This window comes from Nicotiana tomentosiformis, chromosome 6, assembly GCF_000390325.3.
Source record: "Nicotiana tomentosiformis chromosome 6, ASM39032v3, whole genome shotgun sequence".
Lineage (NCBI taxonomy): Eukaryota > Viridiplantae > Streptophyta > Magnoliopsida > Solanales > Solanaceae > Nicotiana > Nicotiana tomentosiformis.
In genome coordinates, this window is record NC_090817.1 from 70,042,870 (window position 1) to 70,114,958 (window position 72,089).

Below are 72,089 nucleotides of genomic sequence, written 5' to 3' on the forward strand. Positions count from 1 at the left end.
CAAGCAAGAAGAACCGTAGCACTTCATTCACATGATCATCGGCGACGTTGATACCCCTAAGGGACTGGTGCTTAAACGCACTAAAACATCGATTGTGAGGGAAAAGCGATCTCGGACTCAAGATTACGCACCCATGGGGACTTTGTCCTTCGAGGATGAAGATGTAGAAGGAGTCATCCAACCTCATAAAGATGCACTGTTAATATCCGTACTCATGAATAAAACCAAAATTAAGCGTATGTTAATCGATCCAGGTAGCTCAACCAACATCATCAGATTTGAAGGTCGTAGAACAGCTCGGCCTATAGGACCAGATCGTACCCGCAACTCTGGTTCTAAACGGATTCAATATGGCATGTGAAACCACCAAAGGCGAGATAATCCTACCAATAAACGTGGCCGGAACCATCCAGGAAACAAAGTTGCACGTGATCGAAGGCGATATGAGATACAACGCCCTTTTCGGAAGGCCATGGATCCACAACATGAGAGTTGTACCTTCGACCCTACACCAGGTCCTCAAATTCCCAACATTGAGAGGTGTCAAAATAGTGTACGGAAAACAATCGGCCGCAAAGGAAATGTTCACCGTCGAGGAAGCAAAATCAGGATCCTCGCCTTTACCGATAAAAAGATCGGGCTCAGAAGGAGAACGGAACACCAAATAGCAATCACAGACGTCGGCTTCGACCCAGCTAGATAACTAGAAGATTGAAGAAGATGATGATCAGAGGATCCCTCGATCCTTCGTGACCCCCGATGATTCTGACGCCACCAAGTCAGCAATTGAGGAACTGGAACAAGTCATACTAATTGAGCACTAGCCCGAACAAAAGGTATACCTGGGAACGGGGTTGAGCCCCGAACTCAGGAAGAAACTTGTTTGATTTCTTATCGATAACATTGATTGTTTTGCCTGGTCCCATTTAGATATAACAGGGATCCCACCGGACATAATGACGCATCGGCTAAGCTTGGACCCTGGGTTCAGACCGGTGAAGCAAAAAAAAAAGACCCCAGTATGAGGAAAAGCACGCATTTATAAAGGGCGAGGTAACCAAACTTCTCAAGATTGGGTCCATTCGGGAGGTGAAATATCCCGAATGGTTAGCCAATGTGGTTGTAGTGCATAAAAAAAGGGAACAAACTTAGAATGTGTGTGTACTATAAGGATTTGAACAAAGCATGCCCTAAAGATTCCTTTCCGTTGCCCAACATCGATCGCATGATCGATGCCACGGCCGACCATGAGATCCTCAAATCTAGATGAACCCGGAGGACCAGGAAAAGACCTCATTTGTAACCAAATATGGAACATATTGTTATAATGTGATGCCCTCCGGGCTAAAAATTACGGGGCTACTTACCAACGCCTAGTAAATAAAATGTTCGAAGAATAAATAGGTAAATCAATGGAAGTTTAAATTTATGACATGTTAGTTAAGTCCATGCGTGTAGAGGACTATTTGGCCCACTTGCAGGAAATGTTCGAGATTTTGAGAAAATACAACATGAAGCTCAACCCCGAAAAATGTGCTTTCAGGGTCGGTTCAGGCAAGTTCCTCAGCTTCATGGTATCAAATCGGGGAATTGAGATTAACCCCGACAAAATCAGGGCCATCGAAGACATCTCCATCGTGGACAACGTGAAAGTTGTACAAAGACTAACGAGATGGATTGCAGCCTTAGGTCGATTCATTTCGAGATCATCAGATCGAAGTCACAAATTTTTCTCTCTACTCAAAAAGAAGGACGATTTTGCTTGGACACGGGAATGCCAACAAGAATTAGAGGAACTAAAACGATATCTATCGAGCCCACCACTACTTCACACTCCAAAAATAGATGAAAAACTTTGCTTGTACTTGGTAGTATCGAAAGTCGCCGTAAGCAGTGTCCTAGTTCGAGAAGCGCAAGGTACGCAATTTTCCGTTTATTATATAACTAGGACCTTAGGAGAAATGGAAACTAGGTATCCACACCTACAAAAATTGGCACTCGCACTGATAAGCGCCTCTAGAAAGTTGAGACCGTACTTTCAATGTCACCCCATATGCGTATTGACCACCTACCCACTTCGTAATATTTTGCATAAGCCCGAACTATCAGGTCGATTGGCCAAATGGGCCGTCAAATTGAGTGGGTACGATATCGAATATTAACCCCGTACGGCCATCAAGTCTCAAATTTTTGTAGACTTCGTGGCCGATTTCACGCCAACCCTCGTACCCGAAGTCGAAAAAGAACTCATGTTGAAATTAGGTACATCATCGATGGTATGGATCCTTTTTACGGACGGGGCTTCAAACTTGAAAGGGTACAGGCTAGGCATAGTTTTGAAACCACCCACGGATAACACTATTAGGCAATCTATTAAAACTATCAGGTTGACTAACAACGAGGCCGAGTATGAAGCTATGATTGCAGGTCTCGAGCTAGCTAAAGATTTGGGAGCAGAAGTCATTAAAACCAATTGTGACTCTTTGCTGGTGGTGAGTCAAGTAAACAAAACCTTCGAAGTTCGAGAAGGTAGAATGCAAAGGTATTTAGACAAACTGCTTGTCATTTTGCACCATTTCAAACAATGAACTTTACAGCATGTTCCACGTGAACAGAATAATGAGGCCGATGCGCTTGCGAATTTGGAATCATCGGTCGAAGTAGATAACTTGGGCTCGGGGAATGTTGTTCAACTTTCAAGATCGATAATCGAAGAAGGTCACGTCGAGATAAATTCTACGAGCTTAACCTCGAATTGGAGAAATAAGTATATTGAATACTTAAAGAGCGAAAAGCTCCCATCGGACCCTAAAGATTCTAGGACCCTACGGACTAAAGCTTCTAGATTCACGTTGGCTTAGGACGGAACGCTGTATCGAAGGACATTCGATGGATCGTTGGCAGTATGCTTGGGTCCGAGAGATATCGATTACATCCTACGGGAAGTGCACGAGGGCACTTGCAGGAATCACTCCGGTGTCGATACATTAGTTTAAAAAATAATCAGAGCATGGTATTATTGGATCGATACGGGCAAAGATGCGAAGGAATTTGTTCGTAAATGTGATAAATGTCAAAGGGTTGCGCCAATGATCCATCAACTCGGAGTGCAACTTCACTCAGTCCTATCCCCATGGCCGTTCATGAAATGGGGAATGGATATCGTCGGCCCTCTGCCATCGACCCCAGGTAAAACCAAATTCATTTTATTTATGCCTAACTATTTTTCCAAATGGGTTGAAGCGCAGGCGTTCGAGAAAATAAGAGAGAAAGAAGTTATAGACTTTATTTGGGATCATACCATATGCCGATTCGGGATACCCTCCGAAATAGTATGTGACAATGGAAAATAATTCGTTGGCAGCAAAGTAACAAAATTCCTCGAAGATCACAAAATAAGAAGGATACTATCAATACCATACCACCCCAGTGGGAACGGACAGGCCGAATCAACGAACAAAACTATCATTCAAAACATAAAGAAGAGGTTGAACGACGCTAAAGGAAAATGGAGAGAAATCCTGCCCGAAGTCCTTTGGGTGTATCGAATAACGTCAAAATCCAGTACGGGGCCACCCCATTCTCCTTAGTATATAGGTCCGAAGCATTAATACCGATCGAAGTCGGTGAACCCAGTACCAGATTTCGATTCACGATGGAAGAATCAAATAATGAGGCTATGAATACCAGCCTTGAATTATCGGACAAAAGAAGAGAAGCTGCTATCGTCCGATTGGCCGCCCAAAAGCAGCGAATCGAAAGATATTATAACCGAAGAACCAAGCTCCACCATTTCAAACCCGGGGACTTAGTGTTAAGAAAAGTCACCATCAATACTCGAAATCCGAAAAAAGGAAAACTAGGACCAAATTGGGAAGGACCATACTAGGTTCTCAAGAACATCGGAAAGGGATCGTACATGCTCGGCATTATAAACGACAAACATCTATCAAGCAGTTGGAATGTGTTACATCTGAAATGATACTATTACTAAGGTATGAGCCTTCCATATTCATTTATATTTCAAAACTGACCCCTGCAGAAGTCTGAACAAGAGCTAAGATGGACCCATCACTTGAAAGCACGCGTTGCACTCTTTTTCCCTTAGACTGGTTTTATCCCAAATAGGTTTTTCGGCAAGGTTTTTAATGAGGCAACCTATGATCGTGCTGCACTTACAACAAGTATCCGAGGCCTCCATACAATCGACCTCGAATACTGGGGGGCATTAGCCCTCAAATATATCAAGCTCTGATATAAGAAAGTTATTTCGCAACAATGAGGTTCCAGTGGGAAAAGTTGTAAGAGCCAAAATGGTCAAAATGAACCATGCTCGTGTAGTTGGCCCGAACACAGATGCGAAACATGATCACATGTATAACGACTTATATCCAAGAAAAATTCCTTTATTTGAAAATTTATTATGCAATCAAAATTAAGATAAACCCGACCATTATGCCCACGGGCTATATTACTTCGAGTTCGAATCATTCACTCAACGACTAAAGCCTACGGGCTATTTCCATTTCGAGTTCGAGCAAGCACTCACTCGACCATTGTGCCCACGGGCTACATTACTTCGCTCGATGACTAAAGCCTACTGGCTACTTTTATTTCGAGTTCGAGCAAGCACTCACTCGACCATTATGCCCACGGGCTACATTACTTCGAGCTCGAATCATTCACTCGATGATTAAAGCCTACAGGCTACTTTTATTTCGAGTTCGAGCAAGCACTCACTCGACCATTACGCCCACGAGCTACATTACTTCGAGTTTGAATCATTCGCTCGACGATTAAAACCTACGGGCTACTTTTATTTTGAGTTCGAGCAATCACTCACTCGACCATTATGCCCACGGGATACATTACTTCGAGTTCGAATCATTCACTCGACGATTAAAGCCTACAGGCTACTTTTATTTCGAGTTCGAGAAAGCACTCACTCGATCATTATGCCCCACGAGCTACATTACTTCGAGTTCGAATCATTCAATCGATGACTAAAGCCTACAGGCTACTTTTATTTCGAGTTCGAGCAAGCACTCACTCGACCATTACGCCTACGGGCTACATTACTTCGAGTTCGAATCATTCACTCAACGACTAAAGCCTACAGGCTATTTTTATTTCGAGTTCGAGCAAGCACTCACTCGATCATTATGCCCACGAGCTACATTACTTCAAGTTCGAATCATTCACTCGACGACTAAAGCCTACGGGCTATTTCTATTTCGAGTTCGAGCAAGCACTCACTCGACCATTATGCCCACGGGCTACATTACTTCAAGTTCGAATCATTGACTCAGCTAGTAAGCCTAAGGGCTACGTCACTTCAAACAATCAATCATAGAGACTACGAAGTCCAAATTTGATTGAATTATTAAGATCCTTGTGAAAACATTTGTAAGGCACGTACAAAGTCTTCACAAAATCGGCCAAGTTGTCTATATACAAAAATTTCTACATGATTGATTACAAACATAAAAAATTATGAACTAAGCTTCCTGATCATCCTCAGGGGCGTTTGCTTCTCTGTCAGGCTCTTCCCCATCCTCAGATCCGCTCTTGCTACCGTCATCATCATCATCATCATCATCATCATCATCATCATCATCATCATCGCCATCAGAAGCCAAGGCTTCAACTTCGAGCTCTTTAGCCTTTTTTATTTCTTCAGAAAGGTCGAAACCTCGAGCATGTATCTCCTCGAGGGTCACCCTCTGAGACCTATATTTAGCAAGTTTGGCAATCTAATGTGCTCGAGTGTCGGCAGTATCCGCCGTCTCTCGTACCTCCATCTGAACAGCCTCGACATCAGCCCGATACACGACAATGGACTTATCCGCCAAGATTTTTGACGACTCAACCTCCGCCTTGGCTTCACCAAGCCGAGCTTCAAGCTCCTCGATCCTCTTAGCTTGAGCCGAACCCTTTTGCTTAACGTTTTGAAGATGAACATCGACCGATAATAAGTTGGTCAAAATAGTCTCTTTTCCGCAGCCATGCGGTCGATAGTCTCCTTCCACCGATTACATTCAACTTTGATTTGATCGACTTCTTCCCGAAGTGACCCAATCTTTTCAACCTTTTGCTGCAGCTGAGAGAACGAAGGGTTAACTTCCACAGTCGAGTCAAACCCATACTTTAACAGAACGAGGCTCACCTGCTTATTAATTTCGGCCTCTTCTTCACGAGCCTTAGCCAAATCCGCTTGGAGGTCCTTTATAGCCTCGTCCTTTTGGCTGCAAAGAAGCCACATGGCGTCTCTCTCCCCCGAGACCTTCTGAAGCTCGACCTCACACTGGCTAAGGTAGACTCGAAACTTACCAATGGCATGCACAGTAGGGAAAGAACATGAGTCAAATTCGGAAAAGAAAAAAGAAACCAAGTATAGTAAAATCATTACCCGAGTAATGAAACATTGGGCCTCTTCTAGTAGAAGAGAAGTGTCCCCAATATCGGAAGCATCATCGACCCCAGTAAAAGCAATCCCGAAAAGGATCCCCTACACTAGAGCCTTTGCCCATATCGGGGGTCTTCAATTCTCGAGCTTCCTTTAACGCCTCCTCAAAAAAGGTAGGAAGGGAAGGCGAATAACCCACTGTCATAGCCCCAAGCGAATCACTCGGGGCATTCCGATTAAGACTCGGTATCCCGGGGCCAACCCCGATCGGTACAGTCGCCATCGGCTCAAGAGCTTTGGTAACCTCGATAGCTCTCGCAGATCGGATCACCAAATCCGAGGCACCTCCTCTTCCTCCTCCTCCTCCTCCTCCTCCTTCTCTCAGTCATTGGACCGAGTCAATCGGAAGAGCAATTGCCTTCCTCCTCACCCTTCGAGTTTTGGGCTTGGGGCCCTCTGACCGAGAGGCAGTTTTTCGCTTCTTATCTTTCACCGGTTTCGGGATCGGGAACTTGGTTCCTTCTTCACCGCTCGAAGGCCTCAAAACAGCGTCCTTGGTTACACCTGCATGAAAGGAAATCGGTAACGAATGGAGCATAAATAACACTTCGAAGGAAACGAGAAGTAAAACCTTACCATGATTCTTGGCTTCCCATCTACCTTTTTCCAAATCACGCCAAGCGCATTCGGGATAAGAGGAAGTCGAGGCTAACTTTCGAACCCAATCCTCGAGGTCGAGGCACCGCTTGTGGCATCCAAGGGGCAACTATATATCGGGAAGAGACATCAGAAAAAATCGGGAAAGGATACGAAAAGCAACGTCTTATGAGAACCACTTACGGTCGAAATTCCATTCCTCAGGGAACGACATCTTCTCTTCCGGAATAAGGTCACGGGTCCTCACCTGAATATAATGCCCCATCCAACCCCGATCCTTGTCTTCGTCGATGCTCGACATCAAAGCCTTCGATGCCCGACGATGAAGTCTGATTAATTCTCGAAAGATTTGAGGCCGATACAACCGTATGAGGTGATTCAGAGAAAAATCTAGCCCCCCAGCTTTGATGGAGAAGAAGCGAAGTAGGATTACTATACGCCATAGAGAGGGATGAATTTGACCGAGGGTGACCTGATATCTTTTGCAAAAATCAATGATCACCGGGTCGACCGGACCCAACGTGAAGGGATAAGTGTAAACACTTAAAAACCCCTCCACATGGGTGATGCCGCTCTCTTCGGGGGATGAAATTTGCAACACAACCTCGGAACACCAGTTGCAGTCTTTTCTAACGGCATCGAGATGACCCTATGTTATAGAGCACATATACATTAACACGTGCTCGTATCGACCTGGGACGTATGAAGGATTCTCAACCTTAAAATCGATCTTCAGAGTACACGGGCCGGGAACGTAGTCATAGGTGGACGGCTCCACCGGCGCCTTGTCGCCGGACGGCCGTGAAGAAGAAGCTTTCTCCTTCTGAGGTACAACTTTCGAAGTTTTGGCCATTGATATGAGAGGAAGAAAGACAAAGGAAAATGAAAAATTAATGACACCAAAACTCTGGTAGCGGCGAGAAAGAAAAGATGAGAAATTTTGGGGGAGTGAATGCGTAAAAGTGGTAAATGTTATATGGAAGAGTTATTTATAGGATCGCATCATGACAGTTCAATATCAGAGGTGACTGGCCGCCATCTAACAAACATTAAATACCTTGAAATGCTAAATCGATGGGACAACTATCACATACGTCATAATCGATCCATGTTGAAAAGTCGGCTTATGATCCGATTGAACCACCAAAAATCACATCGATTCTCACTGCATCCTTCGTGAGAAACGAGGGGACTATTTGTATACAGTGGAGATAGATTTCGGCCTTCCTACATTCGATCGAGTTTATGTGGTAAGAAGTCGGAGTGAGATTTTGGGAGTGAGTTCTGAAGTCAGTACTAACCAGCCTCGAGTCCGAAGGTTGCTCGAGGAGTCGGCTCGATAACCTTATCGAGCCCATGACCGAATCGATCCGCAAGGCACTACTTCGAGGTCGGAAATGCGCGACGCCCATCCCGAAGGGCGAACTCGAGCCAAGACCGAAAGGCTCGACCCAGTAACGAGTTCGAGCCAGTATCGGGCTCACATACAAGAGCCGTTGCAAACGCACCAAGAGAGAGAATCTTGGCGGGAATCGAGGAAGAGACAAATCATCATGGATTCTCCATTATATGCTTTATTTATTATTTTTTATAATGACCCTTGTAAGCTAAAGGGGGAGAAAAAAGGAAAACAGACGGAATAGATTGGAACAAAAAGATCTTTTCTCATATACAAAGATATCTCCTTGTGCCCGTTTTACTGAATCTTATTCATTCTTTTTGTTCATCATTGTCGTCCGCATAATCAAAATACTTGTATTGTTATCTTTATATCAAAGGAAATTTACGTATCCTTAGAACCATATACAAATTTAACATTATCCGATTTTTCGGGTAAACCCGTATGAAGCCATGAAGTGCTCTAGCCTCGTGTCTTTTTGCTTATACCATTCCAGTCTAATTGTAATCAATTAATATCTAATGAGGCAAAAGCAAAAATTGATTCACGTTAATATCTTATTCTAGCTTGGTGAGTTCCATCTTTGTGCTCTTTGGAGATTTTAATTTTCATGTTTTACGATTCTTTGTGAGTTTTACCAAGTTAATTTGTATTTTTGTATTTTTTTCTCGCCAAGTATTATTAGGCACAAAAATACTTTGTCTTTGTGAGACTTCTTCGCTCCGACACTTATATCTTGACATACTATTTTATTAATTCAGTGATGGTATAATTGATAGATGACAAATTTATCTCTAAGTTAATCTAAATTTATCTTGAGATTTTTAAGTTTGCTTTGCATTTAAAGAAAAACATATCACAATACATAGTAGAACTTGAAATCCAATAGATGTATCAAGCCTAACTTCACTTTTATTTTCGTGATCCTTTTCGTAAACTTGACCTTTTAGATTTCAATAAAAATGTATCTGCAATTCTTTGCTTGAGGTATAATCTTGAGAGAAAGGTTATTTATTTTCGGAGCGGTGATATATTAAAATTTTAAGTTTATTTTATTTTTTCAAGTTTAGATAGACTTTATATTTGCAATACGAGGATCAAGTCTCAAGATTATAGATAAGAAAGAGTGATTATTGGTCTAGGAACAAACATCTTCGAGAGGATTGTTATTGCTAGAGACCAGGAATAATGTCATGTAAACAAAATCATAAGTTATATTGTGGACGAACTAAAGAAATGAGGGGTCATTCTTTTGCATTGGATTTTTTGATCATTATGGACAAAAAGGTAACTAGGCTAGCTAGCTTAGTTTTTATTTTCTTCAAGAATTTTTATACTGTATGTCTTAGTGAAAAGAGTTCATTACAAGATAATTTTTATAATAATTTAGAATTGATACATAAATTATTTTTTCTTGTATACAAACCAAACTACTCTTACAAAAAAGGAAAGAAAACAACATCTATTATTTTTTTCTAGCAAATTTGAAGTATTAGTTTGTCAACACAACCTGTTTTAGTTTGTATATTAACATGTTATTTTGAAGTTTCACATATTTATACGAGAAACACGTGCATTGCACGTGTCCAAAAACTAGTTTGGTATGTATATACTATACATACTTGCATAATGCAGATTTTAAATTACAACATAAATATAAAATATTATTGTTATTCTCATATCATTACTTCATGAACCAAGATGAAATATAGTGACGATGAGAAAATTTAAACTTTGAAGTATTTTTCAATTTTCTCCCCTCAAAATAAGACTGACCAAAGAACATGATTGGCGGCAACTAAAAAGTAAAAACATGGCACACAGAGGAAATAAAAACCAAGAAGAAAAAGGGAAACAATTGAAGTTGATACGCATATTGCTTCATTCTCTCCTGATTTTACCCTAAAATCTAAGTCGGAAGTAGTGTTTCCTCAGTGTAAGCAATCTCCTTTGCTTCTTTTGTTTGTTTATTCCCCGATTTTTTTATTCATTTACAATGTATGTTGCGTAATATACGTTCTTTCAGTTAATTTTTGCACTCCAATACAACGGGTTTTACTAGAACCCTGATATGGATTGTACTTGTTTTGTTGGATTTGATTCCATATAAACCATACTGTTTTGACCAGTTGTATAAAAGCCCAAGCTCGAGAAAAGATGACCAAGCTGAACTGAAAAATTGAGCCATTATTGTAGTCTGTGGGTATCATTTTTATACTATGCTGAAATTTCAGGTTGCAAATGGGAAAGGAAGGCGAGGAATTGACAGAGCAAGAGACTGCCATATATGATCGTCAGATTAGGGTTTGGGGTGTCGATGCTCAGCGAAGGTATTCGTTTTTCTCATTTACACAGGCAACCAGTAAGATAATGCATCACAAATAGACGGTTGTTAGGGATATATGTTTACTTACATAATACATGTATCTTAGTTTAGCATCCTTATAACTGGTGATAATAGGGAAGTAAATGTTCTTGGTACTTGTGCACTTATCGTGGTATGTAACCTTATACAGTGTTTATATTGTTGTTGATAGTGTGAACATTCTTTACACTGTGAGTGTATACTTTTCAAAGTTACCTCTTAACATATGTCAAAAAGCAAGGTCCTCATAGCTGTGTAGAAACACTTTTAATAGCTGAATGAGAATGAAGATGATAAAATAACCAATACAAAATAAGGTAATTTGAAGATTGTTTATGATGATCAGATGCGGGTTGTCCCGCTTTCCATTAGGAATGGCAATGCAGCAGGACATGGTGGGGGCGGAGCGGGGAAAGGTAAAGCCTTAATGGGGCGAGACGGGAGAATACTTAAGTGGAGCAGGGTAGGAACAAAAATTGAATTATGAAAAATGTATAGTGAGGTTGGATATGGGTAGGTCAAGTTTAAACTCAGTTTCATTGCACTTCACGACACAAAGCCTCGTTCTCCATTTCTCTACTCTCTCTCTACTTCTTCGTTGTTAAGCCATCTTCGGCTCGTCTACACTCTCAGGTGAGGACATGGGGTAATGACTTGACTTTATTCAGCAAGTGTTTTCCAGTTTGTTGGTTTTGTTAATTACTTGGTGGAGTGTAATCGGGTAAAGCGATTAATAGGTGGATCATGAGAAATTGAGAATTTAGGAAATGAGAACATAGTGTTCCTATTTTGTATTGTTCTTGTTAAACCCACAAAGCTAAGGAGAGTAGTTAATACTCTATAAAGATTTCTAAAAACCGTAACATACATTGGGTTTTACCTTGTGACTGTAGGTTTGGGTTAAAATTGTGGTAGGTCAAGGCATTACATGTCCTGCCCTGCTTTACCTATCCTATTTGTCATCTCTACTTCCCATTACTCTCCTTTCTTGAGTTGTAAGTCTTTTTTACTTGGTCTGGCTCGATCATTCCATGCGACTGCCAACTAGCACTTCAAAAGGCGAAACTCTCCATCGTAGTTTGGTGAGCTATCGATGAGATTCAGTAGAGATTGATGCTTCAAATTGCAAACACTCTTGTTGGATTTTAGCACGTGAGTTGTTCTTCTACTTTGACTCCAAGTGAGGGTGATTTTCTGTAGACTGCTGAATATTTTCGCCAATCCGAATGCTTCCTTTTTCTTAAACTTAGTTTTGTATGTTAAGGAAGAGGTCAAATTTATTGATTAAGAAGCCTGCTGGTTAGAGAATTTTCAGATGAACAAATATCTATCTTCTTAATATAAGTCATGAAGGTTGAATTTATTAGCTTCTGTACTTTTATAGTTGATTACTCTTCACTGCGCAAATGTCTTATATTTTTCATTTCTTAATCTGACTAAACGAGGCACCCAGATCTTTCATAATCGATACGAACTTAGCTAAAATATAGCAGAATGGAAGTAAGGAATCCATATTGGTGATACCAACTAGTTGTGAGTAAAGATTTCTATGTCCATCAACTAGGCATGGTTGATTGACGTAGCCGACCACAACTAGTCTGAGATCGAGGAGTCGTTGATTGATTGATTGGTTGCACCAAGTGCGCTTGCTAACTGCTACAGATTGGTCACTACTCCATATAAGTTCTCTGTTTAGTGAAAGCTTTCTGGTTGGTCTCATCTATAGTTAAGTGTATATTTCTTCAAAATAAAGCGAGGAGCAAAGGTGTGAAGTTCTTTGTTACATGGACTCCTCAGTTCTTGGCTTACCCTTGTCAAGTTCGTGACTTCGCAAAGGTACCATACTTGGATCTTCCAAAATATACCACAAAAGGCCTACTAAAATTTGATGTAATCGTACACCTACCCGAATCTGATATTTGTACTTAAGTCCATGTAACATATGTAGATTTTAGTCCGGTGTAACTTGTTATGAAAAAAGAGGGACACCCTTGTCTCTTTTAATTTGATATGTGTGCTCATCCTAGTTTCGTATATGACTTACTTTTAATTTAAAAAAACAATATTTATCTTCAAGGGAATGACATATACAAGAATTTTTAGATAGACAGATGGCAGACCATCTAGTTTTTTCATTTTTATAAAATTTTCCACTATTTTATTGCTTATGTCGGGTTGAGCAAATCTCATATATTTGTCAGTGGACTGAAAGGGACTGTTGTTGAGGTACAATTCTACCAGTGATCACTTTTTTGAGTAAATATTTACTTCGATAATATTTTTGTTATCAATAGAACTTCTTAATCGTTTCTTGTTGGTGGAATTGGATTATTCCAAGCTTAAATTGTAAACATCATGATTCTTGGTCATTTGATAGGACACGTTTTTTTTTGAAATGATAACAGGTTTCATTGACATATAGATAAATCTCAGCGCCAAGATAGTGCTGAGAGAAAAGGTCCCTAGTTACAAGACTTCCAAAAATTAAGAGATTGATGAACAAAAACAAGTGGAGAAAAACAAGTCTTGTGGCATTTACAAGGACTCGATGAGATCAACTAGGGAATCTGCATCTTGTACTAAAGCTTCTTTACACCAAAAGTGAAATAAAGATATACAATTCATTTTAATCTTCTGATCAGGATTTGCTGAGTGTTCAAAACATCTGGAGTTCCTTTCCAGCCAGATAGTCCACCAAATGCATGTTGGAATGAGACTCCAACACCTCTTCTGGCTGCTTCCTGTAGCTAAATAGTCCCAACTAGACAGCAAGTCCATAGTCTCTCTAGGCATCACACAGCTTAAGCTTTTCATACTTATGAAAAGGTGCCATAATCTATTGGACACCTGACAATGAAGAAATAGAAGATTGTTTGTTTCGATGGCCCTTCCGCACAGAAAACATTTGGAGCACAGAGGCATTCCTCTTTTCATTAAGCTCTCGTGTGTCAGAACAGCCTGTTTGACCACTAGCCAACAAAACACATTAACTTTTAAAGGGACCTTCAACCTCCAGATGTGCTTCCATATCCAAGCCTCTTGTTGCTGCGAACTTCTGTTTAAAACCTCATATGCAGATTTCACAGTGAAAACTCTTTTGCTATTGTTTTTCCATAACAGTTTGTCCACTTGCTCAGTTGGACCTTTGAAGTTTTGCAAAAGTTTCAGAAGCTCAATTACTTTGATCACCTCCCAATCATTCAGAAATCTTCTGAAGCTTAAATTCCAGCCTTGCTGATTCCAGGTATCATTAATAGAAGCATCTGGCTGCTGCGCTAAAGAGTATAGATCAAGGAAACTGTCTTTTAGTGGAGTATTCCCTATCCAATCATCTTTCCAGAAGAGAGTTTTTGCATCATTGCCCACCTTTATGGAAGAATTGCTCATTAGGTTTTGCCAGAGAGATCTAATAGATCTCCACACACTCATACCATAAGGGCTAGCCACTATACCTGAGCTCCGCTTGCCTTCAGTCCCATATTTTTCACATATCACTTTCCTCCATAGGGCGTGCTCCTCCAATGGGAATCTCCATAGCCATTTCATAAGTAGGCTCTTGTTATGCTGCCTCAAATTTCTGATTCCCAATCCACCTTCCTTCTTGCTAGTCGCGAGAGTTTTCCATTTAACTAGATGGTAGCCTCTTTTCTCTTTATTCCCGTGCCATATAAAGTTCCTCCTCAAAGCATCAATCTTTGTCTCAATACTAACAGGTAGTCGAAAGATTGACATCATGTAGGTGGGAAGGGAGTCTAGTACACTGTTGACTAGTGTGACCCTCCCTCCCAAGGACAGGTAATTGTTCTTCCACCTGGATAACTTCTTTTCACACCTTTCTAGAACCCCATTCCATATCTGGTTGGACTTGCTCTTTGCACCTAGTGGTAGCCCCAAATAGGTGGTAGGAAGAGATCCCACTTCACATCCTAGCGAGCCAGCTAGTCTTTGAGGATCTGTGACCTCATTAACTGTGAAAATCAAGGATTTACTCCAGTTCACATGTAAACCTGAGATGGCCTCGTAAACAGTCAAAATCAATCTCAGGTGAGTAACCTGCTCCTCCTTGGCATCACAAAAAATATAAGTGAGTCATCAGCATAAATAGGACAAGTTTTTATAAAACATTTAGAGCGCCAGATGCTAAAATCAAATTAAGGAACTTCATATTGTATTTAACTCTGTTAACTCTTTTTTCTCCTTTTACTTTCCCAGTTCTGCAAGAATATTGTCTTGGCCGGAGTAGGTAGTTTGACGCTCAATGATGATCGATTTGTAGCAGAAGAGCTACTGTCTGCTAACTTCTTAGTTCCTCCCGATGAAAATATAACCCGCGGGAAATCACTTGCTGAGCTTTGTTGTGAATCACTTAAAGATTTCAACCCCATGGTTTCTGTTTCTGTTGAAAAAGGTTGTTTTTTTTTGTACTGTATCTTATTTATAAACGCTTAAACCTGCATAGTTCTTCTAACTTATCAAGCAACTGCATTTCCACTTTTTATTGTTCTTCAATCTTGTAATGTCTTCTTAAGCTAGGGTAATCTGCCACTATGGGCATATGATCTAAGTTGAATACATGTTGAAATGTGACGTGACAGTGCCGGTGATACAGTCAATTAGTACTTCGGGATAGACTTAGTTGAGAGAAGGTACAGATGTCAAAGGTGGTTTATGAGTTTATCGTTTACCTAAGTTTTGTATGTTGTAATTAGTGTTACTTTCAGTGTATTTTGCATCTATTATCTTATAAATTGGGTTCTAAGGAAAAGCATTCTCAATATGCATCAGATTATAGCTGTTAATGCCAGTCTGCCAAAATGTGATTTGGAGTTGATGTCTACTCTATATGTGGCCGAAATGATTTTTGTCTAAATATATCCAAGAAAGAAATGTATAGAAGTGCTTGTCAATGCCTATAACATTGCTTAGCTGTTCCTTCTTTCTTGTACTCCCATTCCTTCTTTCTTGTACTCCTTTGGGACCACATCTCCTCTCCTGTTTTCTGTTTTTCTTTCATCTGCAGTCATAGCATCATAACCTCTAGATATTGAATCAAGAGATGCTGCTACGTTTACCTCAATGCATGACATTCTGTGCGTCTCTGGGCCCTATAATCTTAGGCTTTATGTCGCTACAAAAAGATTTGGTCACCTGAATCTGAATCAGCTCAGTATCAGTAAAGAAATGTAATGTGCTAACCTACTTCCTTTAAACCTTAATACTCACAGGCATCCCACTTTGACCTCTGTTCTTTGATTTGCATCGAGGTGCTTGATTCTGTTAGGTTATTGTTTTTTTCCTGACACATGTGACTGCTATACATTTGTGCTTATTAAGCTTATCGGCCTATTCAATCTTTTTATACTCTCTGTTAGATAGTTATGAGTAATTAGTCCTAGTCCCATATGTAGTAGGAATATAATATGTATTTTATATAGGGGTTATTCTATCATAGTAAATAGATCAATAATATAATTTTCCCGTGTATTGTTTCTCACATGGTATCAGTGCGTGAGTGAGACACATCCAGGAAAGTAAGACAATCGCCGCGTATCAATTTCCGGCGACTTTCTAGGGCAGATTTACGACAAATCAATTTCTGCTGGTGTTGTGCGAAACCAACACCACCACAAGGTCCCCCAACCCCCGACGGCCAAACTCCAACCAAAATGTCCGGCAGATGACTGCTCACGCGCTCTCACGTGCCGTTCGGAGGTCAGAAATTCCGACGAGATCTACTCCACGCGCCGGTGCGTGGAGCCTTTTCCGACGACTTTTTGAAAAAATTTCCTTGGAACAGTGTCATCGCCCATCAATTCCGAGCATGCCCATCATATTTTCTTTTTATTCCGATCTCTTTTAATTTTTTCCGGCAGCTACAATGATTTTCTCGGCAGAAACAATGTTTCCTTCCCTGTTTTAGTGAGATACAATTGATTATTTTTATTGTTTGTTTTTAGACCTCTCTCCAATCCAACGATGTCTTTGGGGATTTGATGTATTTGGTTCTAAAAACACGGGTTCTGGAAATTAAAGCTTTATGATTATTTTGGAGCCCTTAATGAGAAGTTCAAACTATTTAGCGTGGGCTTGCTCTATTGAATTATGGTGCAGGGGTCAAGATGTTCAAGATCACTTAATCAAAAAAGTTAGTGAGGGTGATGAAAAGGCCAAAGCACTTTGGGAGAAGATCGATGCTCAATTATGTAGTATCTTATGGCGATCTATTGATCCCAAGTTGATGCTCTTGCTTCATCTATTCCAGATATGTCATTTAGTTTGGGAAAAGGCTCGCACTTTATACACTAATGGCATATCTCGCTTCTATGACATGATATTGCGAATGACAGATTTAAAGAAACATGCATTGGATATGTCTACTTATTTGGGATAAGTACAAATAGTCATGGAGGAATTTGAGAAGTTGATGCTAGTTTCTGCTAGTGTGAAAAGCAACAAGAGCAACGACTAGAGACGTTTCTAGTTCTTACACTTGCTGGACTTCCTACTGACCTTGATTTAGCACGCGACCGGATTTTGGCTAGTCCGACTATTCCTACAATTGATGAATTATTCTCTCGATTAATTGTCCTTGCTGCAGCACTCGGTCTCATAGTGATCCCATCACAAACAGTTGACTCCTCTGTTCTCGCATCTCAAACAATGGAAAATCGGACATCTCAGACTATGGAGAATCAACAAGGAGGTCGCTTAGGGAGATCTCGACCCAGGTGTAGTCATTATAATAAACTTGGACACACTCGTGAAGTGTGCTATTCTTTACATGGTCGACCACCAAAAAATACTCATATTGTTCAGACCGAGACTACAGGTAACCAGGGATTTTCTTTATTTGAAGGGGAATATAATGAGTTCCTTCCGTATCGAGCAAGTAAGCGGACATCTCGACAAATAGCCTCAGTTGCTCAGACTGATACTTCTGTTGCTTGTGTTTCCCAATCTAGTACTCTTGGACCGTGTGTCATGGACCACGGCGCTCTTCTGGTCATATCTCTGGTAATAAATCACTTTTGTCGAATATTGTATATTATTGTCTTTTCCCACTGTTACTTTAGCCAATGTGTTCCAAACTAAAGCAAAAGGAGTTGGACAAGCTAATCCCCCATCTTCTGTCACTCTAGATTCCGTTCTTTATGTCCTTGGCTGTCCTTTTAGTTTTGCGTCTGTTAGTCGTTTGACTCGTGCCCTCCATTGTAGTATATATTTTATTGATAATTCTTTTATTATGCAGGACCGCAGTACGGGATAGACGATTGGTACATGGCGTGAATCACAAGACCTTTACTACCTGAACTCACTCAATCCCCCACAACATGTCCTGTTACAGATCTTCTAGACCTAATTCACAGACGTGTAGGACATCCAAGTTTATCCAAGCTTCAAAAAATGATACCTAGTTTGTCTACTTTGTCTAAATTAGATTGTGAGTCGTGTCAGCTTGGGAAACATACGCGAGCCACCTTTCCACGTAGTGTTGAGAGTCGTGCAAAGTCTGCTTTCTTTTTAGTTCATTATGATATGAGTCCTAGTAGAGTTAGTTCAACCTTAGGATTTCGTTTTTTTGTTAGTTTCATTGATGATTATTCAAGATGTACTTGGCTTTTCTTAATGAAAGATCGTTTTGAGTTGTTTTCTATATTCTAGAGTTTCTGTGCTGAAATAAAAAATCAATTTGATGTTTCTATTCACACATTTTGCAGTGATAATGCTTTAGAATATTTATCCTCTCAGTTTCAGTAGTTTATGACTTCTCAAGGAATTATTCATTAGACATCTTGTGCTTATACCCCTCAACAGAATGGGGTTGCGGAGAGAGAATATGCACCTTGTTGAGACTGCTCGCACACTTCTCATTCAGTCTCATGTTCATTTTTGGGGCGATGCAGTTATCACGGCTTGTTACTTGATTAATCGGATGCCTTCATCTCCCATTCAGAATCAAGTCCCGCATTCAGTATTGTTTCCCCATTCACCCTTATACTTTTTTCCCTCTCGTGTTTTTGGGAGCATATGTTTCGTTCATATCTTAGCCCCTGGGAAAGAAAAAGTTAGCTCATCGTGCTCTCAAGTGTATCTTTCTTGGTTATTCTCGTGTTCAAAAGGGATATCGTTGCTACTCACCTTATTTTCGTAGGTACCTTATGTCAGCTGATATCACATTTTTTGAGTCTTGACCTTACTTTACCTCTTCTGACCACTTTGATATATCTGAGGTCTTACCTACTCCGATTCTTGAGGAGTTTACTATAGTTCCATCTACATCCTCAGCTACAAATGTCTTACCCATACCGATCGTTGAGGAGTCTAGTATTGCTCTTCCTATACCCCCAGCCACAAGAACACCACTTTTGACTTATCGTCCGCGTCCAGTATCAGGGCCAGCTGATTCACGTCTTGCACCTGACCCTGCTCCTACTGCGGACTTGTCTCCTCTTAGTCCACTGATTGGACTTCGGAAAGGTATACAGTCCACTCTTAATCCTAATCCGCATTATGTCCGTTTAAGTTATCATTGTTTGTCATCACCTCATTATGCTTTTGTAATTTTTTTTGTCTATTTCCATCCCTAAGTCTAAGGTGAAGTACTGTCTCATCCAAGATGACGACATGCTATGATTGACGAGATGTCTGCTTTATATACGAGTGATACTTGAGAGCTTGTTCTTCTTCTTTCAGGTAAATCTAATGTTGGTTGTCATTGGGTTTATGCAGCCAAAGTAGGTCCGGATGGCCAGGTTGATCGACTTAAGACCCGTCTTGTTGCCAAAGGGTATACTCAGATATTTGGGCTCGATTACAATGATACTTTTTCTCCCATGGATAAAATAGCATCAGTCCGCCTTTTTCTATCTATGGTTGTTCGCCATTGGCTTCTCTATCAGCTGGACATTAAGAATGCTTTTGTTCACGGTGACCATGGGGATGAAGTTTATATGGAGCAACCACCCGATTTTGTTGCTCAGGGGGAGTCTAGTGGCCTTGTATGTCACTTGCGCCAGTCACTCTATGGTAAAGCAATCTCCTCGAGCATGTTTTGGTAAGTTCAGCACAGTTATTCAGGAGTTTGGCATGACTCGTAGTGAAGCTGATCACTCTGTATTTTATCTGCATTCTGCTTCAAATCTCTGTATTTATCTAGTGGTTTATTATGACGATATTGTTTTTACTGGCAATGATCAGGATGGCATTAATAGGTTGAAGCAACATCTCTTTCCGCACTTTCAGACTAAGGATCTGGGCAGATTAAAATATTTTCTGGGTATTGAGGTCGCTCAGTCTAGCTCAGGTATTGTGATCTCACAACGCAAGTATGCCTTAGAGATTCTTGAGGAGACATGAATGACAAGCTGTAGGCCTGTTGACATTCCTATGGATCCAAATTCTAAATTTCTTCCAGGACAGGGAGAGGCGCTTAGCGATCCCGCAAGATATAAGCGGCTGGTTAGTAAATTAAATTACCTCACGGTGACTAGACCTGGCATTTCCTTTCTTGTGAGTGTTGTGAGTTAGTTTATGGATTCTCTCTGAGATAGTTATTGGGATGCAGTTGTCCGCATTCTTCGGTATATAAAATCAGCTCCAGGCAAAGGATTATTATTTGAGGATTGAGGCCATGAGCAGATCGTTGGATACTCAGATGCTGATTGGGCAGGATCACCTTCTGATAGACATTCTATATCTGGATATTATGTTTTAATAGGAGAGTAATTTGGTGTCTTGGAAGAGCAAGAAACATAATGTGGTTGCTCGGTCTAGTGCAGAAGCAGAATATTGAGCAATAGCCATGGCAGTTGTGAGCTAGTTTGGATCAAACAGTTCAAGGAGTTGAAATTTGGTGAAATTAGCTAGATGGAACTTGTGTGTGATAATCAAGCTGTCTATCATATTGCATCATATCCGGTGTTCTATGAGATAACTAAACACATTGAGATTGACTGTCACTTCGTCAGAGAAAAGATACTCTTAGGAGATATTGCTACAAAGTTTGTAAAGTCGAATGATCTGCTTGCAGATTTTTTCACGAAGTCCCTCACTGGTCATCGTATTAGTTACATATGTAACAAGCTCGATACATATGATTTGTATCCACCGGCTTGAGGGGGAGTGTTAGAGAGTTATGTGTAATTAGTCCTAATCCCATATGTAGTAGGAATAGAATGTGTATTATATATAACGCTCATTGTATCATAGTAAATAGATCAATAATATAATTTTCCCGTGTATTATTTCTCATACTCTCAAATCATGGTAAAAGGTGCATTAAGAGAATTCCTAACATGTCGCATCTGACTGAGTTCTTAGATATATTTCCTATTCGGTTTTCATGATATGCAGAGTCAGGGGCATGGTAAGCATTATATATCTATCTCATGTCAGAGTCAAACTGTGTCAAAGTTTTTAAGATTTCATAGACCTTATCTGTATCTGTCTCTCTTAGTCGAACTAGCCACCCCTTGGGAACCGTCTCCCCTTTTACCCTACAATGAAGGGCAATTTCCTAGGACTCATGAGACTCATATACTATATTTTTAGGTGACCTGGCCAACTTCGATGTTGAATTCTTTCAGAAGTTCGATGCTGTTGTCATCAGTTGTTGCTCCCTTTTGACAAAAGTATGGACATTCTTCTTTCTTGTTGAACATAAGATAAGATGGTTTTTCCAATGAAAATTTCAGTCTTTTATAATTTTCCTTTCGATTATGCTCCCTATGCAGAAATCAGTCAATGCAAAGTGTCGCAAGTTGCCAAGGCGTGTCGCATTTTACCATGTAGAATGCCGAGATTCCTGCGGTGAGATATTTGTTGACTTGCAGAATTACAGCTACTCCAAGGTTAGAACCAAATTCATTTCTTTTTTAGGTCCTCTGTGGTTGAGTTGTATTTAGTTCTTGGATAGAGCATCTCTGTGTTTAATGATTATACAGCTTGTGTTATCTTCTTTTGACCCTTTTGTTCAGTTCGATCTAGTCCTTTCCACACATTTGTGTATTTTATCTTGAGGGCCACTTGCTTATCATATAGCTAAATCTGAAGGAATCTCTTAAATCTCTTCTTATCACTTCTGCAGAAAAAGAATGAAGAAACAATTGAATGCCAACTACACTGTCCGAGTTTTGAGGTGTGACTTCATCAAAGCCATTAACAAAGAAAATGTTTTCTTGTTTAGCTGTTGTGCTGTTTTACATAATTGTATCGTTGAGATTATGTCTTCTCATCCTTCGTTTGTTTTAAAGATTTCAGTCTCAGCGAATCTCAGATATGTCGAAGTCATCCGTTTGATTTTCTTTTTCAACTTAAGGTAATGACAACTATATCTGCCTAGCAGATAATGAATAAAAGGTGATTTGAGCTAGTTATTATTTCATACTTCATAGCTGAAACCTTATGGACCTCTATATGTCGCTTCTAAACAGATCAATTTGCTCCAGTCCAGCTGCATGATTGTTTATATCATTGCCTAAAGTCTATGATGTTTTCATTTCTTGATTTTCCCTTTCGATCTTGTTTCAGCACTATTTTTTGTTAAGCACCATTCGAAGTGTTTGGTGGTTAATAATCCATCTGCTTAACATTTTAACATTTATATGGTAGCTTTGAAGCTTGTCACTAGTATCTGGCAGCTTTTAAATGGAAACAATTAGCTGCATATGTGATATTCCATAGAGTTGGCAAAGTTTTTGGTGAGTGTAACCTTGTCATTTCAAAGTAACAAGAACCTCCTAACATTCTGTCTAGATAGAGTAGTTTAAGGAAGACTTAATTCGCCCGAGAGACAACACCCTTCCAATTTGCATTATCAGTTTCATTGATGAATACCTCATCCCCTATTTGTGAGGGGTCTAATGCGACTTGTCTCTCATCACTGCCATTTTCTTCACAACCATCACCCGACATCAAATAATCCACCTAAACTTGTTTTCATGTCCAGTTTCAGCACTGATGAAGTCCTGCAACACCATTTCAGACATAAATATGGACATAATGATTGGATCTGGATTTAAAATCCTAAAGGATCTCATACTCCCAAAAAAATAAGAGAAGATGTATGGAATTCGTTGGAACAGGTAGAGTTTTAAAGGCAATTATGCGTTAAAGAGAGACAGCAATGCAACATATGCTAAAGATTCCTGTAATCCCCTTTAACTTTCTAAATTAAATATAAATGGTTGAGTTACTAAATCTGATGGTTTCTTAACCTGAAGTTAATATGGTTTCCGTGTTGCAGAGTATTTTATAAGTTTTTCATTTGAATTGGCAATTGCCTTACCTAAACTTCTGCAGGAAGCCATTGCAGTCCCGTGGAGATCTCTACCCAAGAGAATGACAAAGCTATACTTTGCCATGAGAGGTAAACTGTATTACTCAGGTTCTTGTAATTTTTTATGCATATTTACAGATGTTCTCTAAATACAGACTTTCGCTATCTGCTACCTCCTGGTGCATGAAGGTCAACGGGAATTTCAGCTATATAGTAACAAGAACAGGAGAGAGATCAGTGGGTTGCAGTCAGACTCAATCCCAATGTGGCATGTTTAAGTTCTCAGGATCGTTGCTTCTGCTTTGATACATTAGGATTATAGAAACTGAACCGATGTGCTTACCTTCAGAGAGGATGCAGTGTCAATCACAGGCTGTTTCCTAGTCTCTCCACTCCCCCTTCCCCCAACCACCATTTTTCTTATCCACAAGATCATATTACGAGATAAGAACTGACTATTTGTGGGGTTCAAATACTATGTAGTAGCTTTCTGCGAGAAAACATCAATTACTAACCTTGGGAAAAATTTGAGATACTTGACAGGGTGCTCTATACAATTACTATTTTTGTGTTCTTCAGCATCCTATGATATTTGTGGTCTTCAAATTGCAGATGTATATTATCTGTTTTAATTATAGCACAGTGGTAGCAGTCCTTGGAAATATTCAACTTTTTGGTAGCCTGGACGTCAAAAATACTTTAATTAGCTATCTTGGTGTTTGTTTTTGTTGAAGTGTGTGACCATCTCATCCAAAAGCTTAAGCTGTTAGAGAGAACACACTTTTATTTACTTAAATATTCTTCAACACGCCCCCTCACGTGCGGGCGTGATTCTTTTTGATGAGCCAAGCATGTGGAAATTCTTTTTGATATTGGGTGGCGGTGAGACTCGAACCCAAGACCTCAGCCTGCTCTAATACCATGTTGAAGTGTGTGACCATTTCATCTAAAAACTTAAGCTGTTAGAAAGAGAAATAGACTTTTATTTACTTAATTATGCCTTCAGCAGTCTTTCACGAAGACTGAAAGTGGTAATGGTGACAAAGTGATAGGAAGCCCATGATTGTGTATTTTGATACATGACCTAAGTGCAACAAAACTTACTTAAATTGTCCCTTGACTTTGTGAATGGTAATTTTTTTGCAGTCATCGAGAGGTTTGAAGTGCTTGAAAGGTGCAATCCTGGAGATACTTGTGCGGATGACCTTCCGAATGTTTTGAAGTTGAGGAAGGAACTATGTGAGGCGCAGGTATATACCAGGAAATCAAGTATATTAATGTAAAATGCATTTCCTCCAAGTCCTTAACAGAATTGCCTCTTGATTTGCAGTGCATAAATGAATCTCAGATCCCAGATTCTCTCCTAGAAAGGTTGTTAGCATCTGAACATGAATTTCCTCCAGTTTGTGCCATTGTGGGAGGAGTCCTTGTACAGGTGATTATGCTGCTGTCTTGTTCATTTGGTACCTCTTGACATTTTTCGCTGATGTGTTCAAATTTTTATCCTTGTAGGAGGTTATTAAAGCAATATCTGGAAAAGGGGATCCCCTTAAAAACATTTTCTTCTTTGATGCCACAGACGGTAAAGGGATAATAGAGGACATATCTAATGTCAACAGCTGAGGAGCTAGGAATTCTATTCAGGATGATCAATGGCTTGTGGTGAATACTGTTTAACATATGCTAACCTTATTTGTGGATTTGTCTAATTGTCTCCTACGGATAACCATATTTGATTACTCCAAATATGACTTAGTTCACCTTATGAGGTTAATCTGATTGCTGTTTAGTTCAACATATGATCTGGTTTTACTTATTATTCAAACATGATAGTGTTAGTATATATATAAAAAAAAAATGCAGAAAAAGCTTTTAGCTACCAAAAATAACTTATGGATTATTAAAAAACTGTTTGATTAATGAATAGTGTTGTTGCCCTTTTGAATAAGACGAAGGGGAAGATCTTTTGGTGGAGTGGAACTTTGAATATTAGAAAGTGGTGCAAGGTGAAGTTGTGACCATAAAGCTACAACTTTCATCATCTCCCTTTTGCCCTTTTTGCTGATTAGTAGCTTTATGGATGATAGTGATGAACTGCTTCGTCATGTGTTCTGAGAAGAACAATAAATAGAGATTTAGAAGAAACCTCTTGATTTTAAAATTGAACTTTTCCACACAAACAAGATTTGGAAAACTCTCACCTTCCTCCCGCTATCCTCCTTTTTATTTAGTAATAGAGATGGCAAACGAAAAATTTGTATTTAGACACAGCGTTTACTCTAACCTAGAACAATTTAATTTTAAGAATAACAAATTAAAGTGAATATTTATTATTATTTAACTATGATTAAATGATAAAAGTTTATATGTTATATTCATTGGTTTAACAAACACCCTGTGGGGATTAAATATTTCTAACAACAAATGAAGGATTGGCGCGTCACCTGTTCTACCGTTCTGTGTTCTGACACAACCATTGGAAGAAAGTGTTTAAGGGCATATGGTCAATTGTTTGTAATATCTCATGAGAAAAACATTAGGTATTTATGTAGAAGTATTAAATTTAATATATAATATGTTACCTGCTAACTGTTTACCTAAATACATAGTAACCATTTACCGAAACCTTTTAATCTTTCATCAAGGTTCCGCGACTAGTTAATTTGATACTTGTCTCTGTCGTTATTTTCATCTAAGCCTGCAAACAACTAGTTCAATGGGGGTAAAAACCCAAATCTGTATAATGATTTTACTCGGCAACACTACTATCTGCGTAAACTACTAAGATATTCAGGTATTTCGTACTGGTGTGAGATAGTGGGTATCCCATGGAATTAGTCAAGGTGCGCAAGCTGACCCGAATAGGTAAATACTATGGTTATTAAAAACAATCAGAGGTAAATAATAACATTTAACGTTAGATTTTAAAGGAGTAGGTACCATCGGTTCATATATACTAATTAGAGATTATTACAGATATTTATAAAATATAACTTATGCTCCATATCCATTGCGGAGGGATAGGACTGATTGGTTGGTTGTAATAAAAACTAAGCCTGTTGTTAGGGTGGAAGTTGAGAATGTGCTAGATGTTGCTTACCAAAATGATACCTCAAGTGTTAACCAAATGGTGGATGATCAGTTAAAAAATGACTTGGAGCATCCTCAACGCATATTAGAAGATATGGAGGAAATAACAATCATAGAAAATGAGGACGAAGAATCACCTGATGAAAATGAAATAAATGAAGAGGAAGAATTTTCGGACGAGGAAGGATACTTCGAAGACGACTAGCATGTTAGTTTTTTCAAGCGCTCTTAACTTATATAGATTTATATTCTCAATTCTAGCATTTTCTTTAATTTATGCAGATGACCGATAAGGGTCGAGGTAGGTCTAGGAAGGATAAGAGGCATATTGATCATGAGGATAGTGCTACACCCTCACTTCTTTCCACTCCATACTTGCACTCATCTGCTGCTGATGGCCGACAACAATCTTCTAGGCACACATCTTTTCCACCACATCTATCTACTTATCAGACTACCTACCATTCGCCCTCCCAGCAGTATTCTTACCATTCTCCACCACAGGGCTATACCCCGCTTCCTCCACATGATCCTGCATATAGTTACATGGGTCCACCGAGTCAGCAGTCACAGGGCCATGTGGTGATACGCCCGTCATCTGCTCCATTTGCTTCACCACCAACTAGATCGCATCCATCTAGATTACAGCCACCCGGATCGCAGCAGTGGTCTGTATCGCAGCGGGGCTCTAAATTGCACCCATTTTCATTAGCGACCCCGTCTCCCTTTACACGGAGTTCGTCTCCTAGCATTTCTAGACTTTGCCTTCGGTATAGTAGTGCTGAGCCAGATGCCTCCCCTTCTACGCACGCTTTAGATACACCGGAGGATAATGATCCGGAGGAAGTGCGGTATGATCGTTATCATAAGATGATCATCAGGCCTAAGGGCAATGAGTGAGATTTATTTATTATTTCTTTATTTTTGCTGAATTATAATAGCTAGTCTTATTTATTTAATGTAATTGCTATGTTACAGGTTCATACCTAGTCATCGGACTACAAAGATAATCACTGAAACTCTTGGCCGGTTGTATGATGCACTCTATGCGACTTGGAGTGATTTTTCACCGGAGCTCGTGGAGCAAATTTTCAACCAATTTAAGGTTTTAATATAATTCTTATATATATTTAAATATTATATTAACAATATTTTTATCTAACGTTACACACTTCATTTGCAGACTAAGTGTGCCTGGGAGGACCGGCATAACAGTGCCATTCTTACAAATTTTGAGTTCAAATGCCGTAAGAGACTATCTGATTCCTTCTGTTCTGCTAGGAAGAAGAGAAAGAAGCCTTCATGGGTTCTACCGCATTTATGGGAGGATCTGCCGAGGCAGTGGACCACTAAGAGATTCGAGAAGATGAGTGAACAGGGAAAGAATGCCCGAGCATCTAAGAAGGGTGGCTCCTTACACTGTGTGGGTGCAAGGAGCATGGGGAATGCGAGAAGACTACTAGTAATTCCTTAAAATGTTTAAATCTATTTTTATCGAATTATATTTATATATTTTAATTTAGTTAACATGTTTTTGATTATATTTGTAGGAAAATAAATATGGGAGGAAGATGACTCATGATAAGTTTTTCATGAAGACTCACATCCGTAAGAAGAAGGCACCGACAGATCCAAGTAGATGGGTCGAGGACCGGGCGGATACTACATATGTAAGTTTTTGATGAAAATGAAGAATCTATATTAAATTTTATTAATTTTGGCCAAGATCATATTTTAGAGCTCAAGTCCAAACATATGAGCTTATTTTCAAGAAGCGCAAGAAGTCTAAAAAGCTCAAGATTGATTTCAAGAAGCCAAGATTCTTTCCTTCTTAAAATAGGATTTGTTATTTCGTTACGAGAAAAAATTTCTTGTTTCCTTTTCTTGGTAGGTTTAGACTTTATTTATTGTCTTCCTTTTAGAATAAGGTTTTTTCTTTTAGTAGGATTCTAGTTTCTTTTCCTTGTAGAATAAGAATTTTACTTTTTTTTGTCTTTAGATATTTTATTTCCTTATTAGAATAAGAATTGTAGTCATCAAAGAAGAGACCTTAGGCCTATATAAGGGTTCTCATACCCTGTAGAGGGAAAATTCACATTTTTGGAGGTTTGCCCTAATTTACAATAGAGTGTTTTTCTCTATTTTATCTTTTTTATCCTTGTTTTTGATTCCAAGCAAGGTGGTGATAGACTTTATCTTGTTTTTAATTACGTGTGGTGTTTCTTTATCACGTTAATTGATTCCAAGTGGTGACTTTAGGAACTTTTTAGTTCTTGATCATTCAAGAACACATTTCTTGATCTAAATTCGTTCTTTTGATATCATAGAATCATAACTTTCATTAAACTGGTACAACATCAATATTTGCTTGTTTTGAATGAGTAAATAGTCTTTCTTATAGTTCAGATCGTCATATTTCACCTCGTTTTTGAATCATTAGATTCCGAGTCCTAAAACTTGAGATACATTATTTCTTGAAATTGACCCACAAACCATGTTTTCATTTCAAGATCTTGATCCTGGTCGGTTGGTTCTTTGTTAACTCGAAGAATCACATCAATTTAGTATAAAAACAGTAGGATGTGAACCTAATATGCAAGCAAGAAAAGGTCGTTGGGTTCAAGAAGATGAAGAAACAAGACAGCATGAATCTCTTTTCCACACTAGATGTACCTCCCATGGAAAAGTTTGTTCGTTGATTATTGATCGTGGGAGTCACATAAATATTATTTCTGAAGAGATGGTTATTAAACTTGGTTTGTCAACCAAATTTCGTCCATATCCTTACAACATCGAAGTTGAAGATGATGATGTTTTAGAGGTAACTCGTCAATGCCTAGTATCTTTTTCTATAGGTAAGATCTATAAAGACCAGATTTGGTGTGACGTAGTGAAGATGGATGCTTGTCACTTATTACTCGGAAGACCATGGGTGTATGATAGGTGTGCTAAATATAATGAAGACCTTAATACCTATTCTTTTACAAAGTATGGACGTAAGATTATTTTAGTACCATAAATCCTGAAGAAATTGCTAAACGTTTGAAGCCCAATTATGATTATTTTGTGAACAAATTACAAACAATTGGTCCAATCAATAGAGAAAAGTCTTTGAATATTGGTATTACTATGGAGGAGCACAAGGAGGAGGATCATGTACTAAATCTATAAGTTAAGGATTTACCTCCGAAGTTTGATGATGATCCATTGGAGCATCCCATATGTGAGCTTAATTTTTTACCTAATAGAGATGCTCGGCATAATATTGATTTGTTTGTTGATTCTATCCTTCTAAACGAGGCAACATATTGTATTAATCCAGAAGTCCATGAAATTTTACAAATACGTGAGGAAGGGTTGCTTAAAAAGGAGTTCATAATAGAGGATTTTAGTTCATATTTTGTTTCAGGTTTTTCTTGCCCCCAAAGGATGAATATTTTCAAGAGTATGTAGGAACAGGAAATCTCAACACAAATTGCATCTATGGTTATGATCTAGTTAAATATGAGAGCATTGTTGCTGATGAATTCTCCAGAAGATATACTTCGATCTTCAAGCTAGATCCAAAAGTACTTGAATTTGATTCATTTAATGGTTTTTGTGGTACTAAATTGACTTTTTTGGGCATATTCCATGAGCACCATATTGACATGAAAAAGTTTAATATTCCTGAAATTCAAAAGAAAGTAACTTATGATTATGGATTAGTATTTAAAAGCCAAAATAAGAGGATTCATTGCAGAAATATTGGTACAAAGTTACGATTGAGAAAGTGGAATTTAGTTCGGCCACATGCTAAATTTTGTTACAACACGATGAAGCTCTTTGATAGGTTAGAAAAATACAACTTAGAGCCTGGTGAACATGAGTTCAACCAAATCATGGAAGTTGCCAATCTCGTGTAGTTTGTGGAGCCTTTAGACTCGTGCAAATAGTCTTTCTTAGAGTTCAGATCGTCATCTTTCACCTCGTTTCTGAATCATCAGATTCCGAGCCCTAAAACTTGAGGTACATTGTTTCTTAAAATCGACCCACAAACCACATTTTCGTTTCAAGATCTTGATCTTGGTCAGTTAGTTCTTTGTTAACTCGAAGAATCACATCAGTTTCATAACTACTATAACTTAAAATTAATGTTTATAATATTATATAGTTAATAATTTTCTATCTTCTAAATAAAGGGTCGCTACAAGACTTCTGTGGAGGAGCGACCTTCCATTTCAGGCGAAGAAGCGCAAAAGATATGGTTGGATGTTGTTGGTGATCCTAAAAGGGGATAGCGTACGGCCTTCCAGAGAGATTATTTCGGCGCTACAGGGCTGGATTGCGTGGTATAGGGACTTCCTCCCAGGGCGAGGCACTTGATAGGTCGACTCTCTAGGCTATGGAGAAGAAGATCGCAAAGTTGTCAGCAGAGCTTGAAAAGGCAAAGACTAGAGAACAAAAGAGAGATAAACAATTTGATACCCTTCAAGGTCAGCTAGAAAAGAGGGACGAACAATTTAATATACTTCAAGGTCAGCTGTCCAATCTTCTTGCTAGTGGTACTTTCCCGATTCTCAGGTCTCGCGAGTCTTTCCCAGATGCTAATCCTTCTCGTCGTGATCCTTCGAACCATGCTGACGATGAAGCTTCTAGTAGTGGAGACGGAGACGATGTAGTACAAAACACTCATTGAATGATGTTTGAACTTTTAACTTGTGAAATGTTTTGTTGATATTTTGAAACTCTATAAATATTATTAATATAATTTTAATAGTTGTTATTGTTGTTGTTATTGGTTGAATAGCAGCAATATAATGATGCCATTATAGGTGATTGGTTGTTGGCAGGTGGTGCAGCTGTAATACAGCTGTATTCTGCCAAAAATTTACCCAAAACACCGACCGCATACCGACCGAAGTCGGTCGGAAATGTTAAAATAAAATTTCCAGAAATTTAAAATTATCGACCGACTTCTGTCGGAATTTTTGATTTTAAATTTTAAATATTTTAATAATACTGACCGATTTCGGTCGGAAATAAACAATTTTTTAAAAAAATAATAATTAAGATTCCGACCGATATCGATCGCTAATTTAAAAATAATTAAAAAATCGGTTGATAAATTTAGAATGTGTCAGATTATTTAGTCAAAATGCGTTGAAAATTATCGATCGACTTCGGTCGGAAATATCGACCGTCTGCGGTCGCCTCGTGTTAGCAACTATTATTTTTTCGACGAATTAAAGTCAGTCGGAAATCGGTCGGTTTTTGTTCAATTCTGACCGATTTCAGTTGATTTTTCTGAACGCTTTTTGACAGTTTTCTAGTAGTGTATAAGATAGAATTTAGCAAGAAAATTCAAAGGTACGAAAATATCAATTTTTTCTTTAGCTAAAACCTACACCACCTAAGAAAGAAATAAAGAGACATCCTATTAGAAGTTTATACTCTTTATAGGATATGCGGAGTCTGTCTATTTTCTCAAAAAAAGAAATTCAATAGAATACTCTGAAACGTTTCTCTTTTTTCTTTTACAAATTTCATAGAACTTCAAATATATATTTTTACCTTTAATAAAGAGACTCTTGAGAAATAATAAATCTCTTATCACCAACAATAGTTTGTAAGTAGTTCATCTTTAACCAGAGATTTCAGATTCACGGCCTGGGTATGGAGTCGCGTATTTGTTAGAGAGCGATTTACTCCAAATGTAGAACTTTTCAGCGTGAATGCAGACTTAGTCGGACCCTAATATCAGTACCGGACATCGAGTGAAAAAAAATAATCTCTTATCTCTATTAAAACATTATATATGCTTTCAAGTCTTATTTCAGCGTTATGCCAAATCGTGTCATTCTGTCTGGAAAAAAGATATTCGATTCTGCATATGAATACATAAAGAACATGAAAAATTGTTTATTCACCAAACTACTGGCTATGGCAATATAACAAGAGAGAGACGACACATCGACAGTTTGATACCTTAGGAATAAGATCAATCCCATCTTTATATGATCCAAGGAGAACAGGTTGGCCACTTTGGCCAAATCCAAGATCGAAAAAGAAAATGGATGCTTCATTCAAATATCTCAATACTAATAATAGTGGTCGGAATTGGAGAAAGTTAAAAGAATTTAGACTTCCTGAATATGAGCATTAAATTTGAAATGACACTTTAACCCAAAGAGAGATAGAGACAGAGATTTTAAGAGGCACGGGTGTGATTAGGAACACCAAAAAAGATACCCTTGAAAAATATCTTCCATTGAAAGGGAAAAAGCGATTTGCTTTGCTGTATATTTTTTCTCTTATGGTCCATTTGAAATAATCTTTAAATGTTAGACAGTGTTGGATGATGAGACAATTTCTTCTCGAACATATTTTCAGTCATGACATTAATTAGATGAAAAAATAAAGACAAGGAACAACTCGCTGGAAGGGAATACATCAAGACTGAGCGAAGCCAATATGATATTGGCACGGCTCAATCAAATTAAATGACCAAAAATGTTGGAAATTTTGATTAGATTGAGCCATTCCAACATCACACTTGAAACTTGATAGCTAGTATTAACAAAAGGAAAAAAGCAATGAAAGTTCAAGAATAAGAAGATTACTCATTTACCTTTGCATATATATATATTCTTCGTTGATCATCAATAACTAAGACCAAGAATAAAAGCTATTGTCGCGATGAACTTGGGTAGTATAATGAGAAACCCCTAGTTTTGGAGGGAGAAAAAAGATGGACTATAAGAAAGAAAAGTAGTTAAGTTGGTGCATTTATATGTAAATGATTTTGGGATTAGGTTTGGCTAATGGTGTTCCACGACATAGATAGTGGTTGATGATAAACATCCAAGTAACACAAAACCAGGTCCCTTTCACTTTCAATTATATTTCGGATTGCATTTCTAAAGACTTCTTTTCAATCATTTGTCAACTCGCTAACCTAATTTTCATTTAATAATTAATGTGTGCTTTATAATCATCGCCATCATCATTATGTCATTATTGTGGTTTACATTTTGTACTATTATGTTTTTTTCCATTTCTTAAAAAGAACTATTGCCACCATCACAAATATGGATTAAACGAAAGTGGAAATGGTCTTTTCATTAAAATCTGAATCTTTGGGACTCGTTGTTTACACAAATCTTATTAATTTGTTGTAGACAATAAATTTCGTCGAGAAAATAAAATTAAGACCGAAAAATATCGCAACAATCGTAGTATTTGATTTCAAGTAATTTGAGTGTACAATCTCTATGAATCCTCTGATTCTTTTTTTCAATAGTAAATAAATTTAAGGGCCTTTGAGTTTGATCTTGAACTTATATTTGTTGTCACGAACGATGATCTTGAATTCAACTAGCACGAACTTTGATTTGAACTCGTACTCCTTGAATCTTGATTTGTTCTTCGTTCTTGAGCTTGAACTTGATTTGTTCTTCGTTCTTAAGCTTGAACTTGATTTGTTCTTCGTTCCTGAGCTTGAACTTGATTTGTTGAACTTGAACTTCATTGCTTGAAGCTTGAAACTTATGGAGGAATTTGCAGCGTTTGATCCACGAGCTCTTTCTTGCTTCTTGTTATAACTTCTAGTCCCCTTTCTGGGTTATGAAGATCTCTATTTATAGTTGTGGGAGAGAGAAGAGTTATGATAATAACAAACTCTTTCCTACCAATCAAATTGAAGTGTGATAAATCCGCATTTGATTGGCCAGAACATGTCATTTGCACACGTGGCGCAGTTTCATTAGCCTTTTATTTTGGCTTGGCATGATTTGTCATTTTGACACGTGGCATGACCTCATTGGCTCCTCCGTTTGACTTGGCGTGCCACGTCATTTGACACGTGACTCCAAATTGGGCCTCTAGGAAGATGGCATCTTGGGCTTAATAGAGTGGGCTCATCGCTTGTAGCCCAATGGACTTGGACTAATTTATTAAGTCCATCTATATCGGACTTATATAATTAATCCAATTATATTAGCCCAATAAATTTATTTGGACTAATATATCTTAAATTTAAAATAAAGTCCAAATTAAGTTATGAATTTAATTTTACGAATTTTATATGTCTACAAATGCACCCTACTTCAAGACTTGTCAAGGTATAAGCTTTAAGAATAAGCTTGAAGTATTATGAAGAAACATCCTTTTCTCTTTCTTTTCACGTAAAACTTGGCCAATCTTTCTTAAAAGTAATAATGATAATTCCAAAGCTTGAAACACCAAAGTTCTAAATTTCAGTCACATTGAACATTGTAATTGCTCTCTAATGTTCCATTTTGACTTTGGTAAAACAAATCTCACTTAATTGAGAATCATAAATGTTTTATGTGTAGTATAAGTCCAGTATATGAGAAGCGAGAATCGAAAATTCAACTCAGTCTATAGAATATGCAAGTTAATCAGCCTTGAAACGAGTTTGCCATTTAGTTCAATCCCAAACCACTTGTATCGCTACACCATCACTATCCAAATCTCTTTAGGACAGAAACTATGAATTTTTGATATTGAAGACTACACTTCGAGTCCATGTCCAACACAACTATTTCTGCTGCCTTAGCAATTCCAAATCCTTTTGGTTACTTGATTTCGGCGATCCCACATCGAAATCTCACCTCCTAATTAGTTGCATAGGAGATCTATATAAACCCCATGCCCATGTGTTTATTAAGCATTGAATTGTAGCATCTACAAGCTTCCTTGGCTTCGTGTCTTCACGAGTACGAGGCAATCCCAAGGTAATTTTTCTTTTGTGTATTTTCCATTGTCCTTTTCATTCTTCATTTTGTTTTTGTGTAGGCCAAGAAGAGGAGGACAAGCTTCACGCATGATGAAGGTGATCTTAGAGTGTGAAGAGATGGATACTCATCCCCGCCCAAAAATCAGAGAGTTAATCTTGGGGCACAAAGGTTTAGGCACATACAAGGACACAACTAGTCAACACATAGAAGAACAAATTTTCAACAACATATAGAATGATCAACCCGCAAAAATATATAGAAGGACAAATGCAGGGCAGCCTATGAAGGACAAATCCTCAACAATATATAGAAGGATCAAATCCGTGATGAGACCAACTTAAGGTGCAAAGGGACTTAAATGTCCACCTTAAGATTGAAAAATTATAGTTCCTTTTAAGGACAAACCCGCGAAGAGGCCAACTTAAGGTGCCAAGGGACTAGCTGTCCACCTTAAGATTGGAAAATTAGAAAGCTTCAACTTGAAGGCTTGGTGGACTTGACGGCTTCGACTTGAACACTTGGCGAACTTTGAAGAGTTGGCAGACTTTTCAGACTTCAATTTGAAAATCGACAGACTTGAAGATTCGACAGACTTGAAGATTCGGCGGACTTTGACACTACAACTCGAAGAGCGATGGACTTTTAAACTTCAACTTAAAAAATTAGCAGCCTTGAACAGTTCAACTTGAAGATTTGGAGGACTTAAATAATTCAACTTGAAGACTGACGAATTTGAGGACTTCAACTTGAAGACCGACATACTTGAAGACTTGGAGGGCTTGAATACTTCAACTTAAAGACTTGCAGACTTTAACTTGAAGGAAAGTGGACTTGAAGACCTATAAACTTTAAGGTTTTGTGAACATGAAGACATAGCAAATCCCCAGACTTCAATGAAAATACTTGGCATCCTCCTAAAGTTCTCTCATTGAAGATACCGATTTACCATGGAGGGGGGTTGCCCCCTTTAAATCAAATGAGATTCAAAGTTCAACAGAAGAATGGTGTTTCAGCTTGATTTTACATTCCTTCATATATCACTCGGACAACAATTGGGGCAATATGTATCTTTTGAACTTATGCGACTGAACTTAGAAAGATACTCTAAGCTGCCTACGTACCTCATTGAAGAGGATCAAGTCATGTCGTAGTTCAGAATAAGTGGATTTTTTTATGTCCTAACTATTCCTTTGGTCGCCTCTTTCAAGGTTTTCGACCTAGTAAACATTTTTTTTATATTTCCTAACTTTTGCCTAGGATGTCTCTTTCGAGGTTTTCAACTCTTGTGAGCCAGGAGTAACATGCAGTTTATGATCTTGCGTTAAGGAGCGTAGCGACTTGCAATTTAAGCTTGTATTTTGAGGAGCTTTTCAACTTGAAAATTTTGCTCGCATTTGAAGAGCTTTGCAACTTGAACACTTTGCTCGAATTTAAAGAGCTTTACAACTTGAAGACTTTGTCGAATTTGAAGAGCTTTACGTCTTGAAGTTTGTCTCGAATTTGAAAAACTTTGCGATTTGAAGTCCTTGCTCGACTTTGAAGAGCTTTTGACATGAGTCTTTGCTCATATTTGAAGAGCTTTGCGACTTGAACACTTTCCCCATATTTGAAAAGCTTTACAACTTGAAGATTTTGCTCGAACTTGAAGAGCTTTGAAACTTGAACACTTTGCTCGAATTTGAAGAGCTTTACAACTTAAAGACTTTGCCGAATTTGAAGAGCTTTACGTCTTGAAGTTTGTCTCAAATTTGAAAACCTTTGTGATTTGAAGTCCTTGCTCGATTTTGAAGAGTTTTCGACATGAGTCTTTCCTCGTATTTGAAGAGCTTTGCAACTTGAATATTTTCCCCAAATTTGAAGAGCTTTACAACTTGAAAACTTTGCTCGAATTTGAATAGCTTTACGCCTTAAAGATTTAGTTCAAAATTGGGGAGCTTCGTGATATACAATATATACTCATGTAACAAGAAGAATTATAACTTGCAATTTAGGCTCGTGCATTGAGGAGCATTATAACTTACAGTTTAGGCTCATGCGTTAAGGAGCGTTACGACTTGCAGTTTAGGATCATGCGTCAAGGAGCATTATAACTTGCAGTTTAGGCTCATGTGTCAAGGAGCATAGTGACATGCATAGACTCTTCGGTTTCATTCTCGGATGAAAACTTGCCCCCATCCTCGCCTTCTTGTTCTTCTTCTTCATCGTAAGTCTCAAAGACAGGTAGCTCTTGGTCTCCACTTGTGGCCATACTTAGTTCCATAACATGAGCACGAGTTGCTAGTTCTTCAAATATTTTGGGCTTTATGCCTTGTAAGATAGCGAAGACCTCAACGCATGACTTGAATGCACATTTTGATGCTAGAAGTTTCGCTAAGGCGATCTTTGCAGTTGAGGCTTAAGCTCCTCCAATGGTTTATAAAGTCAAAAATTATCTCATCCTTTCGTTGAAGAGAGTTTGTAAGTTCGATCATGCTTACGATGAGTCTTATGCTATAGAAACGATTGAGAAACTCTTGCTCTAACTGCTCCCAACTATCGATGGAACCGGATTCAAGATCGGTGTACTAATCGAATGCATTACCTTTGAGAGATCGCACAAACTATTTGACAAGATAATCACCATACGTTCCAACATTGTTATAAGTTTCAACAAAGTGTGCTACATGTTGTCTTGGATTTCCCTTGCCGTCCAATTGTTGCAACTTAGGAGGTTGATAACCAACATGCATCTTCAAGTTATCGATTCTTTGCGTGTACGGCTTTGTATATGTGAGATAATTTGGATGACTTAGGCTTATCTTTGATAGCCTCCATGATGAAGTCCTTTAATTTCTCAACGGGAATCCCATAACATAACACGGATATACTCGAAGCCTCAAATCACGCATAACAACATCGAAACGACAAATCGCACCTCAAATCAAACTTAATAAACCTTTGAACTTTCAACTTCCAAAACTCGCGCTGAAACATATCAAATCAATCCGGAATGAACTCAAACTTTGCGTACAAGTTTCAAATGGCGTAAAAAATCTATTCCAATTCCCGGAACCACAATCCGAATCCGATATCCTCAAAGTCAACTCTCGGTCAAACTTATGAACTTTCCAAAATTTCAAATTTCCAACTTTCGCCAATTAGTGCCGAAACCTTCTAAAAATATCCAAATGCAAATCCGGGCATACGCCCGAGTCTAAAATCTCCATCCGGACCTAACAGAACCATCAAAACTCCAATCTGAGGTCGAATACTAGAAAGTCAAACTTGGTCAACTCTTCCAACTTAAAGCTTCAATCATGAAATTCATTCTTCGAAATCGGTTCTGAATAACCTGAAAACCAAAACCGAAGATTCACACAAGTCATAATACATCATACGGAGTTACTCATGCCCTCAAACTACCGAGCGAAGTGCAAATGCTCAAAACGACCGGTCGGGTCTTTACATTCTCCCTCCCTTAAACATACGTTCGTCCTCGAACGTGCCAAGAGTTGTTCCAAAGCCGTCAAATCACTGTGTAACCTTACCATGCACATACCCGGGGGGGATCCCACGTCACCCTAATCATATAAGCCTGATAACACAACATAACTGAAGATTATTACTCCAACCTTAGAACGTAAACCTTAGAATCCAATTTCCACATCTAGAATTCCTTACAATACCCGAATCTCACACCTACACACTATATAAGTCTGAAGAAGTTGTATCAAGCCATAACCATAACCCAATATGTAATCACATGATGTACCACATAACGCAGATGCTCACAACAATAACGTTTGACCATAGTAGCTGCTCAAAACATACCAAATACCGGTAATGAACCTCATATCAAACAAAACCTCATTCTAAAACTTTTGTACACTGCGGATGTTGAAAGAAACATGCAGAAACTCGTAAACACTTATCAGATCAATAATTCATGGAGCTCCCTCTCCTTCGACAAGAACTATAGCCAATTTCTAAGCCGATCATCGACATTATTCTTCCAAATATACCGCAATCAAATCCGATAGCACCTATTCTAGGTCCAATGACCTTACCTCATCAAGAACAACTATTCTATTGACATGCCATACCAATACAACCTAAAGTCACAACCGTGCAATCCATGCACCAATAAGCAACAATGGAAAATGACTCAAATGAGAGAACCATCCCGCAAGTTCAACAAGTACCACCACAACCAAAATGCTACGAATCCATCGTACATAGTAGAACCAAGACACATAAATCTAACACAAAGGATCATATCCCGACATAGCCCATTTGCAATGCGTGACCCCATCCAAACACTGGTGCATATGAAATACCTCAAGCCACAATGCTCAAAATCAACAACCACGCACAATTCAACATTAAGTACCCAAGGAGCATGACTATAACTACGGAGAAGCAAATAACACAATGCCACAACCCGTGAGGACCATAACCAAGGCGCAATCAACCATTCCACACCCCAATCACCAAATCACACGAAGTCCGCTATAAGGCCCAAACAGAACCGCACCATGTGTGAATATAACCAACAAATCACAACCCCTCATAGCATAGATGAGTAACACATAGATCATATCATAATACGAATAAGCTCAACTCTAACTGAATGACACATCCCTCAACAATAGCAGTACGGAGTCAACCAATCCGACCCGGTGTAGAATACTCATCCTTATTCGGACTACCAATGGACCCAAATCAACTCTGGTCATCCACAAATAGATAAATAACCCTACAAAAGTCCACAATGACCTAACCATAACACTTACCATCATCTGCCTGGCTTTGGCCAAATTTTCATAGTCCATAACCATGAAACAGTCTGCTTCTAAGAACTCCCAGTCTCCAAATCCATAGACCACACTAGTCCTTATTTGATCCCAGTTCCACCGTCTGAATGTCTAACACACCTCTCATACACGATCATCCCGCGAGGAATACTTCTATAATTCTTCCGTGCCACATAGCAAAATCTGAATATCAACAGTCAATCAACCAAGCGATTATCGCAATACAAATAAAGCATCCATAAGTCAAAACACAGTGCGCCTTTTGAATGTATCATGCCAACATGTGTAGTACACCATACACTCTACTCAGGTAATACCAATTAGTGCCAGCAACCGAAATCGTTATGCTGCTTAAACTCATGATCTTCCTTTTGGAACTGAATCGTATACTTGGACATGCAAATCCCTATCTCAAACCACACCTCATCTATCATGCCGTCATATGAAAGTATGAGAATCTCATAATCAGCTCTGACTCACAAGCAGAATACATACCCGTTCATCCAAAAACCCTCCATTTGATATCATCTAGGAGAAAATCATAATACACAACATGCTCATCACGCCGGTAGGAAATATCCATCTCAAATTGTGTTAGAAACCATCAAAAACTCTTCGAAACCCATTTGCACATAACCAATCCATCAAAACTAAATCTCTCTAACTCAACCAAGCCACGCGAGTTGCTAAACCCAAGAGTATTGCCACAAAACACCTGTAGAAATCACCTCATCATAAGTACCCAAAGAACCGATCATATTCCTTACCATGCTGATCTAGCCTTCTACCAATCTGTCCTATTTCTCTGAGATTCTTTCGAATTACCCTCAAGTTGGCACACCTCCTTTTCATAACACCGCGATCCTTACCCCGAGCTCACCACAAGAGATCCTAGCATAGACCACACCGCCCTAAGGCCCATAAGCCTCTGCATTCCCTCTTAAGCACCCCAAAAGTACCACAACTGAGACACCCACTCTGAAGAGACCTTCTGTGAATCTAAAGTCGTTTCCCTCACCTTCCTGATAATAAAATGTAGAATCCATAATGATACAGAAATACCGCAAGTCCCGACACCATCCAACGCAAATCTCAGATCTTAGCCATGTACGAATCCAGAAAATTCTCAAATGCCAGATATAACTCTTGAATCCATTAGAACCTTCTCGAGAGTCATCTACTCTGCTCACATCTCAATTGCACCGCCCAAACGGGCCGAACGATCTGTGCCTCATTAGCTCAATAACACCCAAAGAAGTAATCTACACCTCTAAGCAACTAAGTGAATCCCTTTTCCTTAGTACATCACATCTACCACGAACAACAAACCCGAATCATTCTAAGATTACTATATATCCATCATGTGTAGTACACCATACACCCATAAATTTCCTTTCTTAAGTCATCTTCAAAACTAGTCTCTGCAAGTCATAACCGATCCATAAGTATGCCTCAGACCGAAACCAATACAATACATAACCATGCAATCAAATCATTGATAGCAGACTCCCCCACTTGGCTCAAAGCCATAGATCAAAATACTCGATAACTCACAATGCCCATACTCTATTACTGCCAGAATACCACGGTGAAATTCAACTAAATCCTTCATAAGCTCATGTAACACAACCCATCTAATACCTCAAATCATATGCAAATCTTGCATTCATCCTCGTGATGGCCAGGTGAACTATTACAATCGATCCAAACTCAAATCGCAAAACATATATCACACTGGTAGGAAAGAAAGCCTCCATACATCATCATAAAGACCACACATCCATAGATTACCCCGCAGGTTATAACCCACCTGCTTAGTCTCAAACTGACATGTCTCTATACCCTTTTCACAATCACAACTATTATGCAATCACTTAATCTTCCTAAGTCTGAACTCATCAATAAGACATGAGAATCTAATTTGTTCCACAGCTAGGCAACATGAAAGATCATTCAATACACTCATAACTCGATACTATACGTCACATCTAAAACAAAATCAAGCACCCAATTGTCCTTTTCACATCCCAAGAAAACTCTTCCCGTCACATTCAAACCATCTGAACACATCCCGCAGTTACATCATACTTATCATATAGCCATCCAGTCACTCATCGAGCCACAAATTCCACTCATAGGGGCACTATTGGACATATAAGTCCAAAAGCACGTGCTCACACAACTGAAATCCCCGTGCTCAAGCTACAGTCAAAACCCGGCCTCAAGTCCTCCAGACTGGCCCATCATCAACATATAGAAGTCATATCTCGCACCTCATCCATGGAATCACAAGCCATCAATGTATAGCTGATACCGAGCACTCACATGCGCATACGAGTGCGTGGAAGGAATTCAAAGAGTTACGCTTCAAGCTGAATCAATGTCACATGATAAGGATAGAAGGATGGGAAGTATATCCTAAATGCCCTGTAGCCTCTCGAAGATAGGTATGGACGTCATCATACCGATCCACAAGACTCTATTAGAGACTTGCTCATGACTCGTAGAACCTATGAACCTAGAGCTCTGATACCATCTTGCCACAACCCAAAATTCAAGTAGTCGTGATGCCACCTAGCCCAACCCACTAGGTAAGAAAATTAATAACTATCCAATTTAATGAGATTTATTGAGACAAATGAATGATAAAATAACTGAACCTTTACACATTTCCCAAGGACTAGTAGTACAAATCATGAGCTTCTAAAATTTAAAATTTACAAAGATGGTATGAAATAAAATACATTATCTGTTTGAAATATACACGAACAGATTAAAATTCTAAAGCTGCCAAGATCGAGAGGCAACTATGACCAGAACATAGGTACATCTTCAAATCTAGCTCCCACCGTACATAGCAACATCACCATCCAACACCTGAACGTAAGGTGCAGAAGTGTAGTATGAGTACAACTGACCACATGTACTCAATAAATAACAAACCTAACTTTAGGTTGAAAGTAGTGACGAGATGGAACAAAGGTCGTAGTCCAACACCAATAGCCAACAGCAGTTCACAACAACATGATAAAAGTGTTAAAAGAATTAACTCAGAGATATAATGCTCATCTCGTTCACAGTTCCGAAAAATATGCATATTTTTCAAGTATATCAGTGAAAACCCAAATCTTTTACCGAAATCACCAAAAAATGAGTAAGTTTGTAAAACTGTGATTTTTCCCAAAAACTTTCAACAAGATTTAAGAAGTCTCATTATCATATGGCATGAGGAAAGTACATCTCTATGCCTACATGTCAATGCGCATGTGAATGTCATGAGTGTCACTATACCGTACAGTATGAGGAAATGCATCTCTATGATTGTATGTCAAGTATGCATGCCAACTGTAATACAATTTGATGACAAAGTCATGTGCATACTCTCGGAGTATCAATGCACTCAGTCCTCCCAATCGCTCAATCTTCACAGTCACTCAGCACTCACGCTCAGTACTGTACAGAGCAGATCCATCCCAAATGCAAATCAATCCAGGGCAGATCCAGCCCAAATGCAAATAAATCCAGGGCAGATCTTGCCCATATGTAAATGAATCCAGGGCAGATCCAACCCAAATTCAAATAAATCCGGGGTAGATCCAGCCCAAAGGCAAATGAATCAATAGCAATTGCGCTCACTGTGGGTGTGTAGACTCCGGAGGGGCAGATCCAGCCCAAGCGCTATAATAAGCCAAATCCTAGCATAAATCAATAGAGCATGATGCGGCGTGCAAACCGATCCCATAAATGTCACTCACAAACAGGCCCTCGGCCTCACTAAGTCATCAATCTCTTCAGACTCTCAGGCTCACAATATCATGAAATCAGCCCCAAAATGATGATGTGATGTATCAATAAATGGTAACAGAGACTGAGATATGGTATGCAAATGAATGCGTATGACTGAGTATGTAATTGCAATGGAAGCAAAAAACTCAATAATAGAAACGGCCTCAGTGGGTCCCAACAGGATAAGCATATAGCCTAGACATGGTTTCTAACATGGATCATAGCTCAATTACTCTAGCACGTAGAGATTTCATAGATACAAATAATCTTAGGTACCTACACAGTACCACAGAAATAACCGAGTCACAATTCACATGGTGCACGCCCACACGCCTGTCACCTATCATGTTCTTCACCTCAACACCAAACACATTTCACGTATATTCAGGGGTCCATACCCTCAGCACCAAGTTTAGAAGTGTTACTTACCTCGAACAAGGCAAATCCAATACCGAGCAAGCCAAACGATACTCCAACCATACCATCCCGCATGTACCAACATACAAACGGCTCAAAAATAGCCAAAATCAACTCAAATACATCAAATAATACCTAAGGAAACAATTCCAAATGATAAATGTCGAATGTTTAATCAAAAGCCCAAGTCAACCAAAAAGTCAAACCCGGGCTCGCACCTTGGAACCCGACAAAACTCATAAAATCTGATAACCCAATCAATTACGAGTCCAACCATACAAGTTTCACTCAAATCCGACTCCGAATCGATGTTCAAAACTCAAAAATTCACTCTATAAAACTTTAGTCAAACCCCCCCAATTTCTCTCTTGAAATCCTCAATCAAATGTTACAAACAAAGATAGATTCATGGAATAAACTCAAAATAAAGTAGAGAACATTTACTCCAATCCATTTGGTGAAACTTTCTTCAAAAATCATCTCAATCCGAGCTTCATAGCTCCTATTATGATAAAATGACTATAACCCTCGAAATGGAATTTAATAGAGTCTGCCCAGCGTCGTTCGCATTTGCGAACCAGTGGTCGCACCTGCGACCTTTGCTTCTGTGGAAAAGGCTCGCACCTGCGACCTTTGCTTCTGTGGAAAAGGCTCGCACCTGTGACCTTTGCTTCTGTGGAAAAGGCTCGCACCTACGAGACAGCCTCAACCAACAGTGGTCGCTTCTGCAACGCCCAGAATCACTTATGCGATGGAACTTCTGCGCGAAAGATGCCGCACCTACGGCCTCGCAGATGCGTCTGCACTTTGCATATGTGCCCTTCTTGCCTGCTTCCCCTTTATGCTTCTGTGAAGAAAACCCTGCATCTGCGAAGTCGCTTTTGCGACCAATATTTTGCAAATGTGGCTACACCAGAACCAGCAGCCTCAGCAAATTGCAAGATGCAACAAAATAATCCAAACCTCATCTGAAACTCATCCGAGCCCCTCGGGACCCCGTACAAATATACCAACAAGTCCCATAACATAACACAAACCTACTCGAGGCCTCAAATCACGCATAACAACATCAAAACGATTAATCACACCTCATATCAAATATAATGAACCTTTGAACTTTCAACTTTCAAAACTCGCGCCGAAACATATCAAATCAATCTGGAATGAACTCAAATTTTGCGTACAAGTTTCAAATGATGTAACGAAGCTATTCCAATTCCCGAAACTACAATCCGAATCCTATATCCTCAAAGTCAACTCTCGGTCAAACTTATGAACTTTCCAAACCTTCAAATTTTTAACTTTCGCCAATTAGTGCCGAAACCTTCTAAACACATCCAAATGCAAATCTGGGCATACGACCGATTCCAAAATCACCATCCGGACCTAATGGAACCATCAAAACTCCAATGCGAGGTCAAATACTAGAAAGTCGAACTTGGTCAACTCTTCCAATTTAAAGCTTCAATTGTGAAATTCATTCTTCCAAATCGATTCTGAATAACATGAAAATCAAAACCGACAATTCACACAAGTCATAATACATCATACGTAGCTACTCATGCCCTCAAACTATTGAGCGAAGTGTAAATACTCAAAACGACCGATCGGGTCGTTACAATCAAAGTAAGAAGCTTATCTCGTAACCATGCTATTAAAATGTTACACTCTAGAGGTTAAGAATTGGTTCAAATTTCAAACTCTAAGGCTATGTATCTATTCTATTAAAATGTTGTAGCATAAAATGCATTGTTGAATAATTGACCTAATATATTCCATAGAATTGAATTCTCATATTGACATACAACTGTGCATATAAGGGGAAAAAGAGATGGCTTCTTTGCTTGCTGAGGAGACACTAAAAGCAGTTTATCATATTTTCTTACTCTTAAGATAACGGAAAAGCATATATTACATAGAATAATGGAAACCCAAAATATTATTCTTTACCAAAATGAAAATATAGAAATGTGAGGAGAAAGACAACGACAACCTACTATAAAATTTGTATGCTCTTTTGTATATTAGATGGCCTATTTGAATCAATACAATGTTTTAAATAATTGAAACTTTACTATTATGATTGTTTACCTGAAAAACGGATAGAGTTGAATTTATATGTAGTTTTAAGGATACATGGTACAACTTGGCACAAATCAGAAAGTAAATAGAAATATATCGAATATTGACTTGTAAAGAATGAAATACGAACCAATATTGAATTAGAAAGCGATTTTATGTACTAGCAAGATGAATCAATGTATAAAGCTCACAAGAGGATAATCTCTAATGTATTTCTCTGTCAATAGTAACATTTGAATATAAGAGTGTATGTATGACTTAATGTTGGCTCCTTACAGAAATAACGACCATCCCTCTTATAGTGGAGGGATCCTGCTTTGGATATAGTTAAAAATACATAGTGGGAAACCTATGATAAAATAGCTTTTCCCAAATTCCCACCGAGATTCTCTCTCCTGAGTGCGTATGTAATGACTCTTGTGCCATGGCTCGATCTTGATCGGACTTGGTATTGGTTGGTTTCCAGATTTAGAGCCCGATATTTGACTTGGGCTAGATATTGACTCGGGGCCTGGTATTGACTTGGGCTCAGTATTGGCCGGTCTTTGGCTCTAAAGCTCGATAACGCCGCTTCGCATCATAGTTCTATTTGGATTCGAGCTCGGTAATGACTTCGAGTTCGGTATTTGATCGGTCTCAGAATTAGATTAGAACCCGAGGGACTCGGGTGAGTTTCAAAATTTTTTGGCAAGGCTAGGATTTGTTGGTGCAGCAGACCTCGCATTTGCGATAGTATGTTCGCAAATGCGAGCCTCACATTTGCGAGTGATAGCTTACATTTGAGATGCTGGGGAGATGTTGGACAACTTTGCATTTATGAAGCTTAATTCACATTTACGAGGGAGCTTGCCTTCGCATTTGAGAGACCCATGTCGCAATTGCGACTCTGGGGGAGAAGGTACTACTTTGCTTTTGCGAAGCTCATTTCGCATTTGCAAGGGTCCCAATGTTCGCATTTACGATGAATATATCGTATTTGTGATATCAGAGGGGCTCAGGCACTGTCCGTATTTGCAATTGCGATTTCTACAACTGGGTAAAAGGTTGGTATTTTAGACTTAGCTCATTTACTCCATCTTTGAGACCTAGACTCCACATTGAGGCAATTTTGGATAGCAATGTCTTTCCAACTTAGTTCATAGGTAGTAACTTTAACTTGTTTTTGTTCAATTTATATTATTTTTCATGGATTTTCACTATTAAATCTAGGACTTCATAGAATAAAAATAGGGGTTTTGGGTAGAAATTTAGGTTTTTATAATTTTGAGATTTAGACCTCGAATTGAGGTCGGATCTCGAAATAAATCATATATTTGGACTCAAGGGTGAATGAATAATTGGGATTTGGTCTTAATTTTGGATTTCGACCACGTGGGTCCGAGTAAACTTTTTTGTTTACTTTTTCAAATATGTTAAATATCGAACCCTTTTGATACTAAGGTAGTTTCTAAAGCTTGTTTTAACTTATTTGAGTATATTTGACTTGATTCGGGTGGTTTAGAGGACTGCTCTAAAGGGAAGGCCGCGTTGGGTTGTTGATCTTGTTGAAAAAAAAGTAAGTGTCTTGGTTAACCTTGATTGAGGGAATTGGGATATAGTTGAGTTTATTTGCTACGTGATCTATGTGTTGGGGGCAGTATATATGAAAAGCGACGAGTGTATATGCGTTGGCCATAGGATAAGTATGCAGATAGAGTTAGCTTTATTTTTCCATGTTACTTTGCGTATTATATCTTCCATGCTCTAGATAGATTGTGAAACTCTTTGATTCTCTTATCCATGTTATTATCTACGTTGAGCTTATTGAGATATTGGGCGTTAAGATTATTGAATTATTGATTTGGTTATTGGTGCAAAGTTGTTGGTAAATTCTTATATAGCGAGTTATGTTCAAATACTATCCTTGATGTTGTTTATGCTTCCCACCGTACTTGGTACTGTTTTATATAAGATGCTTGGTGAGGAAGAGTGAATTTCATGAAGGGTGTTTTCGTTCTTGAGAGAAAGAATGATTGTATACGAAGGGTGTTTCCGTGCTTTCTTCATATATCAATATCATTACACGAAGGGTGTTATCGTGGTTGAGAGAAGGTGAGGTATGCACGCAGGGTATTTTCGTGCTAGCTATTATATTATATTGTGAGGATAAGAGTAAAAACACGAAGGGTGATGTCGTGCCATTTGTTGGTATTGTTATTCTTTATTGTGCTATTCGGACTAAGGAATTGGCTATGTTACTTCGTAATTTACCTTTGAAAGGTTTGTTCGGAGTTATTTGTAGAAGCATAAATTGTGATTTACTTTAGTAGTACCTTCTTTTACTTTATCTTTCTATATATTTGTGCTTACATACTTGTTGACTCATTCACATGTCGTTATCTTGTCATCTTACCTGATATTTTACTTGTCATCTCGTTATTTCTCGTTTCTTAACTGCACAGGTTTATACATAGGTATATTGTCTTAGCCTCGTCACTACCTTATCGGGGTTAGGCTCGACACTTATAGAGTATATTGGGTCGGTTGTTCTCATACTATACTTCTGTACCTCTTGTGCAGATCCAGACATTGGTACCAGCGGAGTTCTAAGACGTGTTTAGTGGATATCAAATAGATGATTCGAGGTAGAGCTGCATACCGTTCGCATGACTTAGAGTCATTTTTCCATTTCTTTTGTACTGTTTCTATTTACCAGACAATATTGTATTTCCTTCAAGACAATGTATTTAGCAAACTCTAGCAGTTCCTGTACTCGTGACTTCATATCTTGGGATGGTCAATCGTCGGTGTTGATATTTAGACTTATTATATATGTTGTTGAGTTATTTTTACTCTATATTATTATTTTGGTGTTAACTGTTAGTTTCATTCCTTTTGTATTTATCGTTATGTGTTGGCTTGCCTAGCAACATAGGCGAACCCAGGATTTGAGTATAACGGGGCACCACTGCCATTAGAGTGACTTACCCAAAACTTTATTAGCCAATAAAAGTGTGACGACCCAAAACCTGTCATAGGCCGTGATGGCCCCTAACGTCGCCGTTAGGCACGTCCACAAGTGAACCTCCAGTTTAGTTATCCCTTTTTAACTTTTGAAACATAAGTTTCCTTTTTAAAATACCGAAATAAGTAAGATCTCATGCAACCGTTCATACCCTTTTCTCAAAATATCAAGCGTGAGAAATACATAAACTATAGTGATAGTAATGATAAGTACAATAGTACATAAATGCTAAAAGCCCCCAAACCCGGTGCCACAAGTGCATGAGCAATCTAGAGAATATACAAAAACTAATACAACTACCGTCTGAAGTATAATAGATAGAAATAGTAAACAAGATAGAGGGAGACTCTGGTGCTGCATATTAAAGTAAGGCAAGAAGCTCACCACTAAGTCTCTGTAGAAGTGCGGCTACGCGCCCCGTGTGACCACTGGTAGCACTTGTCTCAGTACGTGCATATTCAGTGCAGAAGTGTAATGTGAGTACGTAAAACAACGTGTACCTAGTAAGTATCTAGTCTAACATCAAAGAAGTAGTGACGAAGGGTGGAGTTGACACTTACTAGTGGTCAAACAGTAATAAAAATACATAAAGTAGACATGGAGGAATGTACAATAAGTAGCAACAAAACAATTAAAAACATTTACAGTATTTCCCCACATGATTCTATATAAAATTACTAAATATGTCATAACCGGCCTTGAAGGCGCTACTCAACGGTTATTAAACCAAATCCAGTCTCAAGTATTAAGCACGAATCTGCCGAGTTGAACGGCCCAATCCCATAGGAATAATGATACTTAGTATTGCCGAGGCGAAAGACCCGATCCTATAAGAGTAATTAATACATTGCCGAGGTGAACAACCCAATCTCATAAGAGTAATTAGTACATTGGGGAGGCGAACAACCCGATCCCATAAGATTAGAGAAATTTGCCTCGCTCGCGGATATACATGCGAGTCGAGAAGACATGAATCCATAGTTCATCAAATATTTCCCAAAATTTTCCAAAGTAAGAGTCTAAATCAATATGTTTATTCTAGTCCTCAATCTCAGTCATAATCAAGGAAATCAATACACATGATAGATACAAATAGTACAACTAAGGCATGATGTGAATCTAAGTCTACTCGGACATAATATAAATATATATACGTACAGATTCTCGTCATCTCATGCGTACGTAGCTGCCCACAACAAGTAGCACATAACAATTAATACACCTAAGGGGATAAATTCCCTCTTACGAGGTTAGGCAAGAGACTTACCTCGCTTTCAAGTCCACTATCCGGCTCTTTAACCTCACTAGAACTCCTCAAACGGAGCCGAGAAATCCGAAGCTAATCAAAAGTCGTATAAACTAATCAATAAGTGCTCAAAAGTTCATAATTTAACCACTAAAGTAATTATCCAACCCAGTTTGGAAGGTTTCTAAAATTCACCACTAGGACCATGTGCCCAGATTCCAGAAAGTTTCATAAATAAATATTACCCATAACGTCACATATACAAATATATAATTTCTACTCAATTCCATAATCATTTTCGTGGTCTAATCCCATTTTTATCAAAACTTAGGTTTTCCAACAAAATCCTAAAATTTCCACAATTTACATGTTAAAATCTACCCATAATCTATGTATTGAACTCACATTGGGTAGAGCTCCAAAATCGGCCAAGGGAAATGAAAATGAGAGAAAATGGCCTAAGTCCCGTTTTTAATTAAGACACTGCCTAGTGATACCTTTTTCGCGATCGCGGAAGGAGCCTCACGATCGTGAAGGCAAAGCTTGCTCAGGACCAGAACGCTTTATCGCGAACGCAAGGGAAGAATCAAGATCGCGAAGGCTTGCCCAGCCTGAGCTTCGCGAACGCAGTCAACCCCTCGCGAACGCGAAGAGCAAAGGCAGCTGACCCCTCTCGGCCCCTTTCTTCTACGCGAATGCGTTACTGTCTTCGCGAATGCGAAGACCTAGGGCCTCAAACCTTCACGAGCGTGATCACATGATCGTGAACACAAAGAACAAATCACCCCTACCTAAATCCTTCATCGCGAATGCGAGGGAATCTCCGTGTTCGTGAAGAAGGAGACCAAAACAACAAACTGCAGAAATTTGAAATTAGCTCCGGGTGGTCCGAAACTTACTCGGGCACCCGGGACCCCGTAAAACTGAACCAACATGTCCATAAACATAATACAGACATGCTCGAACCTTTAGAACACATAAAACAAGATCGAAACCAAGAATCACACCCGAAAACCAAATTAATCAACTTATAAACTTCAAACTTTTTCAACTAGCTCCGAATGCGTCAAATCATACTTAGACAACTGGTAATGACGCCAAATTTTGCGTACAAGTCATAAATCACCATACGAATCTATTTCCAAGCTCGGAATCCCAAACGGACCTCGATTAAACCAAAAGTCTACTTCAAGCCAAATTTAAAGAACTTGAAAACCTTCGATGCGCGAACTTCCAACCTTAAGCGTCGAAATGCTCCCGGGTCATCCAAAACTCGATCCCAAGACACTCCCAAGTCCAAAATCATCATAAAAATCTATTGGAACCATCAAATCTCGGTTCTGATATTGTTTACTCAAAATATTGACTCAAGTCAAACTTAGCCATCTAAGGCCACTATTAAGGAACTAAGTGTTTAGATTTCAACCCGAACCCTTCCAAACCCGAACCAACCATCCCTGCAAGTTATGAAACAGTAAAGGTACACACGGGATGTTTTAATTAGGGGTACATGGATCTTGAAAGCAAAATGACTGATCGGGTCATTACAAAAATAATACATATAAACTCTAGGATAGACTAGTAAATAAGCAGCATAATCCACTATATAATATAAACTTGCTAAGCAAAAAAAAAAGTAAGAAGATCTTATGCTTCGATTTCATCAGAATCCCCAATTGACCTGCGAACACAAATTTTAAAATAAGTTTTCCAATAAAATGTTTTCCTGCATATCCTTGCGCACACATGGACTAAACTGGAATAAACTTTAAAAATATAAAACTAGCTTAGTGGCCTTAATAGCAATTCACGACATACTAATAATAATATCAACGGTTGTCCCAAAAAGAAAACTAAAGAAGGTACAACTTACATTAAAATACAAACTTCAATGTTTTAGAATATCTAATTTGATATTAATATAAAAAAAGTATATCATCCACTCATACTTGAACTCGACAGTTTTTATATTTTAAAAACAGTCAATAATAGCATCATTGCTTACACTTGCAAATACTTCTTTTTCAATGTAACAAACGAAACATCATTTAAAAATGCACCATTAGTACTACTACACAATTCATTTTTGATGTACTTCATGACTGAAAATGCTATTTCCACCGTTCAGTCGCGACAGGTTAAATTAAGGTCAACTTCACAAGTAAATAAATAAGTGAATTTGTCTCTACAAGATTTTCCTCAATCAATACTTTTACCAAATCACCAATTCCTTTCAAATCCGAGAATCTAGGATCACCACATTACATGTGCAATATGAAAGTGTCAAGTTGGTGACTAAGATCTCGAAGCTTCAATTCACCAAACTTAGCTGAATAATGCTTGGCCAATGTCATTATTCTTTCCTTATCAAAATTAGCAAATGAATTAGACGGATTCTGTCACGATCCAAAATCCATCTAGTCATGATGGCACCTAACCCAACCCGCTAGGTAAGCCAAATAACATTCAACAGAACTCAAATGAGAATAATAAGAGCCAAAGAGTAAAATAACTGAACTTCTATAGAAAAATACCAAGGATTGGTAGTACATGTCATGAGCTACTAAGACTTAGATTTACAAGGCTGGTATGAAATAAATACAATATTTGTTTGGAATGTACATAAACAGATTACGATCTAAAGCTACCAAGGACAAGTGACGGCTATATTCGGGAAGCAGGTATATCTTCAATGCCAGCTCCCGCAATACACAACAACATCAACTCCAAGATTTGCACGCAAGGTGCAGAAGTGTAGTATGAGTACAACCGACCCACGTACTCAATAAGTAACAAACCTAACCTCAGGTTGAAAGCAGTGAAGAGTTCAGAAGATGGTCAATGCCCAACACCAACAACCAATAACAACTCGTAATAATATAATGAAGACGGTAAAAGTGAATAACTTAAATTTTTTTCTGCTCAGCTTGTTCACAGTTACGGGAAAGTAGACATGCTCTTCAAGTATAACAATCAAAGTCCAAATCTTACCATTGAAACTAATTTTAAATGAATTTATCAAAAGAATTGTGTTTTTTTTAATTCCCAACATCAAATAAGACTTTTCGTTTACCAATTAGCATGAAAAAAAACACATCTCTATGCCTACATGTCAATATATATATCAAGTCATCGAAAGTCATATACCGTCTAGCATGAGGAAAATACGTCTATATGTCTACATGTCATATATACATGTCAAGTCATCAAATGTCATCTTACCGTCTAGCATGAGAAAGATACATCTCTATGACTGCATGTCAACTCAATATCATCGTAGTAAAACCATCAAGAATAACCTCATTTAGCACACTCACGGTGTCTGGCACAAGGCCCTTTATCTTCACACACAACTACACTCAACACTGTACGGGTGCCTGACATAAATGCCCCTCACCAAAGCACGTATATATATCACCGTGCCTGCGGTCACTACTGGCATGTCAGACTCCGAAAGAGCGGATCCCGGCCCAAGCACTAATCAATATCACATAGCCCAATCGTAGGGCCTGGTGCACTCGTAGCCTCATAATTAGTACCACTTAGCCCAATATGGGGCCTGGAGTACGCGCCACCTCAATATCAAAATAATCATTGCGGCATGCAAACCGATCCAAATATCACTCACAACACGGCTTTATGGCCCATATCAATCATCAATCCACTCAAGTCTCCATATGCCAACATCTCATAGAACCATAATCCAATTATATAACACATTATATCACAATATGCCTAAAATACAACTCAAACTCGTGTCACGTACAAGGACACCAATAACATGCGAGACATAATATCAAAAGTGCAAAGAGACAGAGATATAACATCCATATGTAATTATCATGATTGTACAATATGACTATGGTTAAGGCAAATAGCTCAACATGGGAAAAATATTCCTATCATGTCTCCATCAATAAAGCAGGTGGCGTAGACATGATTTCTAACATGGATAATATCTCACGTAGTCATATAAATGGAGAAAATATGATATGAAAGAAGCATGATAGCAAAATAAGACATATACTAGCCTAAGAACTATCCAGATCATGAATACCCCGGTGCACGCACACACACCCATCAATAGAACGTGCATCACCCAAACACATCTCAAATATCATAGAACTCAAGGATAATTACTTTCAAATCAAAGTTTAGATATGTTACTTACCTCAAACAAGCCAGATCAAATACCGAGCAAGCCAAACAATACTCTAAAAATGCTATCTCGTGCGAATCAACCTCTGAACGGCTCGAAACTAGACAAAAGCAACTAAAAAATATCAAATAATGCCATAGAAAACAATCCCAAGTGATAAAGGTCGAATATTTAATCAAATACTCAAAATCAACCAAAACGTCAACCCGTGCCTGTGCCTCGGAACCTGACAAAACTAACAAATTTCGATAACCCTTTCGAATACGAGTTCAACCATACTAATTTCACTCAAATTTGCCTCTGAATCGATGTTCATAACCCAACTATTCACTTTGGGAGAGTTTAGACAAAACCCCCCAATTTCTCTTTTAGATTCATAATCAAAATACCAAAATCAATGATAAAATCATGTACATTATTAAAAACCGAGTCAAAAATACTTACCCTAATATATGTGGTGAAAATCCTCTCCATAAATCAAACAAAACTGAGCTCCAAATCTCCAAACGTGATAAAAGTAACAAACCCTCGAACTAAATACATTCTGCCAGTGAATCCGCTTTGCGGTCACTTAGTCGCATCTGAGACAGCCTCTTCTGCGGTAGAAATCTAGCATATGCGAGAAACACTGAAACCCAAACCAGTCACATCTGCAGACAACACCTCGCATCTGCGGACTCGCAGATGTGGAACAACCATCATATCTGCGCACACGTCCAACCCCCGCTAACATCGCATATACAAACCCTCTAGCGCATCTGCGCTTCCACTTCTGCGGTCAACATATGCATTTGTGGACTCTGTTCCCATACCACTTCTTCCGCTTATTCTTCCTCTTGTCTGCATATGCGGACACCGCACCTATGCCCCATGCTCAGCAGGTGCGATCACACCAGATCCCTGCCAAAACCAACACTTACCCATATGATCTAAAATGGTCCAAAACCTATACGAAACTCACCCGAGCCCCTCGAGACCTCGATTTAACACACCAACAAGTCCCAAAATATAATACATACATACTCGAGGCCTCAAATCACACATAATAACAGCAAAACCATGAATCGTACCTCAAATTTGTAATGACGGACTAGTCGTTTTGTGCATTTTCACTTTGCTCGGTAGTTTGAGGGCATGAGTAGCTCCGTTCGATGTATTATGACTTGTGTGTATCGTCAGTTTTGGTTTTCAGATGATTCAGAATTAGTTTGGAAGAGTGAATTTCATTGTTGAAGCTTTAAGTTGAAAGAGTTGACCAAGTTTGACTTTTATGTATTTGAACTTGGAATAGAGTTTTGATAGTTCCGTTAGGTCCGGATGGTGATTTTGGACTTGTGCGTATGCCAGGATTTGCATTTGGATGCTCCTAGAAGGTTTCGACACTAATTGGCAAAAGTTGAAAATTTGAAGGTTTGTAATGTTCATAAATATGACCGGGAGTTGACTTTTTATGATATCGGATTCGGATTGTGGTTTCGGGAATTTGAATAGCTTTGTTATATCATTTGGGATTTGTGTGCAAAATTTGAGGTCATTTCGAGTTGATTTGATATGGTCCAGCACGAGTTTTGAAAGTTAAAAATTTAAAAGTTCATTAAGTTCGATTTGAGGTGCTATTCATGGTTTTGAGGTTGTTATACATGATTTGAGGCCTCAAGAAAGTCTGTGTTATGTTATGGGACTTGCTAGTATGTTCGGATGGGGTCCCGAGGAGCTCGGGTGAGTTTCGAATAGGTTTGGGTTGTGTTGCACTCGTTTTTTATGTTTCGATGATGTTACTTCAAGCATAAATGGTACCACATTAAGAAAATGTGCTCCAATTTTTGTTTTTATTAAAGCATTAGATCCGTATCGTAATTTTGTAACCATAACAACTGAAATCATTAAGTTCCGACATCGTATGAGGAATTTATAGTCATTTTACTAAGAATTGAGTTGCCAGATTTGTCAGATTAATTACGAAATTGTCACTGAATTCGCATTAAAAAATTTGCACTATTTCCAAATATTGAAACCAATATATCTCCTTCATTGTAAGATCAAATGGAGTGATTCAAAAGCCCAACTTGACTAGCATATCGCGAGAAATTAATTGGAGGCATCAAGAGCGGGTTTCAGGATCATTTGGCACAAGAAATGAAGCAGAACAGCTGGGTTGATGGATATAATATCGAGGGTTTGTTCATTTGGTCATATTTTGAGTTGGGGAACTCGGATTTGGGCAATTTGGGAGGCAGTTTTCACCTTATGGATTGGGGTAAGTGTTCTATACTCGGTTTTGGTTATATTTCATGAATCAATCTTCGTTTTTGGCATTTTGATTGATGATTTCAAAGTGAAATTTGGGGGTTTTTGTCTAAAATGTCATAAAGTGAATTTTTAAGTTTTGAACATCGATTCAGAGTCAAATTTGAGTGAAACTAGTATGGTTGGACTTGTAATTGAATGGGTGGGATTATGTGAGTTTCGTCGAATTCCAAGGTGCGGGCCCGAGTTTGACTTTTTGGTTGACTTTGGGCTTTTCATTAAAGATTCCACCTTTATCGATTGGGTTTATTTTCTTTGGTATTATTTGATGTTCTTGAGTTGCTTTTGGCTAGTTTCGAGCTATTCGGAGGTCGTTACGCGCGAGATGGCATTTTTAGAGTATTGTTTGACTTGCTCGACATTAGATTTACCTTGTTCGAGGTAAGTAACACTTCTAAACTTGATATTGAGGGTACAAACCCCTGAATATACGTGTTATGTGTTCGGTGTTGGGGTGACATACATTCTAGGTGACGGGCGAGTGGGCGTAAACCGTGTGAGTTATGACTTAGTTGATTCCGTGGTACCGTGTAGTTACCTAATCTTGTTTTTATCCACGAAATTTCTATGTGCTAGAGTTATTGAGCTGTGATCCATGTTAGAAACCATGTTTAGGATATATTCTTATTCTGTTGGGACCTACTAAGGTTATTTCTGCTATTGAGTTATTTGCTTAAATTGTATTTACATATTCAGTCATATTCATTCATTTGCATATCATATCTTAGTCTCTGTTATCATTTGTTGTTACATCATGTTATCATTGTTTGGGCTGATTGGCATGAGATTTGTGAGCCTGAGAGACTGGAGAGATTGATGACTGAGTTGGGGCCTGAGGGTCGGATTGTGAGTGATATTGATAGGATCGGGCTGCACGCTGCAATAGTCTATATTGCCTTTATATATATTATTATTGATGGGATCAGGCTGCACGCCGTAGCAAGCCATATTGGCTTTATATATATTATTATTATATGGATCGGACTGCATGCCACAACAGACCTTATAGGATTTATTATTATTGATGGGATCGGGTTGCACGCCGCATCGGGCTATATTGGCTTTATATTAGCGTTTGGGCAGGATGCGCCCCTCCGGAGTCTGACATACAAGCAGTGAGCATAGGTACCATACAATGCTGAGTGACTGAGTGTTCTGAGTTTGAGTGCGAGTGCCGAGTGATTGGGAGGTGCTGAATGATTGAGCTTGCTGAGTGAGGTTAATTACTCTGAGAGTATGAGCACATGAGTTTATCACTGTGGTGCATTACATTTGACATGCATACTTGGCATGTAGGCATAGATATGCATTTTCTCATGCTGTACAGTATTGTGACATTCATGATTTCACATGCACATTGACATGTAGGCATAGAGAAGTAGTTTCCTCATGCTATCTGATAATGAAACATCTTATCTGTTGTTGAAAGTTTTTGGAAAAAATCACAGTTTTCTGATATACTCATATTTCGGTGAAAGATTTAGGTTTTTACTATTATATCTGAGAAGCATGCCTATTTTCCATAATTGTGAACGAGTTGAGCATCATATCTTTGAGTATTACTTGTACTATTTTTGCTATATTGTTACGAGTTGTTCTTGGCTATTGGTGTTGGACTCTAACTGTTGTCCAAGCTCGTCACTGCTTTCAACCTAAGGTTAGGTTTGTTACTTATTGAGTATATGGGGTCGGTTGTACTCATACTACACTTCTGCACCTTCTGTGTAGATTTTGGAGCTGATGTTGCTGTGTATGGCGTGAGCTGGCATTGAAGATAAACCTGCATTTTGGTTGTAGCTGCCTCTTGTTCATGGTAGCTTTAGATTTTAAAAAAATCCATTTATGTACATTTCGAACATATGGTGTATTTATTTCATACTAGCCTTGTAAACTCTAAATCTTAGAATCTCATGATTTATACTACCAGTCCTTGGGAATCCTTTGTATAAAAGTTCAGTTATTTCATAATTTATTTTTCTCAGTAAATATCAATTAAATTGGATGGTTGTTAATTGGCTTACCTAGCGGATTGGGTTAGGTACCATCACGACTAGTTGGATTTTGGGTCGTGACAAAATCAAACTTAATGAACTTTGCAATTCCAAAACTCGTGACGAACCACATCAATTCAAGCCAGAATGACCTCAAATTTTGCACACAAGTTTCAAATGACATAACTAACCTATTCCAATTCCCAAAACAACAATCCGAACCCGATATCATCAAAGTCAACTCCCGATCAAATTTATGAATATTCTAAACCTTTAAATTACCAACTTTTACCAAATAGTGCCAAAACCTTCTAGAAATATCCAAATACAAATCCGAGCATATGCCCAAGTCCAAAATCATCATCCGAACCTAACAAAAACATAACAACTCCAACCAAGGTCAAATACACAAAAGTCAAACTGTCACGACCCAAACTCAACATGTCGTGATGTCACCTATCACAGAACTAGGCAAGTCGATAATCACAAATAACTATGCATTTTTCAATTGAAAACATGAAGAAATAAATTTAAAAATTAAATATCTAATAAATAACCAATAAGAAATACTGCGACTCAGTACCAACTCCTTAGAATCTGGGTATCACTGAGTACATGAACTACTAAAATGTCAACGCAGTTAAGCTGCTAATACAACTGTCTAGAAAGATAGAACTATGACATACTTAGACAATACCTTTGATCAGTGCATCTGAAGCAACGACCTTTGGCCTGGTAGGGAAAGCATAGCATCGAGCAGGACCGCCACCTGATCGGCCTCTCCGTCTAGGGCGACCTCTAACTGCCTGAGCTACCCCGAGCTAGCTGAGCGGGTGGTGAAGTAAATGGTGCGGAAGTCATAACCTGACCCCTTTACTGAACTTGACCTCCAAAATGACGGGGTCACTGCCTCCACATATATCCAAACTCCCCGCACTCGAAGTAACTCCCCGATGGTGGTGGAGACTGAATCGGACCTCGAGAGCCGGAATAACTACTAGAAGGACCTGGTATAGATGCACCCTGAACTGATGGAGCATGAGATGAAATATGAGCTGGGAAGGCACTGAGAGATGACTAACCCGGACGAGCACTATGTGAACCATGGCTAGCCGATGCACCACGATGAACCAGACAAGTCATCTGAGTGGGCCTATAAGGACGACCCCTGCTGTGGTGGGACTGCCCTCCAAAAGAAACACCATTGAAACCACCCGAACCACGAGGCCTCTTGGCCTCTCTCTCCTTACGCTCCTGACTAGGGACATACTCTAGCCATCTAGCAATATCAATTACCTCGTTGAACCTAGCACCTAATACGATCTCCCGAGTCATGACAAAGCGTAGTCCATAGTTGAGGCCATCAATGAACCTCCTAATCCTCTCCTTCTATGTGGGAATCAACCAGATCGCATGACGAGCCAACTCTGAAAATCTCATCTCCTACAGGGTCACATACATCCCTTCCAGCGTAGCTACTCAAACTGCTTTCGCAAATCCTCCCTACGGGTCTATGGAACAAACTTCTCTAAAAAGAGAATGGAGAACTCGTGCCATGTAAGTGGTACAACACCGGCTGACATGCTCAACTCATAGGCCTCCCACCATTTGAAGGCTGCCCCCGATAGTTGAAAAGTAGTAAATGAGACTCTACTAGTCTCCAAAATACCTGCCGTGCGAAGAATCTGCTGGCACCTGTCCAAGAAGTCCCGAGTATCCTCTGACTCATCCCCACTGAATGATGGAGGCCTAAGCCTCTTCTACTCCCCATCACTCATCAATGGACCAATCAGGGCCTGAGCCACTGCAACCGGCTGGGCTGGTAGTACCCCCGGTGTTTGGAGTCCCTGAACCACCTGCTCTAGAGTACGGGCGGGGGGAGTCTGAACACCTCCCCCGGTCTGTGAAGTGGTTGGTGCGGCCTGAATTGAAACTGCCTGAGCAGGGCTAGTGCATAAAGTCAATATCTGGGCCAGAGCCTCATGAAGGCCTAAAATCACAAGGGGCACAGCTAGTGCTTGAGATGGTCCCACTGGCTCAACCACATATGGAATCTGCTCCTGAGCTGGAGCAACAAGTGGATCTACAGGTGCTTCCCTAGCTACTGTACGAGTTGCACCTCAGCCTCTACCGTAGCCCCCCAGCGCAGCCCTAGCTGGTGGTACTTGTGGCTGTCCGCCCAATCCAGTAGCATGTGTCCTCACCATCTGTGAGAGAATATAATAATAGAAGTTTAGTTTCCGGAATCAACAAATCCGCACGACAAGAATATAAGAAAGTGAGGTTTTCTTAATGATTCGGTAGCCTCTCGAAGATAAGTGCAGACATCTCGGTACCGATCCGCAAGACCCTACTAAACCCGCTCATAACTCGTGAGACCTATGTAACCTAGGCTCTGATACCAACTTGTCACGACTCAAACTCAACATGTCGTGATGGCACCTATCACAGAACTAAGCAAGCCGATAATCACAGATACAAAATCCCCAGAATTCGGGTGTCACTGAGTACATGAGCTACTAAAATGTCAACACAATCAAACTACTAATACAACTGTCTAGAAAGATAGAACAATGCTAAATAACTGAAAAGAAGGAGAGTCGAGGTCTGCGGACACCAAAGCAACTACCTCAAAAGTCTCCAAGTAAATGAAGCTCCAAATCTAGTAACCGCCATGCCCAGAAGTACGTGGATCTGCACACGAAGTGCAAAGTATAGTATGAGTATAACCGACCCAATGTACTCAATAAGTAACATGACTAACCTTGGGCTGAAAGAAGTGACAAGATCAGAAAGGTACAATCCAAGTCAAGATAATAACAACGCATATATGACAGGAAAATGACAATAATAACTCAGAGAAAATCTCATAATCAGTTTGTAGCCAGCTCATAAATGTAGACATGCTTTCAAGTATTTAATAGTTTGAGCTCAACATGGATAAAATATGCCAAGTATGACTAGTATAAGGTATGTTACATCTCGATATCTACACGTCAAATATGCATGTCAATTGTAATGCAACACAGTGATAAAGCCATATACTCATACTCTCGGTGTATTCAACCTCACTCATCACGCTTAATCACTCAGTACTCCCAATCACTCAGCATTTGCACTTGGCACTCGTACTCATTGGTACCTGCGCTCATTGCTGGTACGTCAGACTCTGGAGGGACGGATCTTGCCCAAGTGCTAAATATAAGCCAATCATGGGATGCTGCAGTGTGCAACCCGATCCCATCATGAATCAATAAAGCATGTTGCGGCGTGCAACCCGATCCCATAAATATCACTCACAATCAGGCACTCAGCCTCACTCAGTCATCAATCTCTCCAGTCTGTCGGGCTCACAAAACTCATGCCAATCAGCCCAAAACCATGATACGTGATGGAACAATAAATGATTACTAACAGAGACTGAGATATGATATGCAAATGATGAATGCGACCGGGTACATATCTGCAATTTAAGCAAATAACTCAACAACAAAAATGACCTATGTGGGTCCTAATAGTACCAACATATAACTTAAACATGATTTCTAACATGAATCACAACTCAATTTCTCTAACACATGGAGAATACATGAATAATAACAAGATTAGGTATCTACACAGTTGCATGGACTATAGGTCGTGATGGCACCTAATGCCGCAGTCAGGCAAGCCAATAGTGATTTATCAATTTAATTACTCATTTTATTACTTTCGAAATCATAGATTTTTAATAAGGAAAGAGATTTACACTTCTAAATCCACGAGAACGTGCAACATTTGTAATTTATAAAAGAAATGAAAGGCGATAATAATATACGAAACCGTGAGCATCAACTAGTATAACCCCAAAACCCAGTATCACAAGTGCATGAGCATATACTAAGGAGTACAATAATAATACAGCATCTGTCGAGAATATAAATAAGATAAGATAAAATAAATAGTATGATGGAGACTCCGTGGACTGCGATGCGTAGCCTGAAATGCAGCTCACATAAAGTCTCCTCAACATGTGCGCCTATGCGCCAAGATGATCACCAAATGAACTTGTCAGATCCTGCACCCAAGTCAACCCGAACATGCGCCCAATCCGATACCCAACCCGAATATGCGCCCAAGTCCGAAATCATCATACGAACCTATTGGAACCTTCAAATCCGGATTCTGAGGTCGTTTACTCAAAAGTCAAACCTTAGTCAATTCTTTCACTTAAAGCTTTTAAAATTAGAACTTTCTTTCCAAATAAACTCCGAACTTCCCAAAATTCAATTTCGACCACATGTATAAGTCATAATACCTGAAGTGAAGCTACCCAAGGCCTCAAACTGCCGAACGACGTGCTTGAGCTCCAAACGACCAGTCGTGTCATTACATTCTCCCCCACTTAAACATACGTTCATCCTCGAACATGCTAAGAACTGCTCCGAAGTTGTCCAAAATCACTGTTTAACACCTCGTGCACCTAACCGTGCCACCACAACCCAGTTGAGCATATTAGCTTGATCCAAACTAAAGATCCTTCCTATAACCTTAGCTAACAAGCTTCAGAATTAAATTCCAACATTCGAAATTTTCCACGAGACCCGATACTAACATACAAACACCGCATCAATCACCATACACTGTACCCAACTTGACCATGCTCCTCCGCTAAAATCACACCATGTACCACATAATTCACTTGACCATAATAACGTCCTCCGACCATAATAGCTGCCATTTCAAGAATTCGGTGCCCGCAATACCCCTCATAACACATATAAGCCCTGATCCAGCTCTCGCAATACTGCCACGACGGAAGATATGTGTAGAAACTAATAACCACCTGTCGAATCAACAAATCATGGAGTCTCTCCTCCTGATAGGACCATTACCTCATTTTGTCTGAATAACGATATTTTCTCTTTAATATACCTTATATAAATCTGATTGCACTGATTTCAGGTCCAATAGTCTCGTCTCACCTAGTACAAGCTGCTCAGGCAATAAGCCACCTCAAACACTGCAAACACTGATCCAGATCTCATATGATGCCATCAATGCACCGACAAGCTACAACTTGAATATGGCACATAAGGGAAAACGATCTCTGGACAAAAAGAACTACCCGGCCCGCGTAACGAATAAAATGGCCGAAGAGACTCTATGAACCTTTCTCAAAGAATGAGAAACAAATACACAAAAATAAGTAAAGGGAACCGTGCTCAACATCTCACTGTTGCGACGTTCAACCCGATCCAACTATGACACTGTTGAGGCGTGCAGCCCTATCCAAACATGAAACTGTTGCAGTGTACAACCCGATCCACACAACATACTTGTAGCGGCATGCCACCCGATCAAACAATGTATCCGTGGCGGCGTGCCACCCGATACAATCATACAATCAGTAAGGAAACACCCAACAAACCGTAATTCTTATACTTACGAAATGACCGAATATTGACCACAAGCACGCCAAGTGCATAATACAAATCCCGGGGAGACGGATAGCAAAATACGCTATGAAGCCCAAGCACAACTAAGGTGTGATAAATGACTTGCATCTCGAGAGCCATCTTGCTCATATAATACCACAAGCTACACGGGACCTCAACACATATGCGAATAATCAAGCCGTCTCACAACCCACATGGCACAATAGAGATTACACAGAATAGCTGACAACGGGAATAACATCCAATACCTGACTACTCCTCTATAAGAAATGTTATGACGAATGAACACATCCGACCTGACGTAGAGCACACATTAACATTAGACCCGCCAACAGACCTCAAATATTCTGATCATACCATACTGGTCCAATAACCTTCCAAGGATCCACAATGGCCCCATTCATGACACACACAAGCAACCGTCCACTCCAGACCAAACTCCCACAGTTCACAACCAAAGGAATAGAGAGCCTTTCAGGCATAAACTCTCACATTAACGATAATATAAAAAATCTCCATACTTGGTTTCAATCTTTAACAATCAACTGACTAACATGTCACACTTATACAAATCTCCCCGTGGGGTACGCTCCCATGACCTTCCGCCCAGGTAGCAAAATATGCACCTCCATACCACCAGCCGTACTAATCTGTAAAGCAATTCAAGAACCCGCAAATCAATACACAATGCTCCTTACACAAAACACCATTCCCAAGTGACACTAGGATAATGTCAGCTTACTCTGAACATTTAAATTATTCCCGGCTCATTCGAGCTGACATTCTTATCAACACCAAATCGCAACCTTGATCCTCAACTTTCACATTCCCATGTCGCTCACTGCACCTATCATGCCGCTACGCGAGAATACAAGAATTCATCATAACCCCTGAATTACCAGTAGAATAAACACTTCATTGGCTAGAAACCTTTCACTTAGCTCATTTCAGAAGAACCAATGCAACACGCAACTGAATTCCCAAACCGCAGAAAATACAAACCTCAAGTCGTGATCTAAACCGCCATGACTCTTCCGGAATCCATTTACACCACAAGGCTATTTGAATCCAATACCTCCCCAATCAATCAAGTTATGGTGGCTGTCGAGCCCACACGTACAACCACAAACCACATGTATAACTTCACACGCCGAAGGAACTAATCATTGCAACAATCATGATGATTCAACCATTAATAACCGAACCAACTTCTTCCAATTAACTCATGACTTGCCTTAGAATAATAGTAGATGCACTCAAGAATCATAACGAAACTCAACAACACTCCTCCCGAGTGACCCACTTCACGAGACCACATCGTCTCAGTATCCATGAACCATCTCCTCATGCGCACAATAGCATCTCCAACCGGTACACCCATTCTGAAAGATATTCCACGAATTCGAAACTATTTCTCCTATTTTTCCAATACTGCCCCGTAGACCCAATGATAACATATAAAATTCCCCAAGTATTCTTCACACTCTACTGCAAAATCGCGGTCTCCAGTCATATAACGAACCCATTAGAACCACTGTTGAGAGTCATCCACTCTGACTTAATCCCGAATATAAGCCAAACTCTAGTGCGCCGTCAACACATGAACACTCCCAAAGAAGCAACCAGATGAATTATTTTCCTTGTACATCACATCTATCAGAAGCATAAACTCTGAGTCTCCCCAAAATCTGCGCGAGAATCGATAAGGCGAAATATAGCACCCATTCATCAAATCCTTTGCTCGAATTACCCCTAATGTTTTCTTTTCTTAGTCATAAGTAATTCACCAATGCACCGATAACCAGAAGCTGCACAAGAAGACAACCACGCGATCCAATCATAGACGGTGGGCTCCCCCACTTAGCTTTAAGCAACAGGTGCGCCTATGCGCCAAAATGATCACCAAATGAACTTGTCAGATCCTGCATATTTAGTGTAGAAGTGAAACATGAGTACGTAAATCAACGCGTACCTAGTAAGTATCTAGCCTAACCCCGGAGAAGTATTGACGAGTGGTCGACATCGACACTTACTAGAGGTCCAACAAAGCAATATAATAAAACGATAAGCAGATGTGAAGCACACAACCATAATGGGGTAAATCTGTAAGGTACATAATCTTCCAAATATTTCTTTTTAAAGTATGAATTTCTCAATATTGTATTCTACATTAACAAGTTAGAAAATGTCAAGTTCCAAATATCAAATGAATAAGGAATACCATATAAAATGCCGGGCATCAATGGAAAGATAATCTCGTGAATGTTCGGACTGCCAGCGATATAACACACGATTATGCCGAGGTCATTCGACCCAATCCAGAATAATGTGTACACTGCCAGGGTTGAGCAGCATGAACCATAGATGTATCTATTATACTGCCGAGGCGTTCGGCCCGCTCTACAAGAAAAGGAAGGAAGTTATCAAATTATGAGACATATGCTTACAATACAGTACATGAGTACAAAGTGAATAGAATCTTTACCGTTTCTCAAAAATAACTAGCCAACAACTCAAGGTGATCAGGCTCGACCTAGTATACATATATTTATTTCTAAATTAATTTCAATTATATTTTCAATTAATTAAGCCAACAGAATGAATTCAAATATTTCACGTATTATATGGTAATGTCCTAAGTCTACCCGAACATAAACATGCTTTAGCTACGTACGGACTCTCGTCACCTCGTGCGTACGTAGCACCCACAACTATTAGCACATAACAATAACATCACCTAGGGGTAGTTTCCCCCTCACAAAGTTAGACATGAGACTTACCTTGCTCCGAAGTTCCATAACCGGCTCCAACGCCTCTCTAACACCTCAACTCAAAGCCAAACGTCCCGAAACTAGTCAAACAACATGGAAATCAATCGAAATATACTCCAGTGCTTACAATTTATAACAATTCCCAACTCCGCTCGAAAAGTCGATAAAGTCAATGTTCATGCCCACTTGCCCGGATTATATAAGTTTTCAAAGATAAACTTTACCCATAACACCACGAGCTCAAATATATAATTTATTCCAAATTCCATGTTTAATTTCGTGGTCAAAATCCAAAAATACCAATTTTTAGGTTTTCTACCAAAATCCCAAATTTCTACTAATTTTCATGTTTAAATCCATATATAAACCATATATTTAACTCACAAGTTATAGGAATCACTTACCTCATAATTGACGACAAAGATGGCGCTCCAAAATCGCTCCAAAGTTCGTTCCCATGGAAGAAATAAAGTGAAAATGATCCAAACCCACGTACTTAACAAGCCTTATGCCCAACGACCATCGCACCTGCAACCACTTGACCGTATCTGTGGTCCCGCAGGTGCGGTCCAACCATCGCATCTGCGAACACCCCACTTCCTCCAGTACTTTGCTTTTGCGGACAAGGGTTCGCTTTTGCTAGTCTGCTTCTGCGGATGTTTCTTCGCTTCTGCGCGTCTTCATCCCAGGCCCCATTCCGCTTCTGCGCTCCACTGCCCGCACCTGCGAGCTTGCATGTGCAGTAAATTCCTCGGACCTGCGAATCTAGCCAACCTCAGTCCCCTCCACTTCTGCGACCTCTTTGGCCGCTTCTGCGAGCTCGCACCTGCGGCCCTTTCTACGCAGGTGCGATTGCACCCCGTCTCAGCTACCTCAACTATCCTTCCAAGTCCAAACTCGATCCGTTTCCAATCCTATTCGCACCCGAGGCCCCCGGGACCCCATCCAAACATACCAATACATCCCAAAACACGATGCGGACTTAGTCAAAGCCTCAAACCATGCCATACAACATCAAAATTAGAATTGACAATCCAAACCTTTCTTTAAACTTTCAAACATTTCAAACTTTGACGAACGCGTCCGAATCATACCAAAATATTCCGAAATGACGCCAAACTTTGCGTATAAGTCACAAATCATGATACAAACCTATTCCAAGGCTCGAAACCTCAAACGGACATTGTTAACACCGAAGTCCACTTCAAATCAAACTTAAGAAATTCTTAAACTTTCAAAATGCTAACTTTCCATAATAAGCGCTGAAATACTCCCGATCCACCCAATACTCAACCCAAATATACTCCCAAGTTCAAAATCATCATAGGAACCTAGTGGAACCTTCAAATCACTATTCCGAGGTCGTTTACTCAAACGTCAAACCTTAGTCAATTCTTCCACTTAAAGCTTTCGAAATTAGAATTTTCTTTCCAAATCAACTCCGAACTTCCTGAAATGCAATTCCAACCTTACGGACAAGTCATAATAACTGAAGTGAAGCTACCCAAGACCTCAAACCGCCGAACGACGTGCTATAGCTCAATTCGACCTTCAAATCCTCAAATTAAAGTTTATGAAGTTTCTACAATATTTCCCAATTTTTCCAACCCAGAACACTAATTAAATGGTAAAAATAATGATAGATTCATGTATATTAACCAAATCCGAGTTAGAATCACTTACCCCAATAAATTTCTTAAAAATCCCTTCAAGAATCGCCTCAATCCAAACTCCCTAAGTCCAAATGTGAAATAATACTTCAACCCTCATTTTTGAAATTATATAATCTGCCTACTTGCTCCTCTTCGCAATCGCGAAAAGCCCCTCGTGATCGCGAAGAACAAAAAAGCTTCTGTGCTCAAAATGACCTACGCAAACGCGGAAAACCAGTCACGAACGCGATGTACAAAATCTCAAACCTACACAATCGCGGAGTCCCTCTCGTGATCGTGAAGAACCATCGCATGGGCTTCCCAGGCCTCCCCCTTCCTTCTTCGCGGACGCACCCCAACATCCCTGTTCACGATGCATGAACAACAAAAGCTCCGCGATTACAGACCAATTCTCGCGATCACATAGACCAACTCCACCAGTCACCCAAACAAGCCTTCACGATCGTGGACCTTCACACGCGATCGCGTAAAAAGAAACCAGATACCTGAACATCAGCAATCCCATAAGGCTAAACTCAAGTCTCAAACCAATCCGAATATCACCCGAGGCCCCCGGGACCCCATCCAAACATACAAACAAGTCCTAAAATACTATACAAATTTAGTCGAGGCCTCAAATCACATGAAACAATATCAAAAATATAAATCGCACCCCAATTCAAGCCTAATGAAACTAATGAATTTCCAACTTCTCCAATTGATGCCGAAACCTATCAAACCAACTCCGATTGACCTCAAATTTCGCATACAAGTTATAAATGACACAACGGACCTATTGCAACTTTAGGAACCAAAATCCGAGCCCGGTAACAACAAAGTCAACTCTTGGTCAAACTTCTCAACTCTCCAAACTTTAACTTTTCCAACTATCGCCAATTCAAGCAAAAATCACCTACGGACCTCCAAATCAATATCCGGACACACTTCTAAGTCCAAAATCACAATACGGAGCTATCAAAACCATAAAAACTCTATTCCAGAGTCATTTACACATGAGAAAACATCCGATCAACTCTTCAAACTTAGGCTTCCAATCTTGGGACTTAATGTCCTAATCCATTCTGAAATATCCCCGTAACCAGACCAACCACTATGGCAAGTCACATAATAACAAATGAGCATAGAATAAGCAATAAATGGAGAAACAAGGCTACAATACTCAAAATAACCGGCCGCATCATTACACAAACGTGGTTAACTCTTCTAACTTAAAGCTTCCTATTTAAGAACCATTCTTCCAAATCAATTTTGAATAACTCGAAGAACAAAACTGACCATACATGCAAGTCATAATACACCATATGAAGCTACTCAAGACCTCAAGCTACCGAGTTGAATGCAAATGCTCAAAACAACTGGTCGGGTCGTTACAGATTCAAGCTAGCCATACCAAGAAGCAAGTTATCACTAACAACATTAAAACGACTATTAAGCTCCTGAAATTGCAAATAAATCACTACATAAAAAATCTCAACACATAAGTGATATGAATAATTAACACTAGAAGGCCTACACTTCGACTTTCCAGGAATATAGAATTCTTCCATCCTGGGTACCAAAATTTCATGTTTAGCACAAAATAACGAGACTTCATCCATTAATGATTCCCATCCTCCATCTCTCATTAGTTTCAAACTTTCCTTTGTAAGGTCAAGAAATATCATGACATTGATAATATATTGCTCTTTCTTCTGTAAAGCTTTGCTCAGTTCGTTTGATATCAACACTACTTCAACATCAAGTGAAGCATGAACACAAATTCAAATGCATTGATTTTACTCAAAAAAGTTTCTGCTTACAATCTATCATTATCCTCAGAACCTTCATATTCAATTAACCTAAGCACATGAACAATAGATGCAAATAAAACAATAAAGTTATCTGATATTTTACAATATGATCCCCAACGAGTGTCACCTAGCCTTTGAAGCCCTCGCTCTTAATTTAATCCTTTCCCACTTTGAACTTGACCACTCTCTAGCAATTGATCCAACAATTCTGCTTGATGATTCCGAAGTTGATCTCCATGTTTAAAAGATACTCCAATCACATTCAACATGTTAGCAACTATAGAAAAGAAAGTTTTCACCTCATATTTTTTAGCAACCTCTACAAGAGTCAATTGTAATTGATGAGAAAAATAATAAATTCAATAGGCCGAAGTGGTTTCTTGCAAAATTAAAGCTTTAAGACCATTTATTTTTCCTTGCATGTTACTAGCTCTATAATAGCCGTGTCCACATATTTTGGAAGGACGTAATGAGTGTTTCATTAGTAAAGAAAATATTGCTTCCTTCAATGGCTTTGCAGATGTATCACCAATACAAACGAGGCCAATAAATGGCTCATTCACTTGGCCTCTTTTGTCAACATACCGCAAAGCAAGGATCATTTGTTCATGGTACGAAATGTCCTTGGACTCATCAACTAATATCCCAAAATAATCTCCACCCAAATCATTAATTATAGCTTCCATGATTTCTTGTGCACAAGCACTCACTATATCTTTTTGAATTTTCGGCGAAGCCATCATATCAATTTTTGAAGCATGTTTCAATATGACTCTATCTACATGAGGGAGTCTCTTTGCAATCCATTCCAAAATCACTAGAAAAAGGCCTTTGTTTTTTGAAGATTCACTTTCATCATGACCTCGAAAAGACAATCCAAAGTACAAGAGGAACCTTGCAACATTGTTGAGGCATTTAAATATATTAAGTGGTCACTTCTTTGTTTCTGGAATTGCTTGTCAAAAGCAACTTGAATTGATTGAGATTGATTTGACAAGTCTAGCATCTTGTTGAAATACTTATGGTGTAGGTTATTTACTTCACCAACATGTAAAGCAAGTCTTTTCGAACCTTTTCCAAGCTTTAAAGCCGGTTTTTGTGAAAGAGTCACTCGTGCTTCGATGAACGTAATCAATTTTGAATAAACATCAACTTAGATAAAATATGAAATCTTTCTTCACACTATACTCTATCCATATATAATACAAATCTTTAAACCAAACCGGACTAAATTGACGCATTTTCTTTTCGAATAAAATTTTAGAAAATTTGTAATCAACTAGTTGGCAAGGTCCTTCTTGAGTGTAGTGTGTTCTTACTTCATCCCGTATTCTAGGACTATATTTATCAATGGGCAGTCGCTCTCTAGGGTCGAGATTAAGCAATTTCTCATCAAACTCATCTAAGACAAGAATTTGATTGAGAAGAATTAAAATTCATCAAAAATACGTCAATCTCAATTCACAAGAATAAGAACTTCCTAATAACGAGTCCAATAAATTTAAGAGTCCACCAAGATTACAAGCAAACACAATATCAATAGAGGAATCACACCCGTTTTATCAAGAATAAAGCAAATACTACAATATTTAAGTGATTCTTGGATAAGTAAAACATGAAATAGAGAACATAATAGGAACAAGACAACACATTAAGAAACATGATAAATAGAGTTAGTGACGAGCTATACAATTACT

The 72,089-nt window shown here is 39.1% G+C and overlaps 1 protein-coding gene across 2 annotated transcripts; it reads left to right on the forward strand.

Moving 5' to 3' along the window:
• Positions 1 to 10,176: 10,176 nt before the first annotated feature.
• LOC104091268 (SUMO-activating enzyme subunit 1B-1-like) lies at positions 10,177 to 24,901 on the forward strand. 2 transcript variants are annotated; one of them, XM_070177455.1, is made up of 11 exons: positions 10,178 to 10,398; positions 10,697 to 10,798; positions 13,008 to 13,053; positions 15,040 to 15,235; positions 21,379 to 21,458; positions 21,561 to 21,677; positions 21,914 to 21,964; positions 23,128 to 23,194; positions 24,251 to 24,354; positions 24,435 to 24,539; positions 24,617 to 24,901. In XM_070177455.1, exons 2-11 carry the CDS (start codon positions 10,704 to 10,706, stop codon positions 24,725 to 24,727), a joined length of 972 nt encoding a protein of 323 aa, XP_070033556.1. In that variant the 5' UTR covers positions 10,178 to 10,398; positions 10,697 to 10,703; the 3' UTR covers positions 24,728 to 24,901. The 2 variants fall into 2 exon arrangements, with proteins under 2 accessions (XP_070033557.1, XP_070033556.1); XM_070177456.1 differs by lacking the exon at positions 21,914 to 21,964 and having other exon boundaries at positions 10,177 to 10,398.
• Positions 24,902 to 72,089: the final 47,188 nt, after the last annotated feature.

Excerpts from the sequence above, each read along its gene's own strand:
- LOC104091268 (XM_070177455.1), top strand. The coding sequence starts at position 10,704 with ATGGGAAAGGAAGGCGAGGAATTGACAGAGCAAGAGACTGCCATATAT. Across the intron at positions 15,236-21,378 it reads TTCTGTTTCTGTTGAAAAAG|GTGACCTGGCCAACTTCGAT; the intron begins GTTGTTTTTTTT and ends CTATATTTTTAG. Across the intron at positions 24,355-24,434 it reads AGGAACTATGTGAGGCGCAG|TGCATAAATGAATCTCAGAT; the intron begins GTATATACCAGG and ends CTTGATTTGCAG.